The sequence below is a fragment of the Diospyros lotus genome, chromosome 4 (assembly GCF_014633365.1).
Source record: "Diospyros lotus cultivar Yz01 chromosome 4, ASM1463336v1, whole genome shotgun sequence".
NCBI classification, from domain to species: Eukaryota; Viridiplantae; Streptophyta; class Magnoliopsida; order Ericales; family Ebenaceae; genus Diospyros; species Diospyros lotus.
This window is the reverse complement of record NC_068341.1, coordinates 27,928,573-28,000,661: the sequence shown is the minus strand read 5'-3', so window position 1 is coordinate 28,000,661 and position 72,089 is coordinate 27,928,573. Positions and strand designations below refer to the sequence as shown.

Below are 72,089 nucleotides of genomic sequence, written 5' to 3'. Positions count from 1 at the left end.
CTCAGTGTACCGCACCTGTAGTCTCCCAGCGAGCTGCCGAGGAGCGCGCAACTCTCGAGGTCTTCAAGCGCTATCCTTCGAACCTGACGATCAGCGAGCTGAAGTTGTGTACCTCTACATATCGCCTTCCCTGCGACACTCGTTTGATGGTGCCTTCACCTGGTGACCATGCAGCTTTTCCTCCCACAGGGTTCGTGGCCGTCAGCCCCCAACACTTAGAATTTGGTTTTAGGTTTCCACTCTAGCCTTACCTCATAGCTATTTTGAACGACCTAAAACTCGCACCTTTCCAACTGACCCCCAACTCTTATGCCTAGATAACCTCCTTAGCCCTTCTCTTAAAAAAGAATCAACTTCCTCTTCCTACCCCCAAAACTCTTAGATACCTTTACTCTTTCAAAGGTACCAAGGACGGGTTGTATTACATGGAAGCTCGTTCTTCAGACTGTAAGAAGCTCGAGCCTCAAAGGAAAGTCCAACGTAGGGGACTATAAGTTCCAGTGGTTCTACGTTTCCTGCTCTTCCCTCAAAGACCTTAATAATTTTAGCTTCGTTCTTGTGCTGAGTAAGTAGTTTTCCAACTCGCATTTGCAACAACAATTTATTTGTTATCATTTCTTATTTATGAGTGTCTTCTCAATGTTGCAGGCGTTGCTAGTGGGAAGCCCAAGCTGACCATCTCCGAGGCGCAAGATCTTCAAACAACTTTAGAAGCGAAGACTAATGAAAATGACTGCGAGTTTTGCGACTCTCTGCTTTGCGACTACTAGCTCGCTCCCCCATTCAGCATCAAGGATATCAGGAAGGAGGACATTGGAGTTCGTGGCCAAAGGGAGATTAGGTCAATTTTTAACGAGGTTGACTTTGACGGGAGCGCAGCCAGGGAAAGTAGAGCTCGTCGAGAAGTCACGGTTGCGGCCTTACTAACGTTATCAAAAGCAATGAAGCTACAGCTCGAAAGATCCAGAACTTTCACGATCTCAAGCTTGCCTGAAGTTGTCCGTGCATCCTTTTCTCCTGCAAAAGTTTAAGGGGCGGGAGCTCGTACTGAGGTGGCCAGCTCGAGTCATGAGCTTATCACTTCACCCGGTTCTAACCCCTCACCAACTGTCGCAATTCCTTCAAACCCGGCTCCGCAAGTACCTCTTCGCAATGTGTAACGGCCACAGCTGGAGCGAATCGTGGGAAGTCCGTGGTTCGCGAGGAGGCTCCTGATGTTGGGAGTAAGAGAAAAACTCCCCCGACTTCGCAGGCCATTCAACAGGCCCAGGCAAATAAGCGGAAGAAGACAAACACTCTCGACAAGCCGAGCGGATCCAAGGTCACGGCCGATAAGACATACTTCGCTCCCTTTCTCGATAGCTTAGGTAGGGTCCTTGGTAACTATACCAAGAATTTGGACAAGAGGGAAGTATCGGGCGATGTGCTTAATGACTACGTTGCTCGCTATAGTCTTTTGGTAAGGTTCTTTACCCATTCTTCATACTTCTTGTTTTATTTCTTTCAAGTGTACTGACCCCTCAACTTTGTAGGCTTCTCTGGGCGTCTTCAAGTAGAAAGATGAGAGATCTCGAGCCATCAAGGAAAAGAAAGGCTCAAGGTTGTTGTTGATGTGCTGAGGAAAAACAAGAAACAACTGGAGGAGAACCTGACTTTCGTGACTAGCGAGTCCAAGAAGTACCGGAACATGGTTGAGGGCTTGGAGCATCGAGTAGGAGAGGTCGAGAGAGCCAAGAAAGAGGTCGAAGATGAGCTATATCACCAGAAATAGATGCTCGACTCGGCCTGTTCCCAGGCCACTTCGAAGCTAAATAAGGCTGAGGCAGAGCTGGCTGCAATGTGAGGCGACTTGGAGCAGGCCCGGTAGGAGGTTGAGCAGCTGAAGGTCGACGTCGAGGTTTAGGTCGCGAAGAAGAGCGAGGAGGTCAAGTCTAACATCTGCAGTGCGTTTGTTTTCACTTTGAGGAGGTCGACTTTTCTTGCTTTGGCAAGGAAGCGGTGGAGGCGGTGAAGAAATTTGTTGCTAATGCTGTGAGCTCTAGAGTCGCTGCCACCTCGTCCGAACTCGATCAGACCGTGGTCGATCTCTCTGCTAAGGACACCGGCAATCCTACTCCCCAAGATGCAGCAGCCCCAAGCTCAAATCTTCTAAGCCATTAGACTTTCTTATTTTTCTTTCTTTATTCTTGTACTTGAACTTTGGAAGCAATACATTTCTCTTATTCAATCGAATTTTTGTTTCTTTTTCGTTTGTTGCGAACTGAAAGCATAACACAAAGACCGCGGATAAGCTTTAATCTAGTTAATGCAGGAATACTTTTAGCTCATAGTTGATAAATCTCAAAACTTAAACAACTTTAGATAATATATTAAGTAAAATATCGTTAGTTCGAGCCGTATGTCCAGTAGGTCATGATCACGGGATCAAATCTAAGCTAACGTATGGTAACTCGATGAACGTTAAATTAAATCTCGTTTCGTCGCCAAGTTATATGCCCAGATAGATCATAATTCGATCCCAACTAACATAACATGAATTTTAAGGGCTTAGCGAGGTCAAGATGAATACTTAGGTAAGTCGTAGTCCATGACTTTTGTCAAGATGAGAGGACCCTAGTTAATGAACCATGACCTATGAGTTTTTAGCTGAGGTGATGGCTTAATAGGCGCCAAACCATGACATTGTGGTTAAGATGAATGGACTATAGTTCGCCGACCACAACCTAGGGCAAAGACTAAGATGAATGCTCAGATAAGCCGTAAACCATGGCATGTTAGCCAAGTTGAATGGGCCCCAGCTTGCAAGTCATAGTCTTTTAACCCCGAATTAAAATTATTTCTTGTCACTTAACATTTAACGAAAAGTGGAAATAGTAAGCGTTGACAGTAATGATAATAAATTCAATCCATTAACGGAGCAATGTCAGCATAAGCAGAATATCAGTCAAACATTATGGAAAGGAAAGATTTTGCTTATCAGAAATATGGTCTGAGGTGTTCCACGTTCCAAGCTCGTGGGAGAATAGCATCATTCATATCCGCCAGGTGATATGCTCCATTGTCCAGGTTTTCTTTGATAATGTGAGAGCCTTCCCAGTTCGGGCCTAGTGCTCCGTCGTTGGCCTTGCGAGCTCCAAGAAGAATAAGGTGCAGCACGAGATCACCGACATTATAACACCGTGCTCGAACTTTTCGATTGTAATACCTTGCGACCCACTGTTGATAGATATCCACTCTTATGCGAGCTGACTCCCTTGCTTCGTTGAGTAAATCAAGGTTTGCGGCCAATAACTAGTCGTTATCCTCAAGGTTGAAGGTGGCTCTTCGTTGACTGATCACCTCATTCTCTACAGGGATCATCGCCTCAGATCCATAGACCATAAAGAAAGGAGTTTCTCTTGTTGTGGTCTGAGCTGTTGTTCGGTAGGCCCAAAGTACCATTTGTAGTTTGTCTACCTAGGCTTCCTTTCTGGCTTCCAACTTCGTCTTCAAGATCTGCTTGATTACTTTGTTGACAGCTTCAACTTGACCATTAGCTTGAGGATGATCCATTGCTGAAAAACTCTTTTGGATACCCAGCGATTCGCAGAACTGGATGAACTGCTCGCTGGTGAACTGGGTCTCATTGTCCGTAATTATCTGTTAGGGAACTCTGAACTTGTAAATGATATTACTCCAAACAAACCTCTCTACTTTTGTTGTAGATATTTGTGCGAGCTCCTTCGCTTCCGCCCATTTGGTGAAGTAATCAACTACTATTATAGCGTGCTTGCTTCCACTACGGGCTGTTGGGAGAGGGCCAATTAGATCCATGCCCCAAATGGCGAAGGGTCACGAGTTGCTCATCTGCTGCAAAGACCGGTAAAGCTCACGGTATTTTTGTGAATCTTTGGCATGTATCACATCTCTTCACTAGGTTCATTGCGTCCTGCTTCATTGTAGGCCAATAGAAACCCTGGCGAAGTTCCTTTTGAGCCATAGATAGCCCTCTCGCGTGGTTTCCACAATGACTTGCATGGATTTCCTTGAGTACCGTCTAGTAATCAGGGTCATCGAGGCATCTTAACAACGGGGTAGTATATCCCCTTTTGTAGAGCATATCGTCATGAATGCAGTATTTGGTCGCCCGAGCTCTCACACGACGTGCCTCTATTCTGTCATTTGGTAACCTTTCCTCTTGTAGGTAGTCAATAATGGGCTTCATCCACAAATCTGGGGCCACCATTATTGCTAGAACTTTGCCTTGATTCTCTGTGCTCGGTGCTGCTAGGAATTCTACCAGAATGACTTCCAAGGAATTTGCATCTCGAGTTGATGCAAGGCGAGCTAGAGCGTCAATATGTGAATTTTGGTTCCTTGGCACCTGACTCACCTCGCACCTCTCAAAGGTGCACATTAAGTCTCAAACTTTCTGGAGGTAGGTCACCATCTTCAAGCCTTTTGCCTAATATTCACCTCGTACTTGACATACCACGAGTTGAGAGTCACTGAAGACTGTCAACTGTTCTTCCTTCACTACCTTCGCCAGGCGTAGTCCTACCAACAGTGCTTCATATTCTGCTTCATTGTTGGTCACTTGAAACCTGAACCTCAACGCGTATGGAATCTTGTGCCCCTCCGGGCTTATCAAGACTACCCCAGCTCCAGCTCCGTGTTCACTGGAAGATCCATCAACATATAACTCCTAGATCAAACTCTCTGAAGACTTATGCTCTTTTTCTATTGACCCCGCGAACTCGGCAATAAAATCTGCCAGCACCTATCCTTTTATGGCCAACCTTGGTTTACTCTATGTCGAACTGAGCGAGCTCGATGCCCACTTGAGTAACCGTCCTGATGAGTCGGGCTTCTACAGGACTTATTTTAGTAGGTATTTTGTCAACACATCAATTCGATGGGCTTGGAAGTAAAGACGCAACCTCCTCGACGCTACCACCAAACAGTAGGCAAGCTTCTCTATTGGGGTATATCTGGTTTCTGCATCTAACACTCTGTGACTTATATAGTATACTAGGTATTGTACCTTGTCTTCATCTCGGACCAGCGCGACACTGATAACATATTGAGAAACTCCCAAGTAGGTGATTAGCTTCTCTCCTTTTTTTGGCTTGGACATAAGCGAGGCCTGCCCCATATATTCTTTCAACTGCTGAAAGGCGACCTCACATTCTTCCGTCCACTGGAAATTTTTGGCCTGCTTCAACATATTAAAGAATGGAATACATTTATCGGAGGCCTTGGAGACAAACCTGCTGAGGGTAGCAATCTGACCATTAAGGCTCTGTACCTCTTTTATCTTGGTCGGCGACCTCATGTCAAGCAGAGCTCGAATCTTTTCTAGGTTTGCCTCGATCCTCCTCTCATTCACCATGAAGCCAAGAACTTTCTAGAGGCTACACCAAATGTGCACTTGAGCGGATTTAACTTTATCTGATATTTCCTCAAGGTCTGGAACGTTTCTCCCAGGTTGCGAACATGGTCATCCACTTGCTGGGACTTTACTAGCATATCATCAACATAGACTTCCATGGTTCCTCCGATCAGATCCTTGAACATCATGTTAACCAGACGTTGGTAGGTCGCTCCAGCGTTCTTTAATCCAAAAGGCATTACCTTGTAACAGTATAACCCTTGATCTGTAATAAACGAGGTGTGCTCCTCATCTTCGAGTTTCATTGGAATCTGGTTATACCTTGAATAAGCGTCCATGAAACTGAGGAGCTGGTGACCGACTGTTGCATCCATGAGTTGGTTTATTATGGGCAGAGGAAAATTGTCTTTTGGGTAGGCTTTATTTAGGTCAGTGAAGTCCATGCAGGTCCTCCACTTTCTGTTCTTCTTTTTCACCAGAACCGGATTAGCTACCCAGACCTGGTAATGGGCTTCTCTAATGAATTTGTTCACCAACAGTTTTCCCACTTCTTCTTTCAAAGCCGCATAACACTCTGCAGTTATAGGCTTTCTCTTCTGGCGGACCGGCTTGTGGTCAGAATCTATGTTGAGTTAGTGCATCATTACATCCAGATCTATCCCTACCATATCTTCGTGGTTCCAAGCGAACACATCCAGGTTTGCTTTAAGAAAGTTAGTTAGTTGGGTCTTTACTTCAGGAACAAGGTCCTTACCCAGCTTGAGACACCTTTCGACATCAATGCTACTAACCACAACATCTTCCAGCTCGCCTACAGGGCTTGCAGCTCGGTCACAATCCACTTCGCGTGGATCTAGGTCGTGACTGACTCCTTTCTTGCTTACGCCTTGCAATCCTCCTCGTGAAACAATGTTGAATTTCTTTCCATTGAATCCCATTTTCAAAGCCTCCTCGTAACAACGTCTTGCTGAATATATTTCGCATCTGACTCATCCAGTCCCGTTCGGAGTTGGGAATTTGGCGATCAATACTTTTGTCGAGATGACCAAATTCAAGCTGTTCATTGCGAGTCTCCCCATGACAACATTATACGCCGAAGGGGACTTGATGATCAAGAAGTCCGTTATTACAGTAGCTTGGCGGTCTGAGTCCCTAATTGTAAGTGGGAGGCTGATGCGTCCTATAGGGATCACCGCATCTGGAGTAAATCCATAAAGTGGCTCTGGGGACGCCCTTAGTTGGTCCGACCCCAGGCCCATTTGGTCGAAGCATCCTCTATACATTACAATTATTGAGTTGCCTGTGTCAACCATAATCCTTTGCACTTTAACGTTTCCAATTCGAGCTCGAACCACAAGAGCGTCGTTGTGGGGCCAATGCACCTCTCTCGTATCCTCTTATGAAAAATCGATGTCACTAGGGGTTGTTCTGGCTTTCTTCGACGAAATTCCCTATTCGCCATACCCGGCCAGTAAGAGGTGACCGGCCTCCCATACATAACGTTCGTGCAACCAATTTGAGGTCCCTACAATATGCCTACTATGAATAGTGAAGATAATTCTTACCGCAAGTGCTCGATCCTGCTCGGGAGCTTGGCAAGGTTTTGGTTGGGTTGGATGCTGGGGTTGTTGATTCCTTGGTCGCACCACATAATCATGCAAGCGACCTTTCCTGATCAATTCTTCAATTGCATCCTTTAATGCCCAACACTCAGAGGTGTTGTGTCCTGCCTCGTTGTGATAAGCGCAAAACTTGTCCTTATTCCTGTACCTATTGGGGGTCCTTATGGGACTAGGTCTCCCAAAATTTTCCTTTCCCTTCTTGGCAACGAAGATCCTATCTCACGTGTCTGACAGGACACTATGGTGCTCATAGCGACCTTGGTGTGGAGATCACTCACTTATCTGCTCATTCCTGACTTTTTTAGCGACCTGGTCATTGGGATTTAGACCTTGGCCTCCTTTATCGTGGCCACCATTGCCCTGCTTCTTACTCTGGTTATTGCTCCCATCTGTATTCTTTTGGTTGTTGGGTTTCTTTAAGCCAAAAGTTTTCTCCCACCTGATCTCTTTCGCAGCTCGCTCATAGAATTCACCCAAGTCCCTTACATGGGACTTATAAATGCTCTCATAAAGCTTCCCATCTTTTCGAAGTCCTGCGGATATCGCTGCCAAAATACTCTCATCTGAGGGGCTCTTGACATTGTTGACCTCGCGTCTGAATCTCTCTATGTATTCTTTCAAAGATTCACTAGATCGCTGAAAAATTGTAGCGAGGTGACACATTGGAGCAAGCTACCTCTGTAACGACCTGTATTGGTTGATGAACCTCTTCTGGCATTCTTCCCAGCTACAAATACAATTGGGGGGGGGGGGGAGACTTTTTAACCATGTTCGAGGTATATCTGAAAGTAAGGCAAGATCACTACGGGGCAAGTAGCGTAGTTCAAAAATTTTGAACCTTACCCCGATCTTGGCGATTGGATCAACGTCGAAATTAAATTATTCATATACAAATAAAATAAATCTAATCTTTAGATTTTCGATTCGTTTGCGGATTCGAGCCATCCAAGCGTCCAGCCTCTAACTCGTGATGAGCGGCACGCGTCCGTTGGCAATGAGAGCGAAATAGGAATGCTAGCTCCTTCTCCTTTTTGCGGCTTGTGTATGGACGGAAAAGAACTCCCATGTTTCAAATCGATGCTAAAAAGAAACGGGAAGAGTTAATGGCATTCGTTTTTCAACTCTTGAAAAACTACACAACCAACCATTAATTTTGGGTAACCCATAAAGGGATATTTATAGATAAAACATCCTAGGGTTTCTTAAACCCTAATGGATTGGGGTAGCCCATTAATCCTAATTAAACTAGAATCTTAAGTGGGCTTATCCTAGTCCAACTAGAAATATAATTAAGTGGCCCAAATTCATTTATAAAATATTTAGCCCAAATCTAATTTAAGCCCAAATATTTATTATTTAATATTTGGTCCAAATCTAATTTAATCCAAATATAATATTTAATTTAATATTTGGCCCAAATCCAATTTAGTCCAAATATTAACTTAAGCCCAAATATATTTTATTTTCTATTTGTAACTCTAACAAATAGAAAATTATTAAATTAAAAACTCCTTCCTAATTTAATCAATTGCCATTTTAGGAAACTCTTTCCATTATGACGACCCCTCGTCATATTGATGTCATTACGTCTATTTGTTCTTTTTCAGTGAGAACCTACGACGGCATAACTTCTTGCCGAAGTGTCCCACTTAACCATACGTCTGCTCTCCTAGTTTAAGCCAGGGACCGTGCCTATTGTGCATGACTCATTAAGCTTTTGAATATGTTGGCAATGTGTCAGTACGAACACATAAGATAAGATTGGCCTCTAGCAAGGCATCATGCCTACCTAATTATTCAGAATGATTCATAATCCGCAAATAACGTTTCACGAGTATGGTTACCATGTAATTTGATCCTCTTGTCAATGTATCTTATGTGATCTCAAGTCTGGTAATGTGTTGCTTGATTATGATCATATGAGTTTTTCTTCGGTCATTCGGATATCTTCACTTAATAAAAAGTGAATCAATAACTCCTTATTATTCTTTTTCACCATGGCCATGGATTTAAAGTGAATATCCACCGAAGGCGCCTTAGATACATCATCCTCTCTCAAGGGATAGACGAGTCCTATCTTGGTTATACACCCATCTCCATAAGCCTCACGATATGCCCAACGATCGCCCACATGTAGCCTTTATCTAGGCCCATTGAAATGATGTCAAAGCATACCGATCTTCTTATGAGATGACCGTGACAACCTCAGGTCCAAGAATTAGTTACACTCATCTCGTATGAGAATTCCATCAACATATAACCAAAATAGATTTTCATGGCGAGTCATATCTAGTGACACGTTCTCTAACATTGGTCACCTATGTACTTGTCTAGGCATCCCCATACCTATGGGTGTGAGACCCCAATTACTATCACATAGAAAAAACATAGCACATACAAGTCTTACCGCAATTGTCAATGTTCATTCTTGACATTGCTACGACTTGAGACGTTTAATGATGTCTAGAAATTGTGATGCATTATCTCACATCTTTATAGATTAATCACAATATACATCATATGGACTTCTATCGAGTTTCATTCAGTTATTACAATAATAACAAGAAATTAATAAAATGACTTTTTTATGAGATTGAATAACTCCTTATTTAATAATAAACATGATTACAATTGTCAGTGTACAACATGCCCAATTTGATTGGGTCTAAAGCACCTACACTAACAATATACCCTAAGGTCGCAGAGAATGCCTGGCATTTGGCTAGCGAACTTGAAGTCTGGAGATCCATTTGGACATTAAAGGCATCCAAATGGTCGTAGAAGTCATCGTCTCCGTTGTACTGAGGGATGTTTGGGACCTTAAATTTGCGGAGAAGAGGCTCTTGCTCTACTTCTCTTGAGAATGGGGTCTTTTCATCACGTTCTCTCTTCCGATCATGAGCTCCATGTCGCACCTCCAATTGCCAGACCCTTTGCAATAATTCCTCCACAGTTCGATTTTGGTCCAATGATCGCCTTTCCCAACTACTACCTCGATCTGGCGAATAGTGAGCTCTAGGCTGATGTTGTCTCCTATTCCCTGGCGAGTTACAATGAGTGGCGCGACCTGGGCTAATCCTAGTCGAGTTCTCTCCTAGGCATGGATCCACACGTCGTCGACTCCCTTCATGAACCTCATCACGACGGTCTTCATAATGATTTGCTCTCGTTCTCGTGTTTGTGGGGTGAGCCTCCAGTCCCTTTCCCCGAGATCGTCGTTCCTTCGATCTCCCAGACCGTGAGTTCGAGGAATGCGCAGATCCAGGCCGCCATGATATTCCTCTACCTTCCCTTTCATCTAGAATGAGTCTTTCATCTCAAGGTTGTGAGATGCCTCCAGGTGGTACGACCTCTACTCGATTTTGTACGACCCGAACTTGTGTTTAGGTCCTAATAGCATCCGCGAGTTGCCTGACTGCATTCTTTAATGCCTCTTGATGTTGCTTCCAGGCTTGAATTGCTTCTGTCCCTAGAACAGGGTTCGCCGACTAACAGGGAACCCACAAGGGGATTCTTGAGGTTGTTCCAGTCAATAGGGGAATGGAAACAACTGCAGCAGTCATGACCACGCCCCTTCAGGCAGAATTTCCAGCTGCTGACTAGCGTGACCTTCGGGTTGATTGGCTGTCACTTTCGAACTTCTTGTATGTCTCCCCCTTTCCATTGACGTTGATCAGAACAGACTCTCCTTCTAGTGCCAAAATGTCGACGTTCAGAAATAGTCAACTAAGATTCGACGGCCCTTGCTAATCCAGTAATCACGAATACGAGGGGAAGAGAACAAATAACACCATCAACAAACAATGTGCAAGAGTTTTTTACGTGGTTCGGCCAGAATGATGTCTAGTCCACGACTGTTCTCTGATCATTTTTGTAGAGTAACAGTATGTATTTTTATCATGCCTATACAATAGCTTTTAATCCCCTATTTATAGTGTGGGATACTGACAATTTACACAAAGTTTAAGGTAGTGGGGCCATATCGTGAGGGACAATATGTCATTATCTCCATAAAATAGGGAGTAAAAGTTCCGCACCATGTGGGGACTAGCTTTCTAGGAATATGGACAGGTAGACATCAGATCTGGTTATTCTGCTTTATGGTCTTCTTTGCGAGCTAATCGGGTTGACCAGCGAGCTGAAGCCATCGTCGGGAGCTCACTCACTATCGTAATCAGAGCTCGCTCACTATTGTAATCAGAGGTCACGCTTTAGCAATTATGCGACCTCGCAGAGATAGCTTCGGCCTTTGACCCATTGGACTTGGAGAGGTTGGGTCTTATCATCAGACCATTTCTAACCCACTATAGTCTCGTCAATAGTCCAAGACGGTTCAGAAAATGCCCATAACAATATATATATAGTAATAGCTACACCTCTAGATAATTTATTAAATAAAAATAAAACTAGAAATTCATCTAACCAAATCAATAAATTGAAAATGATATAATTACATTTTTAACCGTTATATATATGCATAAACGCATTCATGTACTCAAAAGTAGTTTTTCAGAAACTCTTAGGGCATAAGTCAAGTGATTGGATTACGATAATTTAGGATTCGTATCAGTAGATCATGGGTTCAATTTTTTATCCTGTGCAGTGAAGTAAAATTTTCACTTACGATTTATCTCTTTTGTTAAAATAAAAAATACAAATAATAAGAAACTGTACAAAGATGATAATCTCAAATAATTTATCTAAAGACAAAGGGGGTGCATTTTATTATGATTGTAGGTGCCCATTGATGGGCATGATTTCTACCTTTACAGAAATTTTTGATGTCTTATTGGCCATCTAAGATGTATGTTGCTTATATATATAGAGAGAGGCAGAGCTAATACACTACTGATGGATTACTATTGAGATAGTTAGTGCTCCAATGTCTATATAAATCAGATATTGAAAAGGTTGTAAAGTTTAGGTTGCGTTCTCTTTACTGCTTTCAAGTCATTTTTAGTTTTCAATTTTTTAAAATAATGAAAACGCGTTCTTTTTGTTGTTTTTAAAAATGCATTTTTGAAAACAAAAAAAAAAAAATTGTGAAGAAAACTCAAAACAATAAGGTTGTTTTGAGTGTTTTCATCCAAAACAAACTCAAAACTTAAAATATATTTATTTATTTATTTATTCATATTTTATTATTATAATGAAAAAAATATTATAAAATTTATTAAGTTTAAAATGTATATATATTTTTAATAATATATTAACATTAAATATTTATAATTTACTTAATAATCAAATTTATTGAATAAAATATCATTAAAAAAATATTTTTAAAATTTCCAAGAGAACGCATTTTCTAATTTTCTGTTTTGAAAAATAGTTTTTCAAAATGACAAAGAGAACGCGTTTTCAGTTTTCTAAAAATAGACTATCAAAACAAAAAATTGAAAATAAATTCAAAACTTAAAACTAAAAATTGTAAAGTAACGAGAACGCACTCTTAAGAATCTCACATTAATTAATAGTATCTATCACTGACTAAAATTGTAGCATGAGGCGCATGCTATTGTTTAGATTATTCAACAACAAATATGAACAATTGTTATTATTATTTTCTATTAAATAAGAGGCCATTTTCCGGGTACAGGATAACATCGAAATGAATAAACTATGAGTTTGGATGAGAATTGAATGTGTGGCGAGGGGCTAGGTCCAAACGCAGCCTAAATATATTATTAGTAAATAGAAGACTGGAGAGCAGTCTTCTATTTACTAAACCAAAGCAAGTGGATCCCACTTGCTGGCGGTTTTGATTGCATACCTTTCCAAAAACCAAAGCCACCACCCCACCCCACACCCCTCTCAATTCATTTTTAGTTACTCCATGAAGCACTTAAAATTTTGCATAGTACATGGAGATTCGAATTAAAATGATAATTTAAAAAATAAAATTATTATTAAAAGATAATATTAAATTAAAAATAATAATAAAATTAAAAAATAAGTATCGCATGGAGGGCATTGAATACTTAAAATATATATAAACTATATTAATATTTAAATTTATTTGTAAATGTATTTTTACCTATTTTTAAAAATTAGTCTAATAAAATTTGGATAGGGTGAATTAAAAAAATTATTTTAATATTTATTTAGTTATTTATATGCAGATAAACAAACGTAACAAATTCAAATTTCCCACGTGACAAATATCACATGCCACTTCTCCCCTCTGCCCCCACCCCCTCTCTCTCTCTGTCTCTCTCTCACACACATCCATCCCCCACGTGTTCATTCTCTCTCTCTCTCTCTCTCCATTTACTTCTTCCTCTTCTTCTTCTCTCGCACCACCGTTTCTTGTCTCTCTAAAAATGGAGTTTTACAGCCCTTCGATCTCAATGATTTCGGCAGCGATTCTCATCATCATGAGTTATATCGGCTCATCAGTGGTTGTGGCCAAATCTTGTTCAGACAACAATCATTTCTCTTGCTTTGGAGGAGTTACCTCCACCCGGTACGTCCTCGCCGCCGCCAACTCCAAGAACCAGTCGGTTCCTGGCCTGAGATCGACGGAGATTCTTCCTCCGCCGCAGTTTTTGGACTGCACAAGTTGGAGCAAGGAAGGGGAAGGTGTCCTGGAGCTGGCCAGCAGGCCGGAGACCGTCCGGTGGATCAAGAACCTGAGGAGAAGAATCCACGAGAATCCAGAGCTTGCTTTCGAGGAAATTCAGACCAGCCGGCTCATTCGCCACGAGCTGGATAAAATGGAAGTAGAGTACAGGTTTCCGGTTGCCAAGACCGGAATCCGCGCCGCCATCGGCACCGGCGGCCCGCCTTTCGTCGCCCTTAGAGCCGATATGGACGCCCTCCCAATCCAGGTTCACTCCTTATTTTAAGAATATGTTCTATTCTTAGACTTGCAAACTATATTTGGGTATCTGTATATTCATCATCATTTGGTTCAAATTTTGGGTTCAATGCATGATTCTCTATTGACATTTATTCATTATGTTTTCGGATTGGTGAATACATAGATATAATCATTTTCATGTTCAAATTCTGAGTTGTATGTTGGTCATGGGGATTAAAATGGAGATTTCTTACATAAGATTTTTTTCTGCTAGGTTCTTAGTTATGATTTTGATGTGTGTGTGTGTACGTAACGTATATATGTATATATATATATATATGTTTATCAATTTAGTCTCCAAATTTCGGGCTGCATGCAAGATTGGTCATGGAGAATTGTTCATTTTGTTCCTAGATTCTTGAATATATGGATAACTTTATCACTTCTATGTTCAATCAAATTCTGGGTTGCACCAATGATTGGTCATATCATGGAGGAGATTTGTCAATTATGATTTTGGTTGTGTATACAAGTACATATATTTACACATATATTTATAATGATGATGTTCAAAGTTTGGGTAATATGGAAGATTGGTCAAAGAGACAGCTAAATTTGTACTCGGTTTGTTGCAGGAAGCAGTTGAATGGGAGCACAAGAGCAGGGTAACAGGAAAAATGCATGCTTGTGGCCATGACGCCCATGTTGCCATGCTTCTCGGTGCTGCCAAGGTTTTGAAGATACGTGAGGACCATTTGAAGGTTCTGCTCCATATCTTATTAATTTAAATCTCTCCAGTTAGCTTAGAGCAGACTAGCATGAATTTCTATAGATTTGTTAAAATGATGATATAATGAAATTGGTAAGGATTGAACTTGCAAGTTAATTCCATTTAGCTGTTGACTATTATCCAAATCAAATGAAGTAAGATTTTGAAGAATTATTGCCTGTTTGAATGGGCATAATTGCAAAAGATTCCATCTTTTTGGGTCAAAAGAGGATTCATATTCTACCCCTTTTGGTGTAGGAATCACTTTGTGAGGACACCACTGATTGAGAATATGGGCCGAAATGCTCCTATAGACACAAATGATCCCCTAGGTGCTCTTTTGCTTAGTTAATTTCTTCTAATTGTTTCGGCTATGGTTGAATTATTCTATGATTAATGCCCTTCTTGTGTCTCTGGTTTTAATATAAAATGTTTGGATCATCTCTGCGTCACAATGTGCCCCAATAACATGGTACATTCTTTTGTGAACAAGCACTTCTCTAACTTTGCACAGAGTTCATTTTCCTTGGCTTCTACAGGACGTTCTTTATATGTTTCCTGCGTTCCTTCAATGTAGAACTATATAGCAAAATGTTGTCAAGATACTGATGACAAGCTTGCCCACATGCTGGCCCACTTTGATACTTTTGCTCTTAACTTTATTGTGCTGCAGTTTGACTTTGAGCATTATTGGGCAATGTGGTTGGCACCATCATCATTCATGTCTTTGGTTTAGTTTATAAATATTTAGATTCTTCTTGTTCCGCCATCTGCGCCAAGAACCTGACTTGAATATCAAACAATGTCATTAAGATCATGCACAATCATGAACTTCTCAGGAAACATTTTGCCCCCACTATTGAGATGAATGTGAAAGGTCCCTGGCATACTAGTAGGGCTTATACATGTTTGTCTGATTAAGAGCTGCATTAACTGTTTCCCCTTTTGAGCAGGATTATTAATACAATCATGAAAGCATTACAAAATTGCAGCTTCTCCATTTTGGTAGGTGAAAATGTGTGCACTGGTCTCCAATGTTATCTGGAACGAGGATTTAAAGAAGTAAAAGAAGAGGAAAGAAAACGGATGTTCTTATGTACATATAGAAATGCATTTTTGTTATATATGGAAGCTGATTGGAAAAACTGGATAACTTTTGTTAAGAGAATTAAATTAATTGAGAAGGTAATTTGGTGGCAAGAATTTCCTACACAGCTATTTGGTGAAACTGGATGCAGGTAAAGATGGATAACGTAGTTAAATGAAGTATTAGTGTATTACCAATCTTCTCAGTGCGCTAGTAGCCAAATAGGAAGCTTAAGTTGGTATCTCCATTCAAACAGGTCGAATTTCATCCACCAGATGTATTCCACCAACACCCCCCTCCCTCCCCTCAAAATACGGGTTTGCCTCGTAAGGTTTTCCCGTAGAGAAAGGGTGTTCCCAGTGGACAAGATTGTGTGTTTTATTGGGGTCAGGGAAAGGTCATTTTTTTAACACAGCCTTACCCCTGTTCTGCGAAGGGACTGTTTTTTCTACTTGCCCTTGACTTATAACAAAGGAGCAACTTTGCCATTGTTGCCAAGGCTCGACCTCTTCTTTAAAGTTTTCCCACGAACAGAATAAAAATTTCCTCTTAAGAAAAAAGAACGTTATGCATACTGATGCGGCAATTGAAAAGTAAAAGTGTGTTCCTGATGCAATCAGCTTGTTTCTAATGGTTCTGCCGCCGTTGCAGGGCACAGTTGTGCTCCTCTTCCAGCCGGCAGAGGAAGCAGGGAATGGTGCAAAGCGGATGATAGGAGACAGGGCACTGGAAAATGTGGAAGCCATATTTGCAGTTCACGTATCCCATGAGCATCCAACTGGTGTCATTGGATCGAGGCCTGGCCCTTTGCTGGCAGGCTGTGGCTTCTTCAGAGCTGTGATCAGAGGGAAACAAGGCCTAGCAGGAAATCCACACCGCTCTGTCGACCCTGTTTTAGCTGCCTCAGCTGCTGTGATCAGCTTACAGGGGATCGTTTCTCGGGAGGCTAACCCTTTGGATTCTCAGGTTTTTCACACAGAACGAACTTACCATTCAATTTTCCACGTGAAATTTTCCCTTTACAAGAGAGGATAATTACTTGATTGAATCATCTTTTGGTTGACTAAGAGAAAGATAAATAATTAGATATGGGAAATAATGATGTTAGTGGATCTGATAAATAATGATTTAAGTTGAAATTAAAGAGCATGACATGACAATAAGGGTGATCTGAGGTAACGGGCCCAGAGAAAAAGCAACCCATTAACGGCTAATGACTAATGAATGTTAATATTGAACATTGTGGAGGATTGTGCATTAATGTTAAGAGTTTCTTTCGTGTATTTTCAGGTGGTATCAGTGGCTTCTTTCAATGGAGGTGGTGATCTCGACATGGTACCAGATAGCGTTGTGCTGGGCGGCACCTTTAGGGCGTTCTCCAATGCAAGCTTCTACCATCTCCTAAGAAGAATAGAGGAGGTTTGTAATAACGAGAAACACTTTTTTGTCTTCCATTTTCCTCAACCCCATTTGCAACTCTCATAGAAACACTGGAACAGGTAATTGTAGAACAGGCCAGTGTTTACCGGTGCTCAGCTACAGTTGACTTCTTTGAGAAAGAGTATACGATTTACCCTCCCACCGTGAACGATAAGCAAATGTACGAGCACGTAGCGAAGGTGGCGGTTGACCTGCTCGGCCCAACGAATTTCAGGGTGGTGCCGCCTATGATGGGTGCTGAGGACTTCTCCTTCTACTCAGAGGTCATCCCTGCGGCCTTCTTCTACATTGGCATAAGGAATGAAACATTGGGCTCTATACACTCGGGTCACTCGCCTCACTTCATGATCGACGAAGAAGCTCTGCCTATCGGTGCTGCAGTTCACGCGGCCATTGCTGAGAGGTATCTCGATGAACACCATTGATTGATGAAGATAAATAATCCCCCCCCGGAAATGATCACCTTGGTTTTGTGTTCTTGAATGAAGGGGGATCAATCTTGGCTCTGTTCTCTTCTTCAATCAAAGTGAAAAATCCATGTACAGCAAGTAGCAGCAGAGGACTGGTTTTTGTTTTTTTTGTTATAGTGTAATTGTAGCCCATTGTCGACAAACATCGATCCATCCTATAAATGTTGCTCTTGTTCCAGGAAAATTAAATTAGATTTCGTTCTCAAGTAAAAGAAAATCAAGATCGAGTATTAACAAAGCTGAGAACTAGTCTTTTTTTAAGAAGTCTTACTCTTACTTTATTAAAGGGTATTGAGTATTAATAAATTGAAAACCGGTAATTTCTCCAAGTAGTCTTATACTCTTTACTTTGTGAAGGGGACGATAAAAAAAAAAAAAGGAAAAAGAAGGAAGTAAGCAAGGAAGTAACTGGAAGTGGAAGGAAAATAAGATCATAGCATGAAAGTGGGCAGGGAAGAACAAATCCAGAAAGCATGAGCTACTCTAACAAGGAAACTACTTTGAAATGGATATCCAATAAAACAGGAAAAAAGAGCGAGGCTTAAATGAATGTAAATATAAGAGAAGCACAACATTTACAATAATAACGAGAGAACAAAAAAATTTAAAGCACGGTTAAGGATTTGAGCACTTGATAGTTGAGCAAGAACTTCATCTAAGAGCTTTAAATAATTCTTCAACCACTTATTTATAGTTGATGGTAGATATTTTAAACATTAAGACCATTGCTTGGTGGTTGGCGTGTATTAAATGCTCCAAAAACTAGTCGTTGTGTGATTTTGTTATACAAACTATCAACAAAAAATAAGAGTTAGTCGACAATTTTAACATAGGATTGAAGACTTAGTCGACAGATGCAAATAAGCTATCGACATATGCCTTTGCAAACATACTGTCTGTCTACAGATGCTTGCCAAATTGTTAATAGTTTCAAGGAATTTAAAAATCATGCTTTCTGATTGTTGTCAGAGTGCTAGAAGACTGTCGACAGTTTCAAGCATTTTTCCAATGCTGTTGACAAATAGGCTAGAATGCTTCAAAGATGATTTCTTTTGATTTGAAATGATTATTTCTTGAAAATCATTTTGATAGACATGAACTAAAAGATTAATTTCTAAAACCAATAGATTCATTGAATCACATATACTTTGAATTTGATCTTGATATTCATAAACTAAGAGATTGATTTCCAAAAACATTTATTTTATTACAAAGATTCATATATACTTTGATAATTTTGAAAACTAATTTTGATACTTTTAGAATAGTTTGCTTGGAATGTTTTCATTATCAAAATCATAATCAATCACAAGAGTAAAAATATCAATCTATCAATCTCCCCATTTTTTATGATGACAAAACATATTTTCCACTTCTATTTCCATAAAATCAATATATACTTCAAAAGCAATTTCAAGATTGAAAACAAAATCAATTTCAAGATCCAAGTTTTTGTTTCCAAAATACAACAATAGAAACTTCTTTAGAGGGAGGGAAACCGTCGTCTGAAGCTGAGTGAGATGTTGGTCTCTGAAAGTACAATTATTGAAAGGGCTCTCTTAGAAAGAAGTCTTCCTGAGAGAAGAGAGTTGCGGAAGGGCCGAGAAAGCCTCGCGGATAGGTCTCCTCGGAAAGAGCTGGATCTCTCGGAGAGGCAGCATCTCTCAAAAAGGTATGACTGGCCCAACGCCCGATTTCGGTAGATGGATCTCGAGGGGTCTGAAACACCCCTCGGAGAAGAATTAATCAACTTCCAGAAAGAAAATGAGTCTCTTTCGAGAATGTGCTTCAAGGGTCTCGGAGAGAACATGTGTTCTCTCGGAAAGACAACAACAACGACCTGGACTTAGCTTCTGGTAGAATTGTAGTACGGGATAAATATTAGGAGGCTTGCGAGAAGGATCTCCCGCAAAAACCCTCGGACGGTCAAGTTAGTAGGGAAAAAGGAAAAGATTGCAGAAAGAAATGTAAAGGACTTCGGAAAGGAAAGTTTGAGAGAATCAAGATTCGGTTACCAAATGTTCAGATCCCGCCAATCGTGTAATGCCTTGCCTTTTATAGGAGTCTAGGTCTCAATGATTGATTGGGACACGTGTGCAATGGCCTTACTAGCCTCTCCGAGAGGCTTCCCAATAAAGCTATTCTGGGATTGGGAAAGGCCTATATCCATTCTTCCTTAAGAGAGAAGCCTCTCGGAGAGGCTTCTCCAAAAGGCTTTTCGAGAGAGCCTCTCTACAACTTTCGAAAGGCCTTTGCAACCTTCTCCTCTAGAGCTCTCTCTCCGAGAGGAAGGGTGATGCAAACCCCACGAAGAAAGGTGAGACCCGACGCTTAAAATGGTTCCTTTGCCAAGGATCATTCTAAAACAGATTGTAATAAGCAAAATAAAAAGGACCTTGACCCGTTATCTATAAAGAGATAAGAACCAAAGGTATAAGAAGGTTGGGTAGACACCACACTAAAGATAAAAGAGAAGGATTGTGAGTGATAAGTCAAGAATGAATGCCACAAAATGAAATCTTGATAAATTCATAATAGTTTGTTGAAAAACCAAAAAGAAAACTCTCACTATTAGTATTGATCAGAAGTGTAGTCCCCATAGGGTTACATTGGTTTACATAGCCACAAACAAAGTAGGAAAAAAAAAAACACAAGATAAAGAAAGTGGTCAAACATTCTCCCAATCAATCAATCATCCAAAAATTTATGTAATGTCCCGAAACAAAAATGAATAAATATATAATTGTTTCATGGCATGTTTGATGGCGATGATAGAATCTAAAAGACAGTTTAAGGGTACTAAATAGTCGAATCAGTAGAAGGGAGTACCCCAGGACATGCATGTGTTAAAAGAAAGAGATACCCATAGCAAGTATATTAAAATAAGATTTTTAGTGCCGAAAGAAGTCAAATCAAGAACGATTTTTGGTATAACTTCGAATCACACTAAAAAACCAAATTGACGTAAGAGGCTTTTGAAAAGACAATGAAACCTTCGGAAAAGACAAATATGGTAGAAGGAGTAACCCTTCAGTGGTTTCAAGAAGAAACAAATGGGTTTACGGCCAAAATGAAGATTCAAGCCTAAGTGTAATTTTTGAAAATTTCAGAGGAAAGTCGAAACGATATTTTTTCCAAAACTTCAGGGCTCAAATGAGAAGTTTAGATCTTGAGGGTCTCAACAGAAGTTTTAGAAATCCTAGGGGCCTTATGGAAAGGGCTAAAATGCATTTCCAAGTTTTGGGGATAGGGGTGAAAGTGCAATTTCTGGAAAAAGCTTGGTAGCCATGGCCAACCAAGCTTTCGGCCATCCAATCCATTGCCACTTTTGGCCATGGGAAACTCGACGTAAAGGTCCAAGGGACCTCGGAGCTTGGCCTAGAGTGATCTATGGCTGACAAAAATGATTAAATTAGACAAAATTTGGCCGAAAATGGCCAAAAAATTTTCCCACTGTAAATTGACTTTTAGGGCAACTTTCGGTGCATTTTGGACTAATCTAAGACATGAAAGGAATCTAGTGGCCTTGGGTTGTGCGAGACTAGTCGTTTTGTGGTTCGAGATTGAGTATAAATAGAGATCCAAAGTGGCTAAAAATTTTAAGAATTGAAGCTGAAATTGAAGCCAGTTTATGAAGAATTGAGAGCTGAGGATAAGGGGCTTTTGATCCTTGAAAGAAGTAGAGCATTTCTGAAAAATTTGGAGAGCAAAGGCATAGAAATGAGTGAGATCCGAAGCCTTATTGGAACCCTAGGCGGACGCCCTAGCTGAACTTTCGATCCCCAAGTTGGACACTTTCCTATGCTCCTTTCGAGCCACTTCAGGTACCATCTGGATCGACTAGTCCTGTAGTTCATTGGTGTAAAATTTTCAAATTTTTGGTGTATAGGCGTCGGAGAAGATGACCGGAACGTGAAGTTCATGCGCTAGTCTCACTCTCCTTTTCACGCACAGGCGTATTGGGCCTTAGTATTTTTTGAATTTTTTTTTAAATTCTTAAAAAATTATTTTAAAATTTTCTGTGTAAAAATATTTGAAAAATTATTGATGTAGGTATTTATTTTGAAATGTTAGAGAAGAAAATTGGAGAAAAATAGAGAAAAATGGAAGAAAATTACGAAAAAAAAGGTTTTGATGATTATTTAAATAAATATCTTGGATAGGGTGCTTTGGGACTTGAGGTGAAGTAGTTGGTGCTATTTTTGAGTTGACATGAAAATTGAGGTTGTACATGCTTTTTGAGATATTTTAAACTTTGTGAAAGGTAAATGGTACTGCTCAACTGGATTTCAGTTTTATGAAAGGACCTGTAAGCATTTTCAACACAAAAAAACCCAGTTTCACAAAGCATTTTGTTATCATGTTGTCATGTCATCGTATGCTATGCATCACGTAGATTGCATTTACATTTTCTGATGATGATATATGCATATGGGCATAATGAGATTCACGGTCATGTGTTGCATGGGTTTGGGATTAGGACTGACGTCATTGCTTTGCTAAGGGTGCACCCATACACCTCGGTCTGGCACGGAGACTGTAAAAATAGCGAGTAACAGTTGGGTGCGATCGACCCAAACGTTAGAGTAAGGATGATATGTGCATTGCATTCATACACATGCATTAAATGATGTACACTTACTTAAGATGATTCAGCATCTAATGTGGGCCTTACCCCTGGAACATTCAAACGTTCCAGATGGGGTATGCAGCGAAGGCACATAAATGGAATGAGATGTAGCTACTCAGGGCATTACGGGTGCAATTAAAGTATTTTTGCATTTAGTTTCTATATGAGGATCCTATTATGTATCAGTTATGTTGTGTTTTCAAATTATGTTGAAAAAAAACTTATGTCATGCTTCAAGTTATGTTGCAAGACTTATGTTCTGATGACGAATAATTTTGTATTATTAATTATGTTTTAAACGATCATGTAATATTATTAAGGTTCGAGGTATGTTGAGCTTCAATTCTTGCTTCCGTTTTTTATGATTATCTAACCTAGCTTATATAGAGTAAGTAAGCTAATGATAGGCTGGTAGTAGGGAAATTTTGAAATTATATCATGATGAGTTATAAAAAAAAAAAAAGGAAAAAATATAGTCAAAATTTTCTAAATTATAACATGCCCGAGAAAGTGGGGTGTTACAGTTGGTATCATAGCGAACTTATATGAAAATTTAGGAAAGGTCATTAGGAACCTATAAACTCGAGGTTTAGGAGAACCTAGAAATCTAAATAATTGTTGAAATGCCAGAATGGCAGGAGATTACCTTGAGTAGTTTTAGGTGACTCACTGGATCAGTCGTTGGGTCGATAGTGAACCGGTGGTAGAAGACATCTTCGGTAGTCTAAATGTCCTCGAAGAGATCTTAAGGGACATACTGCCCAGCAGCTATGCACGACCAAGCCTGATACATGCCCAAATGGAATTCTTGATCAATCACTTGGAAGGTGATTAGAGAGCCTTAGCTGAAGGGATCCGCCATGAAGGCAATCATGTGTCCTTCTATTTTTTCTCCCAGCAACTCCGTGATGACGCCACCCTCATTTACGAGGAGGCTATAATAGAAGATGAAGATTCAGATGGGGATTGGGACGCCGACGAGGCAGCCCTGGCCAATGAGATGGGCATCGACAACTTCAACTCTAATGATGAAGAAGAAGGGGCGACTGTAATCGATGTCCTGAGGGACCAGAAGTCGAGTCTGGAGACGAGACAATGGACGACGATGCTTGGATTTGGAAATCAGCCAGTTCGTAGAAGAAGCCTCGAACTATTTTTATTTAATATTATTTTGGATGTGTGTTTGTTGTCTTGTTATCCTAAGTAATGTCCAATGTCGGATTCAAGAACATAAAGAACTGAGTTTTTTTTTTTAAAATTTTCGTGGAATGAAATATTGTTTTCTTTTCAAATGGTAAATACTTGGTGAGCTATACAACCTATGACATCAAATTACCAAAGAGGTACTGAAGGACGTACCAATGGTATACCTGAGGGCAGCTCAAGTCAGGAGGAAGAGAGATCAAATGGAAACCGTTTGGATCAAATCAAGAGAATTGTGGGAAGCATGGCGGGGGTCATGCAAGGGATGCAAATCTAAGGCGGACATCCATCATGCATGTTGGACCTATATTGCCAACAAAATCCACCCGTTTTCCAAGGAAAATTGAGAGCCGATCCCAGTGAGGAAGAGTTCTGGATCGAACAGACTGAGAAATTGCTCGACTATCTCCATTGTGGAAAGGACGAGAAAGTGAACTGTGTGACTTTTATGCTACAAGGCGAAGCTAAACGATGGTGGAAAGGAGTGAAGAGGGCTATAGCCGCCGCAGCATCTGCATGTACACCCTACGTAAGCTGGGAGCGATTCAAGAAACTATTCAACGACAAATATTTTTCACTTAGCCTGAAGATGGCAAAGGAAATGGAGTTCATAGATCTGAAACAGGCAGGAGACATGAGCGTGGCTCAATATGAGGAGGCTTTTACTCAACTGATCAAATACATGCCAATATATGAGTCAGATGAGAGAATCAAGGCGCAGAAGTTTTTAGGAGGGCTAAAGCTAAAGGTTCAGAAGGCCCTCAGCAATATAAGTACGGAGTCTTATACTGAGATGGTGTAGCAAGAAATGGTTGCCAAGGCTAATTGGGATCGAATTGACTCCATCCAGGAATCAAGACAGCAAGCCTCTAAGAGTAAGCCAAGTATAGGGAAAATGTTGGAGCTTAAAAAGCCCTAGTTCAAGCCTAGTAAACCTTGCGTGAAATGCTGCAGACAACACACCGAAAGGCCTTGTAAGCAAGGAATGAGTAGCTACTACAATTGTGGGGACAAAGGACACCTCAACCGAAAATGCCCAAAGAGAGGAACAATTTGCTTCAATTGTCACCAGTCGGAGCACTTATCAATAGACTACCCAAAACTAAGACCGTCGAGGTAGTTTTAGGCCCCAGCATTGAATCTAGGAGGTCAGCAAGGGAGAGTGTTCAATTTGACACGTCAAGACATGGCTGAGGACCCGATCGTCATCCAAGGTACCATGTTTATCTCTGGTTTCCTTATGCATGTTTTGATAGACTCAAGAGCAAGTCATTCCTTTATTTCACAGGCATTATCTAAAGTATTAGGGGAAGAACCAGAAAATCTGAATTGTCGTATGATAGTAGCAATCCCTATAGGGAAATCTCTAGAAACCTGGTCAGGATATAAAAATAAGGAAATTCAGATAGGGTGTAATACCCGAGATATTTAGACTCAAATATGATATAATACTCAAGATTTTTAGATTCATATACTTGAGAAAATAGCACATTTCAAGGGATTGTGAAAGTCATGATTGTGGATTTCAAATAAAACTCCAATATAGCTTTGGATCATTTTGGAGTACAAACATTATTTAAATCAAAATCTTTGCTTAGTCTTCTCTAAGTCTTTGTTAAGTCTTCTCTAAGTCTTTGTTAAGTCTTCCACAAGTCATTGATAAGTCTTCTCCAAGTCTTTGTTAAGTAAGTCTTCTCGAGTCTTTGTTAAAGTAAGTCTTCTCCAAGTCTTTGTTAAAGTAAGTCTTCTCCAAGTCTTTGTTAAATAAGTCTTCTCCAAGTCATTATTAAATAAGTCTTCTCCAAGTCATTATTAAATAAGTCTTCTCCAAGTTTTTGTTAAATAAGTCTTCTCCAAGTCTTTTACTCAACCTCTAAGTTTGGGTCATGTGGTAAGCATTTATTGCCCACACATGGAAGATAATAATGAGGCCTCATGATGATGGGATGTGTGGTGAAACACGATTGGCCGAAAACGTTTATAAATAGAATCTTTGGGTTGAGTTTTGGGCATTCCAAATCATTCGAAGCAAACGTTTATAAATAGAATCTTTGGGTTGAGTTTTGGGCATTCCAAATCATTCGAAGCAAACGTTTATAAATAGAATCTTTGGGTTGAGTTTTGGGCATTCCAAATCATTCGAAGCCAATTTTATGCCATATTGAGAAGTGTGAAGATAAAGAGTATGCTATTGAGAGAGAGGGAGAAAGTTTTCAAGAAAAATGAGGAAAATCGGTGATGGAACGAAGGAGATACGAGCCTCGCCAAAGAAACTGTGTGTCGCAAGAATCTGGGCCTGAATCACTAGAAAATAGTGAGGTATGTCCAGTTCTTTTTGATATTCCAGTAGAGGGACACAAGAGGAGTATGTAGGAAAAAATGAAGGTCAAATCAGAGTTAAAACGAGGGAGATATGGCCGAAAAACCAAAAAGGTACAAAGCTGTCACGAAAATTAAGGGTGACACCTTTCGTCGACGTGTGAGGGTGAGTGACATCCCCTTTTCCCATGAAATTTCATGTATCAACCCCTTATTAAATTACCTACAATACTATGTAAAATTATTTGGTGTTTAGCTCACGAAAATATGTATTTTTTGTAGAAAAGCAAATCTAGTAAGGTGTGAAGCCTTCAACATTCAGATCTCATCCAACTAAGTTGAGGTAAGTACACTATGAACTATTTACGATGTTTAAGCTTGTTCATGAATCATGTTTATGTGGTCCCTCATGTTATGTTTCAAGTAAGTTTCATGTTCTCAAGCAAGTTATGGGACCAGGGTTTAGTAGCACTACGCAGGAAGGCTCTTACCCCTACAAGTTGGTAGAACCTATCGTGTCCTCTCATGTTATACGTTCATGTTACAAGTTCATGTCATGTTATGTTTAAATACGTTTGATAGTTCTCTTGTACTTACTGAGATTTGCATAATCTCACCCCTTATGTTCCCCCCCCCCCCCAGGTGATCATGAATGAGGAGATCGGGGCGTGGGATGTGGAGCGTGGTGGCTCACTAAAAAAGAATTTTCAAGAATTTAAGTTTTAGTTTCCTTTGAAACAAAGTTTTTAGGGTTGAACTTTGATCTTTTTCTATATGTATGTCATAAAGCATGTCTTGGAATTTTATTGGATTTAATGAAAGTTTGGATTTGATTTTAAGCTCCGAATTTCTCTATATGGATGTTATTGCTACAAAGCATATTCGCTAAGTCTTTCTTTTTTCTGTTGAAACCATGTTTTCTGTGTCAAACTTTATACATACACTAAACCTGCTTTGAATTTTATTATGTTTTGAAATTTTACTTAAGTTTATAAAAGTTTTGTTTCTCAAGTTTCTCTACGCTAAACCTTGAAGTTCATACGAATATTATTATTATTAAGCATGTTTTTAAGTTACGGGTGTTACATAGTGGTATCAGAGCAAGGTTTACTTTCCTATAGACTCGAATTATTTTTAAAGAAAAATTTTGAGTTTCTTTAGAAAGATTTGTAAGGAAATTCTTTTAAGGCAAGATGAAAATCCACCACGTCCCGTTCAAAGCTTCTGATCTCCAGGTATGTTATAAGAATTGCTAGGCTTATTCTTTATGGATACTATGCTCATTCAAGCCATGTCCCCCTTAGCCATGCAGTTATTCTCTTAAGATATTTATGAGCATATGTTGTTATATGTATGCACATGTATGATGCTCACGTTAGAATAAGTATGTGAGAGATATGATTCCTATTTGCCATTAATTAGTATGCAATTTTTTTCCGCTAGTGATATTGCTTTTACCCAAGTGTTCATGATTATAACGAAAATATTTGTTTAGGAAGGGCCTATTAGAATGAAATCAATTAGGAATCAAGTCCATCAAGAAGTGCTTGCATAACGAATCATAGTAATTAGCGAAAGACCTCCCTAGTCAGAGAATTTCTCGAAGGTTTGGAAAATGATCTCAAGAAAATAGAGTTTATTTTTAGAGACAAACTTAAACGGGGGCAATTTGGAAGTACTTATGAGGATGTGGGTAGAGGCTAAGAAGAACTAGTGAATCAAATATGGGCATCTGATTGTGGAATTAAGGATAATAAGCATTTCAAAAACAAGGATTCCTCAAGACTAAGGGCGTGAAATTGAGCTATAACATAAGTCGTGATAAGCCTAAGACATAACTAAGGAGGGATTAGTGGAACATTCCTATGTCAGGAGATTAGCCAAGTATGTTTGGAAATATAGAATTACCCCTCAAATTGAAATAATGAGATAAGGCTTGTGCATTCAAGATGAACGAAATAGTATCCTTAAGACTCGACTAACCTGAGAAATGAGATAGAGAGCTAAGGGTAGGAATTAGCTCATAACTCAAGGAGATGATTATATCTAAGGCTTGAAGTGACCCTAGTCGGTTTAAGAATAAAAACAAGGTCTAGAGCACATATGCATGAGTATGGAATGGAAAAATCCCTAGCAGATCAAGTTAGAATCTAGAGGAGCCTGAATTTTGAATGAATGGGTTAAGGATATAATTAAAAGGACTATAGGCTAAGGTACCATTCATGGAGTAATGGATAGATCAGACCCTTATCCTAATACTTAAGGTTGAGCAGGACGTCTAAGGTTACAGGATTTTTGTTGGATAATGATGTCACATAATAAGGAGACCAAAGGTGTAAGGTGATACGATGGTCACCCTAGTACCAAAATGATCAGACATTTGGTGTCTAACAATAGATTTGGTGGACACAAGGAATTCGGTCGAAGTACTAGTGGTTATAACAACCCGCTCCCATTTTCGGGTGCCACCGGTGAATAATCAATCGGATTACTCACACACCAAGCTAATAACTGAAAGGTTGGACTATATTTCAACAGAAAACGCCCTAAGAGGAACTAGGCTTCGTCATTCCCTTCGTTCCACTCGAGGCATTAGTCCTAAACACAGAAAAAAAAACACAGCAGACTGGGACCCGAAACCCGAGTGAGCTTCACCTTTCTTCAGCTCGCCTCAGAACAAGCCAAAGGTGACCCAGGCACAAACTAGCATAACACACATTTCGCTGAGTATTGGGGATTTATGGGAACATAACTTGCTGAACTTTACCCGATCCGAACTTGGCTCCACCAACTAAAGCCATATACATCCAGCAATTTCACAATCAACTATCACACTATGATGATTACAACAATTAGATACATTTAACGCTCAACAACACATACATTCACACGCAAGGGTATATATACATATCACCACATGAATACATACAAGAGATAATAAAATACACAAACTCGGACAACACAGCTAGTTGCCACAACAGCCTTCCGTCAGCATCCCTGCTTGCATATGGACTTGCAGCATCTACACATGAGGTAAAACCTCATGAGTCATAAAGACTCAGTAAGGGTGCAATGCATAAGTAAATGAAGCATGAGAGAGCATGTAATGAAAAATGCAATGCAAATGGGTAATTTTCCATGCCATCATAACCTCCATAGGTTAAGGCATCGACCAACCCTTCCCATCACTAGTGTTCCATATGGCCATAGGTACGCTAGAACACATATCATGCAAATGTTTACCACTACATGTAACTCATAAAGAAACACTTACAAATGCAAGCAAGACCCCCACCACTTGGGTCATCCCTTACCTGGCTCAAAGTGTAATACCCCGAGGGCCCAGAGAAGTTAGAATATATCGAGGATAGTGTAAGAAAGGAAATAACACCAGCTGGATACCTTTTGGGCTGAATGTTGGCAAAGAACTCCCAAGTTAAGCGTGCTTAACCTGGGGTAATCCAGGGATGGGTGACCCCCCTGGGAAGTTCGTGTAGGCCCATCAGGGTAAGTTGTTCCGATTCTTCCTATCGCTCGAGCGGGATGTTACAAATGGTATCAGAGCCGACCCTTGGCGAAGGCGGTCCGATGAGGGCGGGGAGTGGCGCCGGGGTTGAGGGCCTGTACAAGGAGCGGCTTCTGGCAGGCTTCTAGGATGGCAGCCCCCAAGGGGAGAAGGTCTGGGACCAGTTGTAAGGTCGCATGACGAGGGCATCATGTGCTTAAGGGGGGGAGAATGTAATACCCCGAGGGCCCAGAGAAGTTAGAATATATAGAGGATAGTGTAAGAAAGGAAATAACACCAGCTGGATACCTTTTGGGCTGAATGTTGGCAAAGAACTCCCAAGTTAAGCGTGCTTAACCTGGGGTAATCCAGGGATGGGTGACCCCCCTGGGAAGTTCGTGTAGGCCCATCAGGGTAAGTTGTTCCGGTTCTTCCTATCGCTCGAGCGGGATGTTACACAAAGCCTCTCTTACCTCGGCACGAACTCCAGTCTAAACCTCGAACTCTTCTAGGGTCACTACCTTCCGGTCAATCCTAGATGCAAACACACAAAAAAACCCCCACAATACAACAAACAATAAACCAGGGCTCATATTTCGCCACACATCGCAACACTATCCGGCAATAACTTCCAATCAATCACGATCAAGGGTTTAATCCAACCCAACTCTTCACATTACATTATTCCACATAATGTAAATAACTGGAAAAGAAATTATTAAATTACCTCAATCCATCTGGAGGAGAAAATCGGACAAACGCCCCCACCGGCCTTGCCTTCTATACTACCATCTTGCGCCTAAATCTCCATTTCGAGCTTCCGGCACACTCCTTGGGCCCCAAAATAATTTCTAGAATTTTTTTCAAAATTTTTTGGAATTTTCTCCTATTTTTTCCCAATTTCTATATTTTCCTTTTTATTTTCTTTATTTTTTTCTTTATTTTCTCTCTTCCTCCTTCGCGTCTCCTTCTTCTTCCCACAGCTTCTTCTTCTTCCCGCGCGCGGCCACCTACACACGCACCAACCACCGGCCACCGTCGCCTGGCTCCGCCACACCTGCCTCCGGCCAACACCACAGGCCCCGCAACCGCTGCCACCATCTCAAGCAGCAACGCAGCTGGCCTTCCGCGCGCACCGTAGCCACTGCAACCGCCATGGCCGACCCTGCTTGGGCCTCCGACCGCCGCTTCAGGCCGTTGTTGGCCACCAACCCGGCCAGCCATTGGCCAGCCGCCTCATGCGAGCCTTCGTGCGCCACTACGCGCTTGCTGGCGCCACCTTCGACCGTGGCTGCTTCATTGTCAGCCATGGTAACAGCTGCCATGGCCAATCAGCTCTCTCTTTCTCTCGATCTCTCTTCTCTCTCGCGTGAGCTTTTTCTCTCGGCCATCCCCTCTCCTGCTTTTCTCTCTCGACCATTTCAAATTGCAAAGACTAGGAAGCTTCCTCACACACACACGCACTATATATATATATAATTTACATATAAAACCCCACTAATTCTCATTAATTACACTTGAGAACCTCTTAACTCCACTTAGAAATTTTGATAACATCACTTAGCCCTCCAAGACCTAATTTAATTTCCATCAAGCCATAAAATATCTTGATTTCCCCAATATTAATAACCGATATTTACTTGGGAATGCCAATTTCGTCCATACGCTTGCACGAGACCTTTATTCGACCCGAAAACGCTTCAGGGTTGTCTTACTCGCAAAATCGGACCACCCCTAGGGTTCCCTCCACTTTGCGGAGGTCCCCTACGACTATTCGGTACTAACACTCATTCGGGCTTATATAGAATTTATTCCTAAAATTATTCCTGTTCGAACTACTTCCAGCATCGTAAACCTCGCCTCAAGATGCTTATCAATCTCTTGCCCTCTTCCCTGGATATCCAAGTCTCGGGCACTCTCTGCTGCTAATTCGATAATTTTTATTAATTAATTTCCTGAAATCAACTTTCGGGCTTCCCGGACCACCCGAGATCCTTTCAAAATAATAAAAAATTATTTATTTTCAATACCATGTAATATCGGTTATTACATTCCACCCCCTTAAAGAATTTCGTCCTCGAAATTCAGTTTACCTTATTCTTCTACCCAAGACAATCACATTCTCGAGTTATTCACCAAACTCCCGTACTTGGGAATCTCATAGCCCAACCATTGCTTACCTTTCCTCGGGCTATCCCCACCTCGAGGTTTCTCTTAGGCTGCTAATCCTCTCACTCTCGAGGGCATTCATCCACCATTTCCACTTTGGCCTCCCGCCAAAATTGCCCCACTAGTCGCTGGTCATGCCTTACTGCAACGATATCCATCTCCGAATGGATTTCCACTACCTCGAAGCATCGCTTTGCATTCCACTTCCCATTTTGCGCATCAATTGAAACAAACGCGCGCTAACATTGCATCACTAATCAGCCTACTACAATTTTACACCGATCACACATGGCAACATTTCCCACTACCAATCCCACATAGCCACGATTTTACACTGGTCTAACCAGCAACGTCTTAACATTGATCATTCGTCATAAGACACTCTGACACCCATGCCACCATGGCATACCGCCATTAATCACATGCATGCATAGTTTGAGTAGATCCCCATGGAAACCTCTCATTACCGATCAACTGACCATGCTAGCATTACATGGGAAGCAACCATTTGGCCTACCCAGCTAACTTCGACTGTTACATACATGGTCTACTACCTTGACCAGCCGACCCTCATTTATTGATACGGTTACGCATAATCAACATACCCAACACCATGCCAAGTTGTTTCACATTTCAACCATACGTGCACTACTCAAGGCCACCTTGAGCTTGGCGATGCACGCACCATTACATTCTCATCTCGAGCTTAACCATGCTCGAGGCACAACCTTCTCCCAACTAGAAGCTCTTCACATAAGCATACAGAGATACTTAGGCCTTCCTTACTGGCTGATATTACTCACTAGTAGGGGTCCCATACCCATACCAGGGAACTCTTCACTAAGCAATCCCCTTCAATTCTGCACCCAACTCAGCTTTCACAATCTTGTCTCATGCTAGGCCTTACCTTGGCTGTTAAACCCTACCACGAGTCAGGGATCCTACCATTGCGTTTAAAGGCGTGGAACCATTAATCGACCCTCATCATCACCCACGGTGCGTGGAATAAGTGATCGACTCATTACCATCTGCACAATCACTTATTGCATCGCACCTGGAGGATGACTCTTACCCTTGGTCCCTTACCATAACAAGCTAACATGGTTACCCCTACCCTTGTAGCAGTATTCTAGCCAATTTCACTCACCCATCTTCAATTTCATTAGAACCTTTCAATTCCCATTTCTCGGCAGGGCCTCTTACTCTAGAGGCACGAAACCTTTTGGCCAACTTAAATTAGGTTCATTCTCAATTCACAATAGACCCCTAACTTAAACCATGTATAATGGTTCTTCTTGCCCTTCTCGACAATGACATACCAGGTCAGCAACGAATTTCCTTCCACGGTCGTTGTATCTTCACTCTTATAGGTCAACTTGACCCATACAACCCTTTTCTTGGATTAGCTTTTCTCTACCATCTTGCCATTTCCCGGATGGCTTACTAATCCCCTGAAAAACTCTGGCTTCTCCTATATTCTTCTTATATCTTTTTCCTTAACCAGGTCACATCACTCGGTGAGCGACCACATTGGTTGAATGCCACCATCATCGGCTAAGACGACCTCCTGCCATTGCTTGGCGCTACAACCAACCCCAACCGCGACTCCAAAGCCATCTACGCTACTGAACGACTACTCTCATGATGTCGCACGACCATGGCCAGCCGTTGCTGCTATCATTGGTCGGCGTCTTCGGTTGCCATCGGCTATCCCCAGCCGATCACCAATCGATTCCACTAGTTACTTTCCTTCACACTCATTAATCTCTAACCACGAGGCTAAATCTCATCAGTTGCCCACACACCAAGGCATCCCCCTAACTGTATTACTCATAGCTATCAAGTGATTTCATCACCTAAACACCATTCCTAGGAACCCATCTCGTCCCATAAGCTCTTCCTTCAAGCTCTCGTCACCCGTTGGCAACATCTTAAATTCGCCCTCAACTTTCATCTAGCTAACTCGATTAGCTCTAGCTGTATCACCCGGATCACCACCAACACATCCTTTCTCCAAGCATTACACTTGCAATCATTGACTATAACTTCGATTTAAACTCCACCCACTAGAAATCACCCCTGCCACTCCTGTGGAACTCACACTTCCACTCGATGCTGTAGGAATCACCTTTCTACTCAGGCACTCACCATTACGCTGGGTTTCCCCGGGTGATCCATCCTGTTAGAGTTGTAGTGCCTCAGGAGGTCCATCTAGTGTTGTTTCCCCATGCCTAACCTTTCTTGGGAGAACATCTTAAGTTCTTCCCAGGCCACATTTCAACACCACCCTCTATAGGCCTCACTTCGGAGTAACACTCCTTTAGGCGGCACAATTCTGTCCCCAACTAACCATCTCTTATAACCTTGGATCTCTTTCTCAAAATTCGCTTAGTTTAGCCACCAGGACCCGCTGAACCTTTATATTAAAGGCATACACGGCAATCAGCAAGGCTTTACATCACAATCCTCGAGCTTTACGCTCCCATCATTGCCATCAGGTGCTACCACCTGGCAACTAATCTTGTGTCATCAACTGGAAACCCATCCAGTGCTACATGAGGATACTACCTCATTTTCACATCGACACAATCAGGACTAATACTAGACTATGCAATTGCGAGCCTTAACGGATTCCGAACCATGCCATAGCCATGTGTTCATCCTGCCATAACACACATCACAAGATTAGAGATCCCCTTACTTGAAACCTTTGCACACTTCAATTTTTCCCTCTCATGGTTGGCTTCCATCTCGTAAGTCTCGCCCTCTACGACACTTACTTAACATTTTGGAGCCAATTTCTGACTCCACCAATCAACCCATCTTCCCGCATTACCGCAAGGTTACACTGGGTCTATCATCCCAATTTACCATATCCATTTCGATCAAATTTAACCATAACTGCATTAGCATCCTTTAGCAAGGAGCATCGCCACACATCTTGTTATCACACCATAAGATATCACCCAATCGATTCAAAAATCTTCTAATTGCCATGACAAACTAAAGGCACTACCACGATACTTCAACCCTCATAGAAATTTAGGTCTAGCCCAAACATAACCTACAGCACACCCCAAGTCTTCGGCGTCTAATCATCTCCACCGCAAACGTGCTACTCCACATAGAGGGCTGCAGTCCCTCTCGTAAACTAACTGTCTATATCTAGTGGTCCCTAGCATTAGACTTGTCACTGGTAGGCATCAACCGTAGTGTTATTCCCATGCTAGAACCGTTTCTTTTCCACGGGTTTCTTTCTCAAACATCTTGAGATGCTACCACACCTGCACATTCACCAAACCGCTTTGACACCGCTTTACCGAGATAAAGGGCTTAACTCCCCCCCTTGGGTGCAAAACCCCAACATCTCTTATTTCCCGCAGCTGAGTTGTGGAACTGAGCACCGCTTTTGTCACCTCTATCGTGTGTCTCACAGATCTTTAGCCCCTGACCATCTGCATAATCACTGGGTTACCCTATGCTTTAGGCGAGCCAATACTTGGTCATCATTACCGTGTCACTCCCATATACTGGCCCAACACTGGTTCCCCATTGTGTTGCCCTGTGCTTCAGAGAGTCAACACCTAATCATCATTATCGTGTCACTCCCATATACTGGCCTAACACTAGTTCCCCATCGTGTTACCCTGTGCTTTGGAGAGTCAACACCTATTCATCACTATCGTGTTGCTCCCTTACACTGGCCCAACAACAGTTCCCAACAGCATGGCTCAAGTCCATCACTAATTTGCTTCGCACCCGTAGTGTGACTCCAAGCCTTCCGATCCCACCTTTGATATTGAACCTGGCATGGCTACCCCGCCACGCTCGCAGCCATTCTTCCCACCAAGCTCCCTACTCGGCTACTAGTCTATCGAAACATTACCGCATTCTGTGATTCCTCCTTAGGACTACTCTAGCTATCCTATCCCTTGTAGGAGGCTATCGGTCTCACCTTACCAAATTTCCTGAGGTGCTGCTCCAGATCTTCGGCATCTGATCGTCACCTACAGTTCACTAAGTTGCTTAGGCCCGTGGGCCACCTGCCCTCATTGCGAGCTAACTCATTAGTCCTCTGCCACATAGTCCATAGCATCAAATCCGTCATGATAAGCCTCACATCCGTATCATTTTGCTACTATAAAACCTCCGCAAACTACGATGGTTCCACCACCCTCGACTAAAACAACCTCAAGCTCACACCATGAACCTCGCTCCTCAAGACTCAACATCTCTTACCACCTAAGAGAATCTCAAACCACTCCAACTCTTGAGGCCTCATGATCTTACCCCACAAGATCATACCTCGCGGCTTTCGATCAACATTTGAAAGTTCCAACTTTCCATAACAATGGATCCACGTCTATCATGATTCACTTCGCCGCCCAGCTCATCCCAGAGCTTGACTATCAACCATCTCACAATCCACATATGCATTTAGTCACGATGCCTAGCTTGGTCTTCCAGCACACCTCGCTCAGGCTCCCATGACTTGAAATTTCAAATCCGAGGCCTCTACATCACTCACCATGCCTCTGGCCACTTGGCATCCAAAGTTGGCATTTCCTTCGCACATATAGCCCACGGATGTCCTATTGCCACACACTCACTGCCCTCGGACCACACACCCGTTCATACCCTTCATTGGGTTACCTCCTTGTCTCCCCAACAAAGATCTCGTGACCTTAGGCGTCATTCCCGACCCCAAGCATCACCATGAGGGTCTATTCACCTCTTATCTCCCGACCTTAGGCATCCCACCAGACCCCAACCGTCATAATGAGAGTTTTGATTGGCCCCTCATCCATCAATCACATAAACGGTCACTTAGCGTTTCACAACCAGGACTTCTAGTCCAATGGCTCCCACACGCATATCAAAGCATGCACAACTCCTTAATCCCAAATCTGGATTCCCCTGGATTCCAGCTCGACCCACTTGGGATTTCCATCTCATACAAACACTTGCTAGGGTCCACTTGCCACACACCTATCATTCCCAAGGATATACCTCGTCTCATCATGAAACCAACTAAGGTCCACTCATACCCTAGGCACATCCCCTCCGGGATCATCATAACAATACAATCACATCGTATCACGTACATCTAGCCTCCTAACTCCCCTCAGAGTCCTTCTGGATTCTAGTTACGTCATGCCTTCACTGGCCATGACATACAGATGCATTACATGCACACTCCCCATAGAGCCTCACTACAATTAACCTTACCCCCTTCTTGGGGCTCGCCACCTAGCCCGCTGACGACTCATTTCCTTAAGCCCCGAGCTAACTCCCACTTTAGCTCACTCTATCTAAAGCGCACAAGCCTTACTGCATCACATCCAAGGGACAACTCTATTCCCTCGAACATGCTCAACAAATCCTTGACATAGGGACGCTCCACTAATCCCCTCCCGGACTAGTTATGCTTCGGCTTCGTGTCCCCACACGAGTCTCAACACTTTAATCTCAAGGAGTTCCCATCCTTAAAACACTTCATATCCCTGAAATGCCACATTCGGGTTTTCTTGACACCAACACCCACACTTGGGTTTTCGATTCCTCATTGCCCCGACCCGTATACCACTTACGGTTATATCATCTCGGCCCATGATCTTCTCTTATTCCTATAACAGGAATATCCGAGCACACAATTCAAACCATCACAAGCCTCAATCCTTTGACCCAATGCCTATCGTCCTCGAACCATATGTCCTTACTTTCAAGGCCATCGAATCAACCTTACATTTAAATCTCAAAATTTTAAACCAATCGTTCCCGACCCCAACTCAGTAGCTAGGACATTCTAACTTACACCCAAATCATGCCAAACATCCTCTATTTCAAAACTCTGACAATTACTCACATCAATCACTTAACCGACCATACTTGACACCACCAATGAGCTATCTTTCTCCACTTATATAATTAGCCATGCTCTGATACCAACTGTAACAACCCGCTCCCATTTTCTGGCCCCACCGGTGAATAATCAATCGGATTACTCACACACCAAGCCAATAACTGAAGGATTGGACTATGTTTCAATAGGAAATGCCCTAGGTGGGAACTAGGCTTCGTCCTTCCCTTCACTCCATTTGAGGCATCATTCCTAAACACAGACAAGAAAACACAACAGACCGGGACCTAATACTCGAGTGAGCTTCACATTTCTTTAGCTCGCCTCAGAACAAGCCAAAGGTGACCCAGGCATAAACTAGCATAACACACACTTCGCTGAGTATTGGGGATTTATGGGAACATACCTTGTTGAACTTTACTCGATCTGAACTTAGCTCCACCAACTAAAGCCATATACATCCAGCAATTTCACAATCAACTATCACACTATGATGATTACAACAATTAAATACATCTAACGCTCAACAACACATACATTCACACGCAAGGGATATATACATATCACCACATGAATACATACAAGAGATAATAAAATACACAAACTCGGATAACACCGCTAGTTGCCACAATAGCCTTCCGGCAGCATCCTTGCTTGCATATGAACTTGCATCATCTACACATGAGGTACAACCTCATGAGTCATAAAAACTCAGTAAGGGTGCAATGCATAAGTAAATGAAGCATGAGAGAGCATGTAATGAAAAATGCAATGCAAATGGGTAATCTTCCATGCCATCATAACCTCCATAGGTTAAGGCATCGACCAACCCTTCCCATCACTAGTCCTCCATATGGCCATAGGTACACTAGAACACATATCATGCAAATGTTTACCACTACATGTAACTCATAAAGAAACACTTACAAATGCAAGCAAGACCTCACCACTTGGGTCATCCCTTACTTGGCTCGAAGCCTCTCTTGCCTCGACACGAACTCCAGTCTGAACCTCGAACTCTTCTAGGGTCACTGCCTTCCCGGTCGATCCTAGATGCAAACACACACAAAAACCCCACAATACAACAAACATTAAACCAGGGCTCATATTTCGCCACACATCGCAACACTATCTGATAATAATTTCCAATTAATCACGATCAAGGGTTTAATCCAACCCAACTCTTCACGTTACATTATTCCACATAATGTAAATAACTAGAAAATAAATTATTAAATTACCTCAATCCATTTGGAGGAGAAAATCGGACAAACGCCCTCACCGGCCTTGCCTTCTATACTGCCATCTTGCACCCAAATCTCCATTTCGAGCTTTCAGCACGCTCCTTAGGCCCTAAAATAATTTCTAGAATTTTTCCAAAATTTTCTGAAATTTTCTCCTTTTTTTTCCCAATTTCTATATTTTCCTTTTTATTTTCTTTCTCTTTTTTTTTTCTTTATTTTCTCTCTTCCTCCACTGTTTTTCTTCCTCCTTCGCGTCTCCTTCTTCTTCCCACGGCTTCTTCTTCTTCCCGCGCGCGGCAACCTACGCACGCACCAGCCACCAGCCACCGTTGCCTAGCTCCGCCACCTTCGCCGCACCTACCTCCAGCAGACACCACAGACCCCGCAACCGCCGCCACCCACCGACGCCATTGCGAGTAGCAACCCAGCTGACCTCCTGCACGCACCGCAGTCGCTACGACCGCAATGGCCGACCCTGCTTGCGCCTCCAACGGCCGCTGTTGGCCACCAACTCGGCCAGCCATTAGCCAGTCGCCTGACAACAGCCTTTGCGCGCTAGTGCGCGCTTGCTGGCGCCACCTTCGGCCATGGCCGATCAGCTCTCTCTCCCAATCTCTCTCTTTCTCTCAATCTCTCTTCTCTCTTGCGTGAGCTTTTTCTCTCGGCCATTGCAAATTGCAAAGACTAGGAAGCTTCCTTAAAGCTTCCTCACACACACACGCGCCTATATATATATACAATTTACATATAAAACCCCACTAATTCTCATTAATTACACTTGAGAACCTCTTAATTCCACTTAGAAATTTTGATAACATCACTTGAGCCCTCCAAGACCTAATTTAATTTCCATCAAGCCATAAAATATCTTGATTTCCCCAATATTAATAATCGATATTTACTTGGGAATGCCGATTTCGTCCATGCACCTGCACGAGACCTTTATTCGACCCGAAAATGCTTCAGGGTTGTCTTACTCGCAAAATCGGACCACCCCTAAGGTTCCCTCCGCTTCTCGAAGGTCCCCTGCGACCATTTAGTACTAACAATCATTCGGGCTTATACACAATTTATTCTAAAAATTATTCCTGTTCAGACTGCTTCCAGCATCATAAACCTCGCCTCGAGACGATCATCAATCTCTTGCCCTTTTCCCTGGACATCCAAGTCTCGGGGCACTCCCTGCCGCCAATTCGATAATTTTTATTAATTAATTTCCTGAAATCGACTTTCGAGCTTCCCGGACAACCCGAGATCCTTTCAAAATAATTAAAAATTATTTATTTTCAATACCATGTAATAACAGGTCTTATAGTGGTGGAAATGACAAGAACACAAGGCACCCACAACTATGATGGTTGAGGACCACAAAGAAAATATGTAAGTGGACTTAGGATAAATGTTAAGAAGATTGAAAGACTAAGAATCGCCCAACTAAGGATAAGGATCCAAGCTAGCCACTTAACATCTCAGTCAACTAACCTAAAGATTTTGAATTGAGAAATAATGAGACAACTTAGATGGGTAAAAGATCAAATAGGGGTCAATACCCAATAAAGAGGATAGGACATTGGAACATAGTAATGGATCCTTACGAAAAAGGAACGTTTGAACTCATAAGAAAAAGAGTTAACAATGTGTGTTGCAACCAAGTTAAGGTTATGGACACAAAGGCTTGTATGGGTGGTAAGTCTTTTATAAACCATGTAATGGAAACAAATTAGCTCGATGATTGTCTCGGACCATGGGATGATCATAAAGGTCTTGGCTTGAGTTCTAAGGCACCAAACAATAAGGTAGGATTTGCTAACTTGTTAGGCTTGTAAAGAGATATCCTAAGACATGATATAGTGATTAGATCTTAACACATTGAAGTTGATCTCAATAGATCCAAGGAAGAAAAATAGGATTGATTGGAAGAATGACCCATAAAGTAAGTGTCAAGTTGAAAGTTAATCGTAAAATGAGATGTCAAAGACATGTAAGGATTGAGGAACCTCTAAACCAGTTTGTGATGGACTGAGCATATGGCTGTGACATAAGTCTATAAGAGAATACGGGTACACAATCTAGTGTAAATCCAGAATGTAAATGAAACTAGATGGACTTCTAATAACCCTAGATGAATTCCAGTTGATATTGGAATTCTAATTAATGATAAAAGATTTGGTTGATAGATCATAGCACTTGTGAGGGTGGCAATAAGAGCATGAGGTTCCATCATATGCATGATAAGTTTTAGAAGTTGAATGAGATTAGATTGTGGGAAAAAAATCTGAAGTCTTATGAATAGTTAGAGCAAGGATGCACAATCTAATTGAGTGTTGCCCTAGAAAAGAAAAATGGAGGATGCATGAGATCAATTTGTCATTGTCTTTATTGATGATATCTTGATGTACTCTCAAAGTAAAGAAAAGCATGAAAACATTTGAGGATTTTTTTTTATGGATCTTGAAGGAAAAGAAGCTATTGGCAAAGATGAAAGTAAGTATGTGGTTATTTGATAAATTTTGGGGAAACTAATTGAATTGTTGGAAGAAGTTAGAACCCTTTTGTACAAATGTTTTATTTAAAGTCTTATAAAGGTTATTGGGTGCTAAGGAGATTATCTAATTATCAACTTTCTTTACAAAGAATTTTTCGGAGATATGGAATCTTTATTAACAGATATTTTACAAAAACTTGATGAATTTTGGTCTTAAGGATTTCGGGAGATTATTCTGTAAGTCAAATTATTTTATGAGAATTTTGGAATTTAGGGAATGTATGGAACCAAGGTCATGAAGACCTTATGTAATTTTTAGGATCATAAGAGCATAATAAGATCCTAGAAAGACATTGTTTATAGGAAATTTTGGGATTCAAGAAATTATTTGAGTTGGAGTGTTGGCATTGCAGATTTCTCATATGTGTCTAAGGAAACTAGGCATTTGGTGTACATATGAGCATTAAATGGATATGTAGATATTTGGTAGACTGGTAATCAAAAGTCAGGTAATTTATGATTAAGGTGCTTTGGTCTTATTGACTGGTTATGAACATTTTAGGACTATCCGGTTTAATTATTTTTCAATTTGGGAGATTTGTTGAATCAAAGTTACAAGTCTGATAATGGATCGGTTTGCCCGATTGTATGTTAAGGAAATAGTGAGACTGCACAGTGTTCTAATTTTCATAGGGATCCGAGGTTCACATCAAACTTTTGGAAAAGCTTACTCAGAGCCATGGGAACCAAATTAAGTTTTAGTATAACTTTTCAACCTCAGACAAATGGGCAATTTGAAATAACAATTCAAACTTTAGAAGATATGTTTCGTATTTGTTCCCTAAAGTTTGGTGGACATTGGAGAAGCATCTACCATTAATTGAATTCGCATACTACAACAGTTACCAAGCATCTATTGGCATGGGACCCTATAAGTCACTATATGGAAGGAAATGCAGATCCCTTATTCATTGGAATGAAGTTAGCGAGCTGAAGATTTTGGGTCCTGAGATTGTGGAACAACTTGTACAAGCCATTGAAAAGATTAAGGATAGTATGAGGAAGGCTCAAAATAGATAGAAAAGTTATGCTGATAAAAGGAGAAAGGATCTGGAGTTCGCCAGCGGTGATAAGGTATTCTTAAAAGTTACACCCATCAAAGGAATCCTATCATTTGGGAAGAAAGGTAAGCTCAGAACTAGGTATATAGGCCCATTTGAGATCCTGAAGCAGGTTGGGAATGTTGCTTACCAGCTAGCCTTACCACCAGAACTTTCAATAGTACACAATGTATTTCACGTATCAATGCTCAAAAAATGTCCCTGACCCAGCCCATCTAATAAAGCATCGACCATTAGAGATCCAACAAGACTTGAAATATTAAGAGGCACCAATAAGCATTATTACTTGGGAGCTACTAAAACTTTGCAATAAAGAAATACCGTTGGTTAAGGTTTTATGGCAACATCATTTAGTCCAAGAAGCAACTTGGGAGCGTGAGGACAAGATGCGATCCAAATATCCCCAAGTGTTTGATGACGAGAAGTAAGGTAAATTTTTTAGGACGAAAATTCTTTAGGAGGGTAGATTGTAACACCTGAGATTTTTAGACTCAAATATGATATAATACTCAAGATTTTTAGATTCGGATACTTGACGAAATAACACATTTCAAGGGATTGTGAAAGTCATGATTGTGGATTTCAAATAAAACTCCGATATAGCTTTGGATCATTTTTTAGTACAAACATTATTTAAATCAAAGTCTTTGCTTAGTCTTCTCTAAGTCTTTGTTAAGTCTCCCTAAGTCTTTGATAAGTCTTCTCCAAGTCTTTGTTAAGTAAGTCTTCTCAAAGTCTTTGTTAAGTAAGTCTTCTCCAAGTCTTTGTTAAAGTAAGTCTTCTCCAAGTCTTTGTTAAATAAGTATTCTCCAAGTCTTTGTTAAATAAGTCTTCTCCAAGTCTTTTACTTAACCTCCAAGTTTGGGTCATGTGGCAATCATTTATTGGCCACACATGGAAGATAATAATAAGGCCTCATGATGATGGGATATGGGCCGAAACACAATTGGCCGAAAACATTTATAAATAGAATCTTTGGGTTGAGTTTTGGGCATTCCAAATCATTCGAAGCCAATTTTATGCCATATTGAGAAATGTGAAGGTAAAGAGTATGTTATTGAGAGAGAGGGAGAAATGTTTCAAGAAAAATGAGGAAAATCGGTGAAGGAACGAAGGAGATACGAGCCTCACCGAAGAAACTATGCATTGCAAGAATCTGGGCCTGAATCACCAGAAAAAAGTGAGGTATGTCCATTTCTTTTTTATATTCCTGTAGAGGGACAAAAGAGGAGTATGTAGGAAAAAATGGAGGTCAAATCAGAGTTAAAACGAGGGAGATATGGTCGAAAAACTAAAAGGGTGCAAAGCTGTCACGAAAATTAAGGGTGGCACCTTTCGTTGGTGCGTGAGGGTGCGTGACATTCCCTTTTCCCATGAAATTTCATGTATCAACCCCTTATTAAATTATCTACAATACTATGTAAAATCATTTGGGGTTTAGTTCACAAAAATATGTATTTTCTGTAGAAAATCAAACCTAGTAGGGTGTGAAGCCTTAAACATTCAGATCTCATCCAACCAAGTTGAGCTAAGTACACTATGAACTATTTACAATGTTTAAGCTTGTTCATGAATCATGTTTATATGGTCCCTCATGTTATGTTTCAAGCAAGTTTCATATTCTCAAGCAAGTTACGGGACCGAGGTTTAGTAGCACTACACACGAAGGCTCTTACCCTTACAAGTTGGTAGAACCTATCGTGTCCCCTCATGTTATATGTTCATGTTACAAGTTCATGTCATGTCATGTTTAAATACGTTTGATAGTTCTCTTATACTTACTAAGATTTGCGTAATCTCACCCCTTATGTTTCCCCCCCCCCCCCAGGTGATCATGAATGAGGAGATTGGGACTTGGGACGTGGAGCGTGGTGGCTCGCTAAAAAAGAATTTTCAAGAATCGAAGTTTTAGTTTCCTTTGAAACAAAGTTTTTAGGGTTGAACTTTGATCTTTTTCTATATGTATGCCATAAAGCATGTCTTGGAATTTTACTGGATTTAATGAAAGTTTGGATTTGGTTTTAAGCTCTGAATTTCTCTATATGGATGTTATTGCTACAAACCATATTCGCGAAGTCTTTCTTTTTTCTGTTGAAACCATGTTTTCCGTGTCAAACTTTATACATACACTAAACCTGCTTTGAATTTTATTATGTTTTGAAATTTTACTTAAGTTTATAAAGTTTTGTTTCTCAAGTTTCTCTGTGCTAAACCTTGAAGTTCATACGAATATTATTATTATTAAGCATGTTTTTAAGTTATGGGTGTCACATAGGGGAAACTGAGTTCTTTGTAGATTTAATCCTTCTTGAGTTTTGACACTTCGATATAATTCTATGAATGGATTTCCTAACCAAGTACGATGCCACCTTGGATTGTAAGGCCAAGGTAGTTAGTCTCAAGAATGGAAACTCAATTATTAAATTTCGGGGATAAGGTGGAATAAACGAAAAGAAATGGGTCTCAGCCCTAAAGGCAAATAAAATGTTACGAAATGGAGCTTTCGGGTATCTGGCACACATTCAAGAAAATATAGAAGACTCTGTAGAACTAAGAAATGTGTTAATTGTCAAAGAATTTGGAGATGTGTTTCCTAAGGAATTACCAGGATTGCCCCTACAACGAGACGTTGAGTTTTCAATAGAAATTATGCCAGAGGCTAACCCCATCTCCATACCACCTTATAGGATGGCTCCCATAGAATTGAGGGAATTAAAGATCCAGCTTCAAGAATTGTTGGATAAGGGATTCATTAAACTCAGTATGTCACCTTGGGGAGCGCTGATCCTTTTTGTCAAGAAGAAAGATGGAAGTTTGAGAATGTGCGTAGATTATCGGCAGTTGAATAAGGTTACCATCAAGAATAAATACCCGCTTCCAAGAATTGAGGAATTATTTGACTAATTGCAAGGTACGAAGGTCTTTTCAAAGATAGACCTAAGATTGGGGTACTATCAATTGAGGATCAAAGCTAGCGACGTACCCAAGACAACATTTCGATCTCGATATGATCATTACGAATTCCTAGTCATGCCATTTGGATTGACTAACACCCGAGCGGCATTCATGGACATGATGAACCTAGTTTTTAAGGCACACTTAGATAAATTTGTAATAGTGTTCATCGACGACATTTTGGTTTACTCATCTTCTGAGGAAGAACACGAAAACCACCTGAGGATTGTACTACAAATGTTGAGAGAACAGAAGTTGTACGCCAAGTTTACCAAGTGTGAATTTTGGTTAAGTCAAGTGGCTTTCTTAGGGCATGTCATATTAGCTGAAGGAATATTCGTTGACCCAACAAAGGTATCAGCAGTAAAGGAATGGAACCAACCTAGTACCGTTACTGAAATCAAAAGTTTCCTTGGGTTGGTCAGGTATTATAGAAAGTTCATAGAGGGGTTCTCGAAGATAGCTTCACCCCTTACGAAGCTAACTCAAAAATGCATGAAGTTTGAATGGAACAAGCAATGTGAAAGGAGTTTTTAGATGCTCAAAGAAAGACTCACAACCGCTCCGATTTTAGCTATGTCAAATGGGTTTGGAGGTTATAAGGTGTACACTGACACGCGCGAAGAATGGATTGGGATGCGTGTTAATGCAGTATGAAAAGGGAATTGCCTACGGATCTCGGAAACTGAAAAGGCATGAACAAAATTACCCGACCCATGATTTAGAATTTGTTGTTGTAGTATTCCCCCTAAAAGTTTGGAGACACTACTTATACGACGAGAAATTTGAAATCTTCACCGATCATAAGCGTCTACAGTATGTATTCTCCTAGAAAGATCTTAACATGAGACAACATTGATGGATGGAATTCCTAAAGGATTATGATTGTGCCATTTAGATCATCCCGGTAAAGCCAATGTAGTGGTCGATGCCCTAAGTAGAAAGGAACCGATGTGTATGGCTAGAATGATGGTGTTCGAATGGGAGTTAGTGGAAGCTTTCAGTCTGATGACAGTAGGAGTTGTTCCAAAAGGAAATTCAGCTTACGTAGCCAGTCTCACCGTCCAGTCAGAAATGATAGAGTAGATACGATAAGCTCTCCCTGAAGATCACAGAATAAAATTATGGGTTGATGAGCAAGGTTAAATAAAGACCTCAAAATTTGAATTAAGAGACGGCATACTCCGATTTCAGGGAAGAATATATGTGCCATGAATGAAGGAGCTAAGAGAAGTAATTTTGAAAGAAACCCATCGATTTAGATATTCGATCCATCCATGAAGTACCAAGATGTACAGAGACTTAAAAACTATGTATTGGTGGTCTGGAATGAAGAAGAACATTGCCAAATAATATGTTAGACAGTGCGATATATGCCAGAGGGTAAAAATCGAGCATCAAAGACCAGACAAAAGTTTACAACCATTGGAAATTCCAGAATAGAAATGGGAGCACATCACCATGGATTTCGTGATAGGTTTACCAAGAAGCCCTAAGGGAAATGACGCCATATGGGTGGTTGTAGATAGACTAACCAAGTTTGCTCATTTTTTGGCTATGAAGGTAAGTCAACCTATAAATAAACTGGCCCAACAATACATCAATGAAATTCTTAAACTACATGGTGTGCCAGTAAGCATTGTCTCGGACCATGATCCAAGGTTCACCTCAAGGTTTTGGGGTAGTCTGTAAAAGTGCTTAGGCACTTAGCTTAGGCTAAGTACAGCCTATCATCCCCAAACTGATGGTCAATCAGAAAAGACCATTCAGACCTTAGAAGATATGTTGAGAGCATGTGCTCTAGATTTTTCAGGAAGTTGGGAAGAGCACATGCCGTTAGTGGAGTTCGCCTAAAATAATGGCCATCACAACAGTATTGGTATGGCTCCCTATGAAGCATTATATGGACGCAAGTGTAGATCCCCGGTATGTTGGATTAAAGTTAGTGAACGATAAGTATTACGTCCCGAGATAGTTCAGATAACTACTGACAAGATAAAGACCATACAAGATAGAATCAGAAAGGCTCAAAGTCGACAAAAGTCTTATGCTGATGTCAGACGAAGAGACTTAGAATTTCAAGTTGGCGACAAAGTGTACTTAAAGTTATCCCCTCTAAGAATGACAACTCAGAGCCATAAGAAGGGTAAGTTAAGTCCTAGGTATATTGGACCATACGACATAGAAAGAATCAGGCTAGTGGCTTATCGACTCGCTTTGCCCATGACCTTATCCAATCTACACGATGTGTTCCACGTGTCGCAACTCCAAAAACATGAGCCAAATCCATCTCAAGTAATGCTAATAGAAGCTGCCGAAGTACAAGAAAACCTTTCTTTACTCAAGAGACTAGTCAAAATTTTGGATTGAAGAGATCAAGTTCTGAGGAACAAGTGAATTCCACTGGTCCAAGTGTTGTGGAGGAATCCAGTAAGTGAGGAATTAACATGGGAACGAGAAGCGGATATGAGAAGTAACTTTCCATTTTAGTTCGAAGAATCAGTAGGTAGAATGGAGGTAGGATGAGCAAATTTTGAGGATGAAATTTTTGTAAGGAGGGGAGAATGTAATGTCCCGAAACAAAAATGAATAAATATATAATTGTTTCATAGCATGTTTGATGGCGATGATGGAATCTAAGAGACAGTTTAAGGGGTACTAAATAGTCGAATCAGTAGAAGGGAGTACCCTGGGACGTGCATATGTTAAAAGAAAGAGATACCCATAGCAAGCATATTAAAATAAGATTTTTAGTGTCGAAAGAAGTCAAATCAAGAACGATTTTCGATACAACTTTGAATCAGACTAAAAAATTGAATTGACGTAAGAGACTTCTGAAAAGACAAAGAAACCTTTGCAGAAGACAAATATGGCAGAAAGAGTAACCTTTCAATGGTTTCAGGAAGAAACAAAAGGGTTTACGGCCAAAATGAGGATTCGGACCTAAGTGTAATTTTTGAAAATTTCAGAGGAAGGTCGAAACAACATTTTTTGCCAAAACTTCAGGGGTCAAATGAGAAGTTTATATCTTGAGGGTCTCAACAGAAGTTTTAGAAATCCTAGGGGCCTTATGGAAAGGGATAAAATGCATTTCAAAGTTTTGGAAGGGTTAAAGTGCAATTTTTGGAAAAAGCTTGGCAGCCATGGCCAACTAAGCTTTCGGCCATCCACTCCATCGCTGCTTTCAGCCACTGGAAACTTGAGGTAAAGGTCCAAAGGACCTCGAAGCTTGGCCCAGAGGGATCTATGGCCAACAAAAATGATTAGATTAAATAAAATTCGACCGAAAATGGCTTAAAATTTTTCCCACTATAAATTGACTTTGGGGGCAACTTTCGGTGGGTTTTGGACCGATCTAAAGCACGAAAGGACTCTATTTTCACGTGCCTACGTGCCCACATGGGGCCTTAGTATTTTTCAATTTTTTTTTTAAATTCTTAAAAAATTATTTTAAAATTTTCTACGTAAAAATATTTAAAAAATTATTGATGTAGGTATTTATTTTGAAATGTTAGAGAAGAAAATTGGTTAAAAATAGAGAAAAAAGCAAGAAAATTATGAAAAAATAGGTTTTGATGATTATTTAAATAAATATCTTGGATATGGTGCTTTGGGACTTGAGGTGAAGTAGTTGGTTTTATTTTCGAGATTTGGCACAAAAATCGAGGTCGTACACGCTTTTCAAGATATTCCAAACTTTGTGAAAGGTAAGTAGTACTGCTCAACTGGATTTCAATTTTATGAAAAAGACCTGTAAGCGTTTTCAACACAAATAAAACCCAATTTGACGAAGCGTTTTGTTATCATGTTGTCATGTCATGGCATGATATGCATCACGTAGATTGCATTTACATTTTCTAGTGATGATATATGCAAATGAGCACGATGAAATTCACGATCATGCGTTGCATGGGTTTGGGATTAGAACTGACATCGTTACTTTGCCAAGGGTGCACCCATACACCTCGGTCTGGCAAGGAGACTGTAAAAATGGTGAATAACAATTGGGTGCGGTCAACCCAAACGTGAGAGTAAGGATGATATGTGCATTGCATTCATACACATGCATTAAATGATGTACTCTTACTTAGATGATTCAACATCTAATGTGGACCCTGCCCCTGAAACATTCAAACGTTTCAGATGGGGTATACAGTGAATGCATATAAATGGAATGAGATGTAGCTATTTCAGGGCATTATGGGTGCAAATAAAGTATTTTTGCATTTAGTTTCTGTATGGGGATCCTATTATGTATCAGTTAGGTTGTGTTTTCAAATTATGTTGAAAAAAAACTTATATCATGTTTCAAGTTATGTTGCAAGACTTATGTTCTGATGACGAATAATTTTGTATTATTAATTATGTTTGAAACGATCATGTAATATTATTAAGATTCGAGGTATGTTGAGGTTCGATTCTTGCTTCTATTTTTTATGATTATCTAACCTAGCTTATATAGAGTAAGTAAGCTAATGATAGGCAAGTAATAGGAAAATTTTGAAATTATATCATGATGAGTTATAAAAAAAAAAAATATAGTCAAAATTTCCTAAGTTATAACATGCCTAAGAAAGTGAGGTGTTACTATTTAAGAAATCAATCAATTAGCCACCAATTGTGGCAATCAATCAATTAGCCACCAATTTGGGCAATCAATCAATTAGCCACCAATTTGGGCAATCAATCAATTAGTCACCAATTTGGGCAATTAATCAATTAGCCACCAATTTGGGCAATTAATCAATTAGTCACCAATTTAGGCAATTAATCAATTAGCCACCAATTGTGCTAATCAATCAATCAACCACCAATTGTGGCAAATTGATAATGTTTTTTTTGTTTCTTCATAAAATCTCTCCAAATTAGATTAAGAAGCTTGGATAACATTGACGAAGCATGGACCCTCTTGAATACTCAATTTGGGCAAATTATAGTCTTGAACAAAGTCAGAATTTGAGGTGTGTTCAATTAACCTATTTAATGCTTCCTTCAATTTCTTGGTTGTTAACCTTGTCATTGGACCTCCATGGATGCTTAACGGATCTTATGAGACTTTAGCAACCTAATTCGCATCATTCCCCGTCTCTTGAAAAGGATTTGTCCTCAAATCGTCACCTACATCAAATGGAGACAGATCAGCAACATTAAAGCTTGCACTTACGTTATACTCACTTGGAAGGTCTAACTTGCAGGCATTATCATTGATCATTTCAAGCACTTGAAATGGTCCATCTCCGAAGTAGTTTTGAATTCCTTTGAACCAAAAACCATTCTTTTCTCATATGTAACCAAACCCAATCACCATGCTAAAATACAACTTTCTTGCGCCCCTTATTAGCTTGGTTAACATATTGTTTAGTTCTCTTTTCAATGTTTTGTCATGCCTTCTTATGGATGTGCCTGACAAAGTCAGCTTTCTTCTTTCCATCTAAATTAACACGCTCATCCACAGGTAGAGGAGTTAAATCCAAAGGAGTTAATCTTTCAAAAGGTGAAAACTTAGTTGTTGAATGCACACTCCTATTAAATGCAAACTCTACATGCGAGAAAACATTCTTCCCATGTTTTCAAGTTCTTTTGTATTATAGCACACAATAAGGTAGATAAAGTTCTATTAACTACTTCAGCTTGACCATCAATTTGTGGATGACAGGTAGTAGAAAATTAAAGTTTAGTTCCTAACTTAACCCATAAGGTCTTTCAAAAATAGCTTAAGAACTTTGCATCCCGATCCGAGACAATAGTTTTAGGCATGCCATGCAATCTTACAATCTCCCTAAAAAACAAATCAGCAATGTGTGAGGCATCATCAGTTTTGTGACATGGAATGAAATATGCCATTTTAGAAAACCCATCAACAACCACATATATGAAATTCCCACCTCTTTTTAACCTAGATAAGCCTAACACAAAATTCATAAGGATATTAATCCAAAGTTCACTAGAGATGGGCAAAGGAGTATACATATCATGAGATTTAACTTTAGACTTAGCTTGTTTACAAGTTACCTCTCGAACTCACCTCCCTAGAGAAAGTTTACTTTTCAAATTCTAGAGTTAGGGAAATAGTTAACTTCCTGAAATAAGATGGATGCATATTTAGAACAATAGAGGGTAAAAATAAATTTTTATTTTAAATTATTTTAATCATATTCAATTTCACTATAAAGTTATTATTATAGGGAGCAAAAATGATTGCTCCAAATAGAATTTCTCTTATATAAATGAGAAAAAGAGAGAGAATGTCAGTTTGAGGGAGGTAGGTTGGACTGTTGATGGGATTTAGGACAACACCATCTTCAATTACAGGGGGAAGGCAGGAAAGGGGAATTCATCCAAAGATACAATGATGGTCTTTCTACTCAATTTTTGTGTCTTTCAGCCACACCTGAAAGATGTTAGGAGGTAAATTACCCTTTATTAAAAGGCAAAAAATACGTTTGGGCACTTGGTTAGAAACCACCAGAAGGAGGAATCCATGCGAATCCTCCAGAAGAACGAAGCCAACCAAACCGCTCGGCTCTCCATTATTACACCTCTTGTCTCGTCTCCATTGATCTTAAACCTCCCGAGAAATAGCTAGAAAGTAAAGGAAAATTCTGAAGCCCAGATAGAAAACCAAGCCCAGAGAAAAATGTTCTTCTTCTTCGTCGGAGGATTAGAGCAGCAAGTCCGGCAGGTGCTCAAGTCTGGCGCCGGAAGGTGCATAAACTGCGGCTCGCCCGCCGATCTGGTCGACTACGAGAAGGTGCTCAAGCTTTTCTTCGTTCCCGTCTGGCGGCGGCCGGGCAAAGAGCCTCTCATGTACTGCAGCAACTGCAATCTCTTCTTCCCGCCCCAGTTTTCTCCTCCGCCGCCGCGGTTTCCCGGCGAGTCTCCAACGCCTCCTGGTTCGGCGGTTCCCGACGTCCTCCGATGCTCTTTCTGCTCTCGGGAGGTCGATGCAGACTTCAGATTCTGCCCCTTCTGTGGTTCTGCTCTGTGATGGCATGAGTTTATTAGGGTTTATAGTTTCTGTGGGTTGGGGTTGTTGTCAGCTAAATTGTTTGCTTTGTTTAGAGTTTGGATATACAATATTACTTGGCAATGCAACAATATCACTTGACATGGGTTTTTCACGAATTTCAGTTGTACGTTTTGGGTGGATTCTCATCTCAATAAATTGCCCATTTTTCACCAAGTTCTGCTGTTTGAGGTTCACTTGATAGTAGAACCATTTCTACTGTCAATGAGTTCATTGGCAGAATTTGCATCGTTTGTATTGTCAATTGGAAACCGAGTCACCTCCTCATTTGCAGGCATGCTCGGTTACAGGTTTCCACAGGTTGCAGCATATGCAAGAATGAAAACGAAGTAAAAAGAAGATAAATTTGCAGAGTTTGTCTGGGGAGATCTCATTCCAAATACGAGAAAGAAGAAGCAGCTATTATACAACCAGACATTTCATGGTGCTGGCACGAAATGAAAGACCAGAAACTGCCTATCAACCTTGGGGATTTACCCCAAAAAAAATACAGAAAATAAATGCAAGAAATTTGGGTGGGTGGGGGGGGGGGGGGGGGGGGGGAACTGTACACAAAAACAGTAAAACATTAAGTGCACAGCTGTTATTCCTCACAAGCATTTGTATGCAGAGACCATCTCTCTTCCCTTCTGTTCTGCCTCTGATCATCATATTACAGTTTCCGGGGCGGTTAGGTATTTTGGGAATGAGCAATGGCCAATGGGGCATTGTTGAGATCATCTGTAATTGAGCAAAACAACTGATGCCTTTGAGAGGAGATTTGGCATGTAACTCAACATTCATTTCTTAGTAGGGCAACCTCTATGTTTGTTTGGTGAAGGGCAATTTCTCGGCTCCTCGCTCCACAGAGTCTCTCCATAACCTGTACCGTACTCCTAGTTTGTCGTATGTCACTGGCAAGTTCCATACATTTGCTCCATTCAGCATTCGGTCTTGTTGGCCAATAACGAGTCGTAGATCCTCGTTCAGAACCTGTAATGGCGCATACAACGAGAAGTCAGCCAGAGTGCACGAAGAAGAGAAGATTAAGACGGCAGTTTCATTTTCATGTTTTCCTGCCTCAAGGGGAAACTCCTACGCGATGGACAGGATATAGCTAAGAGGATTAATCGGCAGGAAAAGAAGAGTCTTGACAAAGTCGTGGACATGATTTATACGGATTGAAGTTTGTAAACGGAGAAAGTAGTGAAACCTTTTCCTATGGCAGATGGCTATTTATATTGACAAAAAACACATGCAGTGAGTGAATCAAGTATAAGCACATTGCAGTTTCTTAAAGAGAATAATGAGCTTTGAAACATCCTTAAACAGTGCAAGTAAATTGATTGTGATATGAGACCTCTGTGTCACTACCAACTATAAGAACAGGCTGCAAGGATTTTGGACACGAAATAATGCCCAGGGGTAGTTCTCATAAACCTTATGTTGAGCTGTGCATCATGCCCTCTGGTCTTTAATCATGTCATTCAGAGGGCAACGAGGCAAAAGAAAACATATATATATATATATGAACCATCTAAGATATCAATGCAGGTTATAATTAGCCATTTAATAGGTCATTTAATCAAACTTTCTGTATAATTACATCTAAGAAAGTTAACTAGTTGGGGACTGATTTTACCTTCTCAGCGAAATGCCTCCACAGATACTGCATGAATGGAATATGCTGTAGCACGGGTGCAAAATCCAGCGACATTCTGTATAAAAGCCTTGTCTTCTGTCTTGATGATGGTAAGCACACATGAAGTTGGTGAAGATGAGTAGAGCACTGCTTGGTGGTCTGGCCCTCCAGTTTCCCAGGCTTAGAGATTCCTATTGTTGACAACACCATACAAGGGGGTCGAAATTCCATATCTATTGGATAGGGGTCCCAATATCCTTGGAGGCCAGAAGCAGGTGTAAGAAATTTCACCAGGCTGAGGGAACACAAAGGGAAACTACATAATGAGTAAGGTCTAAAAAGTTGTTTCATTCATTGGATTTTTTTTTTTTTTTGGTTTAGCTTCCCAATTCTATTGGGTATAATAGAGAGCCAGGATATCAGGTCATGGATCATATTCTAGCATATAAGGTTTTTGTTAAAATAAAATCATTAAGCAGATCAATGTTCCATAGAAGAGTCGCAAAGAAGGTAAGAAATTATTATCCATGCGTTCATTTCCGGGAGAGCAAATAAAGTAACCAAACTACTTTTGAGCAAATGACCAAGCACAACCTCATTTGCATGATCAGGATCTAGAGATACAAATTAATTTGCTTCAAGAGCTTAGAAAAGCAAAATAAAAAAAATAAACTCGTCAAAAACTGTGGAGGATTTTGTTTGGCCATCAAGAATCTGACAAGTGCCTTTTTGGCACTTGATTTATAGGTGGTGACTAGGGAACAGTTGCAAAATGGTTCAATTCCAAATATTCAAGTGAGTGTGTTTACATATGCACACATACATACATATATATAAATATATATATATATATCATGAGATAAGTAATCAATCTTACTTGGGAACACTCCATCCCTTTGCAAAGGTTGAAGTGTGAGTGAAAGGCGCATGTGCAAGATCCAAAAGGTTGTCAAGAAGTAGTCCATGCTCCACAGGCAGTTCCATGATAATCTGGCATTCGAAAGGATATTATCAGAAATCGGATAGTATATGAAATTTCCAGAAACCATCCTAGCATGCTTCAAGATTTTGTTGTACTTGCAGCAAAAAAGCATTTGAAACAAACCTCAGCATGTATTTTAAATCCCGAGGGAGGTTGTAAAGAAGGGAGCGTGGCAGTAGGAGGGTCACTGCCTGGCCATATCCATACCATTCCCTCTTGCTCATAGCAAGGCAATGATCTTATCTTTACATTGAGTAATCTCGTAGATGGCATTTTCTCACACTTTCCATCTGTTGAGTATTCCCACCCTGAAATTTACCCAGGAAAATTTTATTAGTTAGTAACCTCAACATCGCTCTTGTAGAAATAATGCTAGATCTTATGCAATTTATGAACATCCCTTTCCTTTTTTCTTATTTTCTTGAACATGGTGCATAATTTTCTTCAGCCTTCCTTCTTACTCACCATGGTAAGGACATTGTATGCGGCCCTCATTCACTGATCCAAGGTGAAGAGGGCATGCTCTATGTGCACAGGTATTCTGGACACATCCAGGTTTCCCATCTTTTCCACGAAAAATTACCCAGGGCTCCTCAAAGCAGTCAATTGGGATCTGAAACACAAAAGTGAGTAGGTGATTGTAAAGATGCAATTCACTGAACAATGGAAAACAAGAAAAATCTAAATGTGTAGTCCTTCTAGTATTAGCCATCCATTCCTCTATATGGTATTGATTGCATCTTGAGAATTTCAGTTGAAAGGCAATTTCTCCATGATACGAACATTTTGTATGAGAAGCATTGGTTTGGCAGCTCGACAATCCAACTAAAGATAAGAAATTAAATCAAATAATTTAGGAAGCTCGCTTACCATGGTGTCATCCTTCAGGTCACTAGAGAAAGCAACAGGGTACCAAAAGTTTTTCAGACGGGGATTGTAAGGTTGGATTGGACCAGACACGTTCAGGCTTTTCCTGGGAAGATTATTTTTAGCAGTAACCAGAGATGCTGTGGAAGTACTTGGAGAAGGGGATGCTCCCTCAGTTTCTGTTGTTGTTCTGTCTTGTAACAATCTATCATTAACCAATGCTTCCATGTAAGCAAGCTTGTCTAGAGCAGTGGCAACTCTTGCTTCAGATATATGAACCTGTCATTTCAAAGTACCGAATATAAATCTGGCTCGTAGGTTATGAGTTAAGACATCATATATTCATAGTTGGATAATGGGTAATTAAGGTCATGGATATGCTAAAAGGGTTCCCAAGTGATCCTTTCGTTCATCTATTACAAAAACAAAATGATGACGATGACAACCAAACAATATGGATTCCAACTCGCCAATCAGCACTATCATGATCATATATTCTGCTCATCTAATAATTACAAAATTCCGTACCTGTCTGTGTGCTTGTGCAAGCTCTTCTTGCAGCTCTGCAAGATCCTTCTTCAGGGTACCAATGGACTTGTAATCACGGGCCAAAGGGTTCAGCACTTCCACCACCTACAGCGGAAGTTTCAGAAGTGAGAAACAGAAAAAACTCGAACAGGTGAATAAAAGACATCTAATTGACTCCGGAAAAAGAGAGAAACTAAAAATTCAAGGAACAGAGACCTTTTCGTGAAGGAGCATGATTGTGAGTAGATCTTGCCGAGCCCGCCAATCGCAGTAGTGAATATCATATCTAGCCACTTCTAGGGCTTGATTCACATCTAAGAATTTTCCTTTACACTGCGGGACTTTAGATCTTGGATCTTCCACATCAAAGAGTGTGCCCCATGCATTTTTCTTGTCTAATAGCCCACCCTCTTCCCCAATTATAGCAAACACCCTAAACCCTGTTCTGCTGCCTCCCTGAAGTGGCAATCACCCAAATCAGGATTGGATTACCTCTTGAATAGCCACGTTTTCATTCAGATTAACGAACTATATATGCCAACAAAGAATCAGGCAATGCAACCAGATAAATACCAAAGTTTCATTCAATTCATTATGTAATATGATCTAGAAGCCTCAGTCAACTAACAATTCAATAACCCATTAAAATTGTCTCAAAAGCACGAAACAGCTAATTCATCCCGAGCTTATCTCTTATAGCTATTATTACTGTCCGTATGACTGAAGGAACAAATCAACCAACTTATCATCATCATCAGAGAGACAGAGAGCGAGAGAGAGAGAGAACTTTACGAATCAAAATCATCGCGATTTAAAAGCAGACACCCAGAAGAAGTTAGCAAAGTTAAATTGAAGAAGAAAACAGCTCACCTTCTTGTTGCCGAGTTTGGAGGATGGACAGAGAGAGATGGGCAGAGAGAGAGTTGCAGCTGTGGCAATGGCGGACATGGCGTTCAAACTTCAAAGCTGACTAAACTCTCAACTCCAGGAGAGAAAGAGAGAGAGAGAGAGAGAGAATGGCGGAAATTCTAGTGGGAGAGATTTATTGGGGGGATTTCCTGATAAGAGGTTGGTGTTCCGCGCGATCTCAACTGGCCTGCCGTGGCCTGACACGTGGTGGTCAATTGGGCTCTCGTGGTTCACACGTGGCGTTCGTTCTTCCACATCCTCCTCAGGCCGGGAGGATCTCCTCCCTCCCATGAGCAGTTTTAATGTCTTTGCCACTTCGGATTGAGAGATATCTTTATTTATCTGTTTTGTGTTTTCCTTTTTATCATTTCTTCTCGTGCTTTTATTTATCAAAAAATATACTACGTAAAGTGAAAGAGAAGAAAAAGATGGATTTTGATTTTTGTTAATTTTTAGCTAAGTAATTTTATTTTTAATAAATTACATTTAACATAGTTTTTTTGTAACACCCCGCATCAAGTGATAGTAAGGTTTGAAACAATTTACCCTGATAGGCCTATGTGAACTTTTCAGGGGGTCACCCATCCTTGAGTTTCCCTAGGTCAAACACACTTAACATGGAAGTTCTTTATCTGCATTCAGTCCAAAAGGTATCCAGCTGATATTGTTTCTTTCCTTACTTATCATCGATGTACACTATCCTCTTCTGGACTCTTCGGGTATTATACATCGTGTCATCATGGATCCACAACCATAGATCAGTTCTCAGCTCTCGCCTTTCAAAGGATAAGAGCTCCACTGCACTTATGACCCCCTCGGTTGCCCTCTGGGCAACTGATGTAAGATTGAGAACCGGTGCACAACACTACCTCCAGCCCTCCCCTTAAGGGTCAACCAATCCCCCAAGGGCTACAACGTTGGGCCGAGGCTAGCGCGGCCTCAACTAGTAAGGCCGAGATCACTAGTCTTGGCCTAAAAAAAAAAAAAAAAAAGGAAAGGTCAGATCCCTATTACCTTTTACTCTACTAAAAAAAAAACCTTCACTCCAAGAATGATTAGAATGAGGGAACCATATTCAACCACTTTTATAAAGTTTTATGGGAGGCATGGAGAGTGTGAGGGAACATGGAGTTGGGAAGTGAGCCCAATATTTGAGTTAGCTAATCCTATTTTTTGCATAACTCTTTTTTACAAGAGAGTAGAAAATTTTGGATGACTACTCCTTCAACTGCCCGAGCTCCTCACCCTCACAGCTCAAGGAGTTGGGGGGGCAAGTAGGGAGGGGATATTTTACTAACGGCGAATTTACTCTACTATCCCCTAAGACTACCAACTTGGGGACACGCGTGCTAGTACGCAATCGCCATGTGTCTATCTTAAGAAGTACCACATGTCCTTCGGATCTCCATCCCAGATTTGATTTGAACAAGAGGGACTCGGTCAACCGAGATTCTCTCCAACGTCTTCTTTCAAATGTTATCTTATCTCTTTGGAGTAAGGTTTATGCCATTTATAAATAGAAGTTGATTTCTACAGGTATGAGCATCTGATTACTGAGTGACTTTCTATTTTTGGGTATTTTCTCCTACTGATTTGAGCATCGAAGTCCTTCCGGGGGAATAAAGCCCTGCCCTTACAAGTATTTAGTTCGAGATAGACTTTGATGATCGGTCCAGTATTATCACCGACATAAAAATAACAGATACCTCTTTTGATTTTATAATTTTAAATAATTTTCTCTCACATCATTACTTAATAAATGTTACAAATTTTAATACAATATAAATATCGTCACATTTTTTCTCTCCATTTTTTTCTTTCCTCCTCGTATTGTGAACTAACTAGAATTTCACGCTGTCCATTCTTTTTTTCATATCAACATTGGTTTAGTCAACAAATGTACAGTAAAAAATTTGTTACTTAAAAATTGTTGCTTTTTTTTTTTTTTTTTGGTAGTAGTAAATAGTTTACTTAGGTTCAATGTAAAATATTTTTAGCAAAATATTTTATTTATTTTCTGGTATTTAGATGACAAAAAACATGTAAAATATTTTTAAAACAGAAATTGTTTGCATCATCAAAGAAAATGTCTTACCACAAGGAATTTTGATAAGTTATTTTGTTTCTATAGCACGGAAACTCATGTTTTATTTTTTTTTATCATCAACACACTTTTTTCTTTTGTCATGCATCTCTTTATCTTCAACTATTCATGTAATATCATGTATCGTATTATTTTTGTACTACCCGGGAAATTATTAAGAGTATAAATGATATTTAATGAAGGGTATAACTAGAATTATCGAAAGAATAAGGCTATATGACACACACTAACGCAATCTTAGATGATTAAATCAGTCGGAGGGAGTAACCCGGACCTTAGATAGCTAAAGAAAATTGTACAGTATCGACAAGTGATTCGAATTATGATTTTTAGTGATGAAAGAAGTGAGATCGGGAACAGTTTTCGATACAACTGTCGACCGGGCTGAGAAAACCGAATCGACGTAGGAAACGTCCAGAAGATCAACGAAGCACGTCAAGAACTAGTATTTAATGTGTAGAACAACCCTTAAGCGATTTCGGGTTGAATCAAATGGATTTAAGGTCAATTTGACCAATCGGGCCTAAGTGCAGTTTTCTAATTTTACCCGAGGGAGGTCAAAACGGTAATCTTTCAGGAGTCTTGAGGGTCAAATGAGATGTACTAAACTTATGGGACTTAGTGATATGTTTGGATAGTTTAGGGGCACAAGGAAAAGGGCTGAAATGACAAAGAAAGAAGCAAGGGGTTAAACTGCAATTTAACAAAAGTTGCACAGTGTGAACGCAAGAAGGAACGGCCGCCGCAAATCTTCGCATGTGGAGGCCGAATCCGGCGATGGGACGGCTGGGGAGGAGCTGGGGGAGGTCTTATACGGCGGTGGGTTGCTTGTAGGCCAAGTTGTGGCCGGTGATTGGCCGAATTTTGGCCGGATTTCGAGTATAAAAGGAGGCTGCGGGTTTTGATTTTTGGGCTTAAAATTGATCGAGTTTTTGAATGGTTTCGGGAGAGTGAATAAGGGGCTTTTGGTCGCAAGGCATCAAGGAAGATTTTGGGAGGCTTTAGAAGCATTTTCGTCAAGTGTAGAGGCCGATTGAAGCTCGGCCGAGGGTTGGTGGCGGACCGCCGCGAGCCGCCTGCAACTGCCATTTTCGGGCTTTTTTCGATGAGTTTTCGGCCTGATTTTGGTGCCATTGGGATCGATTCTTCAATAGCTTCAAGGGGGTACCGGTTTTGCAGCCATCGGAGCAACCGCCGGTGACCGGTCTTGAGGAAGAAGACGACGCGCGTGGCTGCACGCGCCAGCCTCCACGTGCAGCCACGCGCAAGACTCGTGCGAAGGGCTATTTTGGTAATTTTAATTCCAATATTTTTCTTTAATTATGGTAGGAATTATTGTGTTGAAATATTTCAAAAAATAGTTGAAGAAATAATTATTTTGGAATTAACGAGGAGAAAATTGGGAGAAAATAGAGGAAATTATGAAATAATTGAGGAAAATGGATTTTAATGCTTCCTTAATTAAATATGGTGTTTAGGAAGTATTGTGGCTCGAGGTTGAATATAAGTTCAAGCATTTGGGATTTGGCACGCAAACCGAGGCGTTGCACGAGGATCTAAGCGATCTGAATACATTCGAGGTGAGTGGTTTGATTCCAACTTTTCCTTGTCTTGGAAGTGTTTTTAGGTGCTTGTGGTGGGTTCTAGTGAGCAGTTATACCCTCCTAGACATAAATTGTTTTACAAGGCTTTTGCTTATGATCATTGTGTCGATATTTGCTGCATTGCATTAACTGTTTTATTTTAAAATGTTGGTGCATGGCGTGTAAATTTTCATATCATTTGGGGTCAAGTTTAATTGCATCGTTGGGTCCGTATGGGGCGGGATGGGGTCTACTTGAGATTGGGACAATGTTAATCCAGGTGAACGGGTATCACACTGGGGCACTCGAGGGAATAATGTTAAACCAGGTGAACGGGTGTCACGACGGTGCACTCGAGGGATTAACGTTGGACCAGGTGAGCGTGTGCCACAGTGGGGCATTCGAGGGATTAAGTATGTCAAGGTGATATCTCGAGTTAGACGTGTCTTGCATATTTACGTTTGTCTGAGTATGCCATGCTCGTGTGTCTCTCATGCATTGTATGAACTGTTTTATGTCGTCACTTAGATGTTTATCATCTAACTTGGGCTATGCCCCTGGAACGTTTAATGTTCCAGCCAGGAACTGCTGCGAGGGCAAGGATGTGGCCGGTTGAGGGCCAATGGTGCTTAGTTTGTTAAGTCGTTGTAACGTTTGGAGGCTTTAGTATGTATTTCAGGTTGTAAATGAACAGTTGTATAATAGCGATTTTATCATTTGATCTGTATTAAGTATTTTGCTATGGAAATACTATGGTGTTTTGGTATTAGTGAATCCGCTGCATTGTATTATGACTCGTTTAGTTTAAGATTATTGATCTTGATAGTTAAACGGGCAAGACTGGGGTTCGCGGGGTTTTGTTTCTGCATGTGAAGATTGTTCTTGAAATACCACGCGTGTTTAACTTAAAGAGAAAAAAAAAAAAAAGAAATTCCGGGAATACCCTTATAGTGACACGCCTGGCGAGACGGGGTGTTACAATTTTTTTATAAATATTTAACAGAATAAAATTAAATAATTTATCCTCCTTAAACAGACCATCTCTATGATATGGATTATTTACATTGACACACCACGGTTTAAATTTAAGAAAATGCAACTTGTACAAACTGAGTTACCGAAAGGATGATCGAAATGAGAAATTGTGATATTTTGGCTATTAAAAAGATCACAATAATAATTCTTATTTTGAACTAAGGATGAAAGAGAAGGCCCCAATCGTTGTGTCTAGAAATTTCACTCCCAATTAACCTTCCCTCACCTACTCTTTCTCTTTCTCTCTCTCAACCGTTCTATGGTTTAGGTTATTTACATGGACACACCACAGTTTAAATTTATCCCTGGAGATCTATGTGATTTGATTTACCTTTTTTGTTTTGTTATGTTACCCCTTCCATTAGTTTTTGCACAAGTCATGTCAATTTAACCTAAGTTGGGTTTGGTTTAACCAAGCCTTGGAGAGAGAGAGTTCTAGGTTATGAGAAGGGATAAAAAGTAAAGTTCTACACCATGAGAAGGGATAAAAAGTTTTGTGTTATAGCAAAAGCCCATTGACATTGTGTGATGGACCTTGTCGGAGAGTTTGTGAAACTTCCAAACAAAACCTTCCATTGGTGTAAAGAATCAAATCCAACCATTACTTTTAGTTGATTTAGATTTGTTAAATATTGACAAAGTTGTTACAGGAAAAAGGATTTGGGAATTGAGAGGAATCTCCATACAAAGAGAAAATGAATTCTTGGAAATGACCAAAAATAGGTTCCTTAATATGAGAAGACAAACTTACGCCCTTAAATCATAACCAACATAATCAATACTCTACAACACAAAACTAAAACCATAGATTGTGTTGTTGTCTAATTATAACAATTAAATTGATTTATCTCAATGAACAGCTTGGTATAGTCTAGGCAAGAGGACAAGATTCGTGGCACCAAAGGGGGATTAATTAGTGTCGGGCTCGATTTGTTGTTCGGGAGAGCTAGGAGGATGCAAGGAGTCTTCAAATGGCTTCTGAGAGTCTTTTGGTGGCTTTTGAAAGTCTTTAGGGATCTTACTCCCCAAAGGGTCTTCAGTTGGCTAGTCTTCGGATGGGTTGGCATTAGATGGGTCTGCAATAAAGGAACAATTAGAAGGCACGCAGGGAGCTTCCCCATGCGAGCCCTCCGATACCTAATTCAGATGATAATGTCATAGAGTAGGAGTATGAATGTATATATGTAAGTATATGGTGATGTTCCAGATGGGTGTCTTCGAATGGGGGTATCCCGATAGGTTTAGGGTGGACTGGGGTCAGAGTCTTCGGGTCCTAGATCTCCTTCTTTTCCATGTAACAGACAGGTATTTATGGAATTGGTGGTGGGGACCACATAACACGTGGCATGTTGAAGTGTGCCCCAACTCTTTGGGGGAAAATGCATCGGATGAGGACAGAGGATCTGGAGGTATCTTCGGGGATAGAGTGCTCCAATAAGTATCCTTCGGATGGATCCTGAAGACTCCTCGAAATCATCAGGTGACTTGAGACTGAAAGACTCTTCCGATGAGTCTTGGGTTTTTATGATGCTAGGGGCTAGGCTGGCCCAAAGACTCTCCGAAGTCTCCAAGAAACTCTTACTAGGAAGACTTTTCGTGGTCATTTGGGTTTTCGGCCTTCTTAGGATACTTTTAGGATTTTTGGATTTGATTTTCCTAGGGCACCCCACAATAATAGTGTAATACCCCGCCTTTCAGGGCATTAAATTATGCTAGGATTTTTTTTTACATCAAACATAAATCGGCAATAAATCCTCAACATGACTTTTATTTAAAAACACTCCCAAATATAGTAAGGGAATGATACACTTTAAGCATAGCGGAAGCAATATCAGAACCTGTAAGGAACCTCGAAAACATAGCATATGTGGGTACATACATATCGTTCACCCAACATCACATTACAGACGAAATTAAAATCTAAACAATACATTCGAATAAAATAGATAGTTCTAGTCCCACATGGGACCCACAAAATTTCCACCACGATCATGCCTCAATCACTTCCTTACCCTTCTGGCTACTTGCCTCACCTAGAACGTGGAATATTCCAGGGACATAATCCAATATTAGAAGATTAAATCTTCTAAGTAAGGGTTAGATAAATATGAATGAATGATGCATGATGCATGGACAATTATAAACATATACCCACAATATAACTTCCCAGGCCCACCAACTTGGCACAGAACCCTAGGCAGAATCCCGAACCTCTTGCAGGATAAGCCTAACGTTGTTCCATTAATTTCCCTAGGGGAATTTTGGCTACACTCTTAGGGTAACATCTCAACCCCATGCACGAGTTTCAATATGACAAAAACATCATGTTGTGCATATATCACGTTTTCCCATGCAACTATATATGAACGAAAATGATCATAACATATGAAAATATTATGCATAGCAAGGAAATCATATCATATATGAGTTATAGGGATAAAATCACTCACCTTTCACAGTTATCGAGATACCTCAAAAAGTGTGCAAACTGTCTCGATTTGCGTGCCAACCTTGAAATTTGCACCAAATGTTTCACCTCACTTTTCAAAGCACCCTAGGCAAGATATTTATTTAAATAGTCAATAAAACCTATTTTTCCTCAATTTTCTTGTTTTTTTCTCTATGTTTCCTCAATTTTTCCTTACTAATATTCCAAAATAAATACCTACACCTATTTTTCTCCAAATATTTTTACATAGGAAATTCTAAAATATTTTTCTAAGATATTTAAAAAAAATTGCATAGAAAACCAAGCTCGCACGCGCCCACACGCGTGCTAGGGGGAGTGAGACTAGCGCGTGGGGCCCACGTGTCGGTTATCTTCTCCGGCCACGGCCTGCCGGAAAATTGCAAAAATTATACCACGATGAAGCCTATGTCCATTCGATCACAATGGTACCTGAATCAGCTCGAAAGGAGGCTCGAAAGTCGGTCAAATGGAAGCTCAAAGTCTCGGCCGAACCATCCGCCTTACTTCTCCGGCGAGCTTCAAAAAACACTCGATTCGACTCCTTGGCTCACCAAACTCTCCAGAATACTTCTACTACTCTCAAGGATCAAAAGCCCTCTATCCTTTCCCCTTGATTCGACCTAAAAAGCCTTTGATTTCAAGCTCAAAGTTTTTACAATTTTTGGCTACAACATACTCTATTTATAGGCGATGTTGAAGCCCGATTTTCCCATGGCCACTTAGCCCATTGCCTTTGGAGTCTCCCCCTCCCCTAGATGGACTTGGAAACACCCTTCCCGACCGAAAAAAAGCGAGTTGCAAGTTGCCATTTTCGGCCAGCTTTCATAGCCGAATTTCTCGAAATTTCGGCCACTTTGATGGCCATTGTCGGCTCATCATCATCCCTTGGCCCTCCCTGACCATTGCCCATGCAATCCCAGAAGCTTTTGGCACCCCTCGTGGCTTGGTCAGGTTTCCATGGTTGCCATTTTTGGGATTTTGCATTTTGGCCTTTCAATTTTTGGTTTTTACCTTTTTGGCCCTTTTTACTTAGCCCCTGAACTTTCCAATATCGCATTTGAGATCCTCAAGTTAAAATATTTCAATTTCCCTTTTGCAACTTTTTGAAAAAAATAACATTTTGACCCCCCTCGGGCAACTTTGGAAAATTACACTTAGGCCCATTTCTCCTTTTAGGCTTTAAACCTACTCGTTTCTTCCTGAAACCTCTGAAGGGTTGCTCTACTCGACAAAACGAAGCTTCCCATGGCTTATGTTATCATTTCAGGAGTCTCCTATGAGAATTCAGTTTTGCAGCTTAAATGGCAGCTGCATTTTTGCTGTATCAAAAATCGTTTCTAATTGTATTTCTTTCAGTTCTAAAAATCATGCCTCAAGATGCTCGTTAAAGGCATTCCTATTTCCTTAGACATTTAAGCTTTAGGGTACTCCCTTCGGCTGATTCGATAATTTTTTTGGGCTTTTCAGATACTTAATTTTCTTGAATTTCTAATTTTTCTTTAAAATAATAACCCAAAGTTCTTGGGTATTAGAAATAGCTGCCCACTCTTGCCTTTGGTTGTAAGGAAAATGGAAGATTAAAATGTTTCTGGGTGCCCGATGCCCGAAGACTGGGATGCAGGGTGACCTGCATTGATGTTGGATTCATCGAGTCATTGGAGGGAAAGTCTCCAAATGACTTGGACGGCTATTCGGCTTCCAGACTCTGGCTATAAATAGTTGGTGGTCCACCGCAAGCCATATTTCCTCATTTTTTTTTCCCAAAAAGCTTGAATCATCTGGAGCATCCAAAGAGTCTTCAGACCTTTCTGAAGACTTTACAAGCCTTCCGACTCCTCCAAAGACTCTTAGTCTTCGAAAGACTTTTCTCTTGAAGACTTTCCTTCTTCCAAAAAACACAACACTCTCGAGGTAAACCTCATGGCTTCTTCTCAACCAGCTTTTGGGCCATAAATGGGCATATCGAGCCCCATTGACGTTATCTCGCCTAGGCTATAACACTCAGTGCTAAGGAGCGAGCATGAAGACGAAATCACATGGGCCTTTAGCATTCCATGATCATGGAGGCTGAAGAGTCTTAGCAGGATGGAGTATATGACCACGGTTGGGAAAGGTTGCATAACAATTCACGTGGATTGTCTAAAAGCTGGACTCAGGCTTCCACTGCACCCTTTTGGGATGTAATTTTTGGATGAGGAGATATTGATACCGACCTAGTTGAGTCCAAATGGCTGGGCTGTGTTGACATGATTTTTTGTCCCATGTAAGAAGCACAGGATAGAGCTTGCAACCTCTTTATTTTGTTACTTCTATTGCATTTAGTTCATGAGAGAGGAGAAGGAATTTGTGGCTCTCTAGAATATGAACAATAAGGTTAAGCTATTTAGGGGTGCTCCACAGAAGGTAGATGGTTTGAGACTAGGTGGTTGGTGGTTGGTCCACCCCTGGATTGGAAACCGTCACGATTTTGGTACATCGAAGAAACAAAGGGGATGATACGTAAGTGGTTGGACTTGAAGTCAATGGTGCAGGAGCACCAAAAAGAGGTTAATAAACTGGCCAAAGGGGGTCCAATGGCCTTGTTTGACTTACTTGTCGATGAGCGCCTGTATCGGAAGGGTGGATGGTAATTGAGGAGAAAGATAACGCCAACTCTTCGGAGTCAACCAAGCCTAGATGAGATGTTTCCTCGTCATCCTCTTTGTCAGAGGACAATGGAGAAGATGATGACAAAGAGGTAGATATTATAAGGGACGAGGATGAGGTAGGAGAGGAGGAGGAAGAAGGGTGCAAAAGAGAGACAGACCTCAAGGGTACTAACCTTGATCCTTTCCTTTTTGCTTACTTATTTATTTTTCACTTTTTTACTTTTGAGACATGTTAATGGTTCACTATTTTCTTGGTCTATAGAGATGAAGCAGTTTTAGAGGTTGACACGAGCTAAAATGTTTGAGGCCTCAAGGTGGATTCAGGAGGCTTGAGAGGAGCAGTAGCCACAAACTGCTCGCACCCCCGACACGAAGAAGCAAAATAGCCAAGGTAGTAGAAGAAGGTATGAGTGCGATAGGGACGACTGTGGAGCCATTACTCGATGATTTCTTTGATCTACCCCTAATTAGTCTTCTACTATTGTAGCCATCTCCACAGGCTTTTGACGGGTACTTCGAGGAGGGAAAACTGTTAGCGCTTCCTTCTCTACTAAGCTTAGGGATGCAGGCCACTTTGGAGGTTGTCAAGGCTAAGGCGATAAGTCGAGACTCAGCAAGAGTAGGCTCGACTGAAGAGATATCACAGCTAGAATCAAGCTATGTGCCAACTACCCCTTATAATACCCCATATTTTTGTGAAGATGCCACGTATTTTAAGTGAGTTTAAAATACTGAAAATATGTTTGAATTAGCAACGAGTGACCGAATTAGTCGTAGGGAGTACCCTAGAGCTTAGATTCCTAAGGTTAAAGGTATATTTTTGATGAGCGTCTTGAGGCGACATTAATGACGCTGAAAGAAATCAAATCAGAAATGGTTTTCGGTTAAGCTAAGTTGTAGCCTAAAAAGACCAAATGATGGTAAGGGGCTTCCGAAAAATTGTATATATTGAGTAATTTTGAGTTATTAATTTTGGGATTTTAAGTATCTCGATAAATTTGATGTTTGAGGGTGTAATTGTAATTAGAAAATTATCCAAACGAAATAAGGATAAAATTAAGAGCTTATGTGATAAAATATTGAAGTTGAGGACTTGAAATAAGGGCCAAAGTGTTATTTGAAAGAAGTTTGGGGTTTTATCTTGGATTTCAAAAGTTCAATTCATTCTAGTTTTGGATTTCAAAAGCCACTCAATTATGGCTTTGAGTCTTTGGAGTCCATGGCTAAGATTTTGACAAGTGGCATAATGTGATTGGTTGGAGAAATCTATAAAAAGGCACCATGGGTGGTTCTCAAATCATTCCAAGCAACCTTGAAAGTTGAAGAAATCTAAGAGGAGGAGCTTGCTCTAGAGAGAGAGAAGGGAGTTCGGCAAGAAGGCGGGAAGAAAGCGGCGAAGAAGCGGCGGAGAACGAGCCTCGTCGGAGTTGCAGGTTTTTGTCAGAATTTACCAAAATCAGTCAAAAAAACGTGAGGTAAGTCCCATTTTTTTTTGATAATCCTGTAGAGGGGGAAGATAGGGTCGCGTAGGTTCAAACGGGGGTCGAATCGAAGTTAAACCGAGGAAGTTATGGCCGAAATACCAACCCGAGGCGAAGCAGTCCGAGACTGCTGTGCAGCGCGTGAGATACACGCGCCGAATAATAGCTGCGCGTGAGGGCACGTGGCTAGACTTCTTGGGGCCCATGAGGGGTGATTTTTCTATGAAATTTTCCAGTTATGCCCCTAATTTAATACCCTTCAACCCCATATAAAAATATTTAAGGTTATGTTTACCAAAACACATGTTTTCTGCAGAAACCTAGGCCGTTTGCTGTGAAATTATACCGTCGAAGAAATAAACCAACAAGGTGAGACTCCTATACTCCAAATCTTATTTTTTATTCTCTTATGAGAGACTTCTATTGTATGAGACGTGTTTCGTGAAGTTCTTATACGCAAACTCTTGTTATTCTCTTCGTGAAATCATGTTGCATATATGAACTGTACTTTCCTGAAAATTATATGCTATTGGCTTTTTAACTGTTGCATTTATAAAATTCGTGTGGCCATACTGTTGTACCTATTTGTTGTTGGCCAAGGGCAAAAGTCAGATATCCCCCGAGAGGCGCTATGCGTGCGTCATCGAGAAAGCTCTCGTGGGGAAGACCGTGAGCCTAAGGAACAACGGATGTGGTGCTTGCATGAGTGCTATGAAGTCGGGCCAAAGTGATATGGTTAGGGACCTCCCGAGAGGCGCTATGCGTGTGCCATTGAGAAAGCTCTCATTGGATGAGGCTAACGTGCTCACGAGGCACATCAGAGTAGTTCTCATTGTCTTCTCATACATTTTATACTTGATCATGCATCGATATAAACTGTTTTTGGAGTTTCTCACTAGAAGATTCATCTTCTAATTGGACTATGTCCCTGGAATATTCAAACGTTCCAGGTTCGACGAGCGGCTCTAAGGGAAAGGAGGTAGCTGAAGAATAAGTTTAATTTGCTGTCTATAGCATGTTTAGAATATTTTCATTTATATGCGAACCTATGTATGTCTTGGATATGTTTAAGACGTTCAGTTATATCTTGCGAGAGATGATGTCCATGTAATTCATTTTGTAAACGTCTTGAACAATTTTATGATAAATAAAGCATTATGGTTGTGAACCATATCAGGTTCAATCTAGCTTCCGCATTTGAAATTTTAAGGCCTGTCTTAGCTATTCAATAATTGGGTTTGTAAGCTGAGAAGGTGAAAATTAGGGTTTTTAGGATGTTGTGTGATGTATGACAGCTATTGAGATATGAAAAATTTTATATTCTCGAAATCCTGAGTTATAACACGCTCAAGAAATTTGGGGTGTTACACCCTTTCCCCAGCCAAAGGAGCAATTGCCCTTCCGGGAGATGGAGACATAATCTAAGGTGCATTTTCTCTTATTCCCTACCATGGGGCCCATCCATGAAGAGGAGATTTACCTCCTACATTGACAGTTTAAATGACACGAATTTCAAGTACTCATAGGGAAAATGATGCTGATTCAATGAGGGAGCCCTATGTGGGGACAAGGATGATTTACGCCATGGTACTGCCTCGTAATGAATGAGATTTCACGCGGTGCATATTAAAGGCTTTGGATTCTACGGAGCAGTGCCTAGTTGAGGTATGGGCATTTCTGAGTTTCTTTTATACTCAACCCTTTATTGGATATGGAAACTAAGACTTGATTTTTATTTTGGCTTTGTTGGTAGGGGATATAGCAGTAGGTGATTGCTACCACAAGTGCATGAGCCGATTTGGCCAAGGCTGAGGTGCATAAGCAGGAGTGGATACATGAGGGCATATGCCTTTGCATGGAGATGAGCATCCTCAAGCACCGAGTCAGGGACCTTAAGAGCTATTGGGATCAATTTCGGGACCATAAGCGAGATGTGAATAGAATAAGAAGGGAGAAAAATTCCCTTAGAGATAAACTGAGCAAATAAAGTGCGAGCTAAAGGAGTAGCGGGAGATTGACATAGTCATTCGGGCTACCAACACTGCACTAATAGAGGAGAATCATTGCATCATCGAGGGGAAAGATTACTTGTAGGCCTAGCTCCAAGAAGTAAAGAGGAAAGTCGAGGAGCCCACCTGCTAATTAAAGGAAATGGATGTTAATGCCATCCACGCGGCGGTGGTGAAAAAGTACAGGCTTTCCCAAGCAGGCCACACGAAGAAAGAGAATTATTATGTGAGCTTTGTAAAGCATGGCTTCTATTTGGCTTTGGGGTATTTGGAGAAGACATGTCCTGAGGACAACTTTCAAGAGTTGGTTTACACGACAGAGGTGATTGACTGCAACATCCCTGATTAGCGGGAGCTCAAAGATCTAGACCTGATGGCATGAGAAGAGTATCTAAGGGTTGAGGTAGGTGATCTATCTAATCCTACTGGCCCATGGAGTTAAAATGTGCCTGAATTGGCTTCAGGACCCCAAGTGCGACCAGACCCTACCATGACAAACGTGCCATAAGTGATTGATGCTTTGGCATATATTGATTTTAGGTCTAAATTTCGTGATGGAAAGGTAAGCAGGGATGTTTGTTGCCCCTATTGAAGGTAGACCCTTTGAAGCGCAGCCTTATGATAGGCTTTTTTTACTTTTTTGGTATTTTTGGATATATTCTAGCTCATTTTGACTATTCTATTTTGATGCTTAGACATACTAACGAATTGAGTATGACTATTCTATTTTGATGCTTACACATACTAATGAATTGAGTATCATTTTTTGGGAAAAGACAAACGCTCGCACTGCTAAGTGCTTAGACTTGGTGTGCATGTATATATGTATGCATTCATATGATTAAAGCAAAAATAAGAAGTAATAGAATTTTATAAGACGATAATGGGTTACTAACAATGATGTGCAAGGTTTGGCCTCTTTAAGCAGGAATTGTGTGTTTTGCGAGCACCTATATTCCTGCGCACGCATGGGCACACAAAGAAAACCCAACTCCCTAGTGTAATTATTCTAGGGGACACCTGCTCTTCCCAACTTGTAGGGGGGGGGGAAGCAGTTGCATATATATAAAAATATGTAAATTATGAAATGATTGTGAGAGTAACGATGTACCTGCTGAGACACTGTGAGATATATAGACTCTAATACGTATCCAATAGGATATAGAATCTTGATAAGAATCCAGAAGAAGCATAATATATAGAGCTCCATTAAGCATCTAGCATGCGAAGTCAGTGGGGGTACCACTGCCACCACCTACAGCTAAGGATTATGAACGTCCCCGAGTCCCCTGACCACCTTAAACTCGTAGGTCCTGTCTGTAACCTAGTCATTGCCATTGTTCCCCTGTCTATTCAACGCTATTCATGGAATTGGGAAGGAGGACATCGAAGTGTTAATATTAGTGTCCTAATGCTAGATTTAGATGGCATCTGACATATGTAAATTGGGATTAATGATGTATATCTTGCAAATTGAATAAAATATGTTTTCATATTTTTATGGTCATATCTTTATTCATACATCTCCAATTTGTATATAAATAATTCCCTAGACTTCCTAATAAATGTTTTATTCTTAAGTGTTAAGAATATGTGATAAAGACCCTTGTATTTTGAATTTTTTTAGAGTGATCCCCAGTCCTTAGATTTCTCAAAAAAGGAATATGATTAATCGATTACGGACTAGCATATGGGCTAATGATAAAAAATGGTGAGTCATATACTATAATCCATGAGATGGATATAGTAAACATGTGGTTGGATGTTAGTTGAACA

General features: G+C 40.6%; 3 protein-coding genes across 3 annotated transcripts; 2 read left to right on the top strand and 1 right to left on the bottom strand.

Annotated features, from left to right (window-relative positions):
- Positions 1–13,200: 13,200 nt before the first annotated feature.
- LOC127798844 (IAA-amino acid hydrolase ILR1-like 6) lies at positions 13,201–17,747 on the top strand. The gene is made up of 5 exons (XM_052332473.1): positions 13,201–13,820; positions 14,428–14,553; positions 16,300–16,614; positions 16,939–17,067; positions 17,148–17,747. The coding sequence occupies exons 1-5, from the start codon at positions 13,314–13,316 to the stop codon at positions 17,511–17,513; spliced, it is 1,443 nt and encodes a 480-aa protein (XP_052188433.1). The 5' UTR covers positions 13,201–13,313; the 3' UTR covers positions 17,514–17,747.
- Positions 17,748–51,302: 33,555 nt separating this feature from the next.
- Positions 51,303–52,226, top strand: LOC127800398 (uncharacterized). The gene has a single exon (XM_052334985.1). The coding sequence runs from the start codon at positions 51,687–51,689 to the stop codon at positions 52,035–52,037; it is 351 nt and encodes a 116-aa protein (XP_052190945.1). The 5' UTR covers positions 51,303–51,686; the 3' UTR covers positions 52,038–52,226.
- A 191-nt stretch (positions 52,227–52,417) lies between these two features.
- On the bottom strand, positions 52,418–57,110 carry LOC127800397 (chlorophyllide a oxygenase, chloroplastic). Its single transcript, XM_052334984.1, has 9 exons — positions 56,945–57,110; positions 56,291–56,530; positions 56,075–56,179; positions 55,550–55,825; positions 55,145–55,292; positions 54,803–54,987; positions 54,575–54,687; positions 53,698–53,992; positions 52,418–53,048 (listed from the first exon to the last, which is right to left on the bottom strand). The coding sequence occupies exons 1-9, from the start codon at positions 57,020–57,022 to the stop codon at positions 52,878–52,880; spliced, it is 1,611 nt and encodes a 536-aa protein (XP_052190944.1). The 5' UTR covers positions 57,023–57,110; the 3' UTR covers positions 52,418–52,877.
- Between the last annotated feature and the right edge of the window lie 14,979 nt (positions 57,111–72,089).

Bases quoted from the DNA above. Each gene is read 5' to 3' on its own strand.
- LOC127798844 (XM_052332473.1), top strand. From the start codon at position 13,314: ATGGAGTTTTACAGCCCTTCGATCTCAATGATTTCGGCAGCGATTCTC. The intron at 16,615-16,938 runs GTTTTTCACACA...GTGTATTTTCAG, and splicing joins CTAACCCTTTGGATTCTCAG to GTGGTATCAGTGGCTTCTTT. The intron at 17,068-17,147 runs GTTTGTAATAAC...ACACTGGAACAG, and splicing joins TCCTAAGAAGAATAGAGGAG to GTAATTGTAGAACAGGCCAG.
- LOC127800397 (XM_052334984.1), bottom strand. From the start codon at position 57,022: ATGTCCGCCATTGCCACAGCTGCAACTCTCTCTCTGCCCATCTCTCTC. The intron at 56,531-56,944 runs GTGAGCTGTTTT...TTGCCACTTCAG, and splicing joins CCAAACTCGGCAACAAGAAG to GGAGGCAGCAGAACAGGGTT. The intron at 56,180-56,290 runs GTCTCTGTTCCT...CTTCCGCTGTAG, and splicing joins TCATGCTCCTTCACGAAAAG to GTGGTGGAAGTGCTGAACCC.
- LOC127800398 (XM_052334985.1), top strand. From the start codon at position 51,687: ATGTTCTTCTTCTTCGTCGGAGGATTAGAGCAGCAAGTCCGGCAGGTG.